Genomic DNA, 62,523 nt, shown 5'->3' with positions numbered 1-62,523 from the left:
CTGTGTGGAGTCTGTTTGTTCTCCTCACGATTGGTTGTCAAATTTGACCTGCCTCTTTCATCTTTTCATAGTATCCTTTGATTCAAAGACATTTAATAATATAAACCGCAGTAACCTCCTGATGGAGCCACGTGGGGTTTTCTCTACCTCAATCTCATAGACATGATATTTAACAAGTGAGTGAGATTGAGTCGCCTGAGATCTAGCAGAGCATTCAAGGTCAAATCATTTTGACATAAAGAATAATGCATCAAATGTTGGCTATTTAATAAAGTGACATCTTACCATAATATACTGCCACGACTTATAAATGCAACGTTGGCAATGCAAATGTCAAACGTTTTTGCAGAAGTAACCAGAATGTGCTTTACATTTGAGAAAGGTCAAACGTGTTAAGTCATTTTGTTTAACCTCAACACATATTTAAGTTTTGTATTAAGTTTCAATGTGTTTTAACCCTGTGTTTAAATATTATTCAACCAACAATCTACAATAAAGGATATTTCCTAAAAGTGCATAGTATCCATGATCACATAAAGATTACAAAAATCTAATACATCTGATTATTTAAAGTTATTATGTACTAGTAATTCTGATAAGAGGAAAATAGAGAAATGAATTAGGAATTAAGAGCACAGAATATGTGCTACAGATAATACATTTCAAGTTTTTTACAATAGTTTAAATGTGATCAAAGAATACAACCAGGGTTCGGTCTTAACATTTGAAATACTTTTTTCTTTCTTACCGCCTTGCAGAGTTTGCTGAGTCAACCAGAGAACCAGGGAAGTCTGGAGCAGAGCTCGAAACAGCATGATGGAGGAGATCGGGCACCAAAAGCTGATCAGAGCTGACAGAGAGCAGAGAGACCAAAGGATGGACAGATGAATGGATACTAAACGCACCAATACCCTGATGTCTTATATATGGTGTTCTCTCTGACACACTCCCACTGCCCAGTCCTGCCCTCTGCACACACACTTGTATGATTGGTCAAAGCCAAAGGCCCATTTCTGTTAATTTCCATTAGTTGAGAATGCACACACACAAAATGACTATGATAACAATTTTTCCTGCACCTGACAATTCACACCTCTGTGCTTGGTAGAGTCAGATTGCATTAGTAGTGGTTTATTGTAGCATCATTCTTCTGAAATTCTAAATATCACTGTTTTACCAGGTGAAGTTCAAATGCTTTATTCCACAGTAACAATAGAAAAGGAAAATCATTTAAATCATTAAGAAGACTATGAGCAAGGAGAGAAATTGAAGTGTTCCCCTGTAGGTCTTGTGAAAAGACTAGTGTGGAAAATAAGGGTTATAAAGTAATAATAAAACCATAAGGGATGTATGAATACACAAGTCGCAGCACAGAGCAAATAATTTGACCTGGACTGTGAGAATTAGAGAATGCAAATCACGTCAGATATCAGCATCCTGTGGGCTTGAGGAAAGAAGCTTTTTCTCAGCCGCTCTGTGAATTCGCTACTGAAATTCGTATTCTGTTGCTTCCTAATCTTACAAGCGCTGGTGCTGCACTTTTTGGTGTATAAGTCCTGCACAGCAGAGAGCAGTGTTGATCTGATGGTACGCTCTGCTGAGTGCACCACTCTCTTTAAGGCTCTATAATAATTGACTTCAGGAAGAAGCCTCACTCTACTTTTCCTGCAGTTATTTATGGTCAGGCTGTTGAAGTAGTTCAACAGTATGGCTGTGTATTGGGAAAAGATCTGGCATATCAATACATACTGGGAAAGGGGTTATGATTCACAATCAGACAGTGGGATATGCATATATACCGTATATTCCCTGTCACCTTACCTGTTGTCTAGCAGAGCAGTTCCCAGACCAGTTGGCAATGCCCCCTATTGGGATGCTTTCCAGAGCACCACGGTATAACTTTTCAAACACACAGAACCTTCTTGTCCTGGTGGAAAAGCATCAGGAACAACAGTTAACATTCAGACATAACTATCAGTGAACAACGTCAAATAATACAAATGAATTGCCCTTCCCCCAACAATTTGTGTGTGTTTAGTTCATGGAAGTTAATGAAAGAAGGGAAGAGCATTGTAACCTTACTCGGCTGTCATTGGGAAATATAATGTGTGACAGTGTTTTGAGACTGTGTACAAGGAGCATTAGCCCATGGTGGCATACACACCAAATTCCAGGATCATCCACATAGTCCTGTAGTGTGGTCCCTAGCCGTTTCTTAATCAACATTTTAGTTCATGTCTTAACCTCAGACAAGGCGAGATTTGATGCAAACATCTGACTGGAAAACCACATATGATGGTTATGCTTTGAAAGACACCAGTTGTTTTTTATGCCACCTGAGGAAAACTGAAGTCACACATGTGCAGACCACCACATCGTCTTCTTTGGTGGTATTGAGCATAAGACAATAACATAACCCACGTCTGACTCATTACTCCCTCACCCATGATTCCCTTCTAAACATTTATCTGTCTGCATGTTTGAGAGGTGCCCCAATCAGATCCATAAGGAGTGTCAATTTTTCGAGACGAGCTGATGTTGTCAGAGGATGTGCAGACTGTGTTGGCTCATTAACCCGGAGAACAGTATGGGAACAGGGAGTGCAGTGTCTCTGGAGACACATCTGGATGGCAGTTTCAGTGCGGTCGAATTAGAAACACAGTGCGCCCCAATATATACATACACGTTACATTGTGTGTGTTCGTGTCCTTATGTGTCCTTTAAGGTCGATAGAGGAGGGAAAAATGTCTTAAGTCTGGCTGGTTAAAGACCTGCAGGTAGACACAGGATTATGTTAAAGGGGACCTATCATGCAAAATGCACTTTTGTACATCTTTTATACATGAATATGTGTCCCCGGTGTTCCAGGGAACTCACCAAGTGTCAGAAAACACAACCCTCTCTATTTTCCTCCATACCCAAATCTCTAAAAAAGGGGCTGCAACGGATCTGATAAAAACTGATCCAGATTTGAACACTGTCCTGACGTCAGGACGGTGGCGCTACGGCTATTGGGCCAATTCCACCAATCAGGAGGAGACAGCCACGGCCATTGCCGTTCGAAAGCGCTGGAGACGCTGTAGTACATATGCCAGGCCTCTAGATGGTGCTGTTCTCACAGAATCAGCCTTTGCAAAAACAGAGCTAACATTTTTCAAATTGAGCGAAATGAGGCATGGCTAAAATGTGATCTGTTTGGTATTTTGAAAAAAAAAAAGTATAAATATGCCTTATATAGGTATGGTCCTACACTATATTATTCAAATATAGCATGATAGGTCCACTTTAAGGTAGGTTACATTTACAGCATATCAAAAACATAGAGCTACAATAAGTGTCACTGTTTTTTTTGGAATAGAATAAAACATAGCATTTCGTGACTCACAATGGATGATAATAAATATTGACTTACCCTCATATATAAGTGCATAAAGTAAAGTTCATAGGCAAGAAGAGTGTAACTAAATAAGTTTATGTTTTGCATAAAACATTTTTCAAAATCTATAATGCAAATATAATATTGTAAGCTGAAAGCATTATGCTAAGCTAAGCATCATGGTTTTAGATGGTGAACAATTTAAAAACATTTAGGGTTATTTCCTAATTAGCTTTGAACCTACTTCTGACAAATATTGGATGTCAGCACAGTCCCATTGTATATTTTAAAGTCAGTTTATACAAAATGTAAGAGTACTGGGGTCACATGGTTTATGTTCCCTTAGAAATCATCTTTAAACTTCAAGGCCGCTTTTTCATGAGATTCTGTACAACATACAACATATCCAGCGTGACCATAAACAATGGTCACCCGATGCTGTCGTAGAATAGTCCATTGTATGGCATTGTCCTAACATAACAGAGAACAAAACCACAAACAGGAGAGTAAACGCAGACAGCAGTGTCTGGCTTAAAAACGATGTTCATGTCTAAGGAGGAAACACCTGCAGCTGATTAACTTCGTCAATTAATTTCCTCTACCATCTCAAAATTCACAGAGCGCCACTTATTGGTCGGAGGTGAAAATACAGATAATCCCAACTGAGCATCCAATATGAACATTTTCCTTAAAGGTCACCTATTATGCAAAATCCACTTGTTCATGTCTTTTATACAAAAACATGTGTCCCCTCTGTGTAAAGAGATTCTGAAAGTTTCAGGAAAAAAGATTCGCTCACTTTTTCTCCTGATCCATTTATATAAAAACATGTCTGAAAATGAGCTGATCAGATTTTAGCCACTTTATGTCATACATTTGTTTTGGCTTGTGTAACCATTAGCCAATAACCAACCAAGGTAACTCCCCCCCCCCCACCTTATCACCTGAATCTCCTCCTCGAGCACCATTGTGTTCTTTTTAATCAGCACTTCTGAAACAGGGCTGAAACAGAGGGGATTATGGGATGCTACAATGATCTGTTTGGTATTTGGAGCCAAACACTTCAGAGACATGTTTTGCATATATCTGAGACATCTGAGACATGTTTTTCATGTAATATATTGATGAAAAACAGTATAATAGGGGACCTTTAACATCTTCACCTTCGCTGTTAAAAAAAAACAGTTTTAATAATTGTATTCTTAGATTTGAAGATTCGTTTTTCTTTTTTACCTGGGGACTGGAATAGTTGTGTTTATCAGTGGTTTTATGCTCTTCTTCTTTCAGCTGGTAAGCCATTGGGCCACCTCCAGGGGGGATAATATTAGTGTTCAGCTCCATGTAGCATATACACATTAGGGAAGGAACAAAAGGCCTACAGAGGGACGGCTCACTCTTTATTCAGGTGTTTCAGTTAAACCTGCATCTGGCTGAAAAGGAATTGTTCCCAGAGGAGAGGAAAATGACAATTGGGTTTACAAGACATAAAGCATCAGCAAATGTAATCAATCAATCAATCAATCGGGAAGGTCGTTCAGTATTCCATCACTGAATGAAAAACAGTTAAGTTGGCTGCGGAAAAACAAATGAATGAGACGAATGATGTTGAAGTTGTGAGGAATTGCAGAGATGTCATAAAACAAATTGATTGTAGCCTTTTAGCTGCCTTCTTACTGCCAGTCAGTGGTACTGTGCATTTCCACTGGCTTGTTGAATATCAAATTAAAAAACACCGACAGGTAATCAAGCAAAACTTGTCAGCAAGTGTTCGGCTTACTTGCTGTGTGAGACTGTAAGTAAACAGCTGCAGATAATAAGACATTGAACTCTCACTCTGTCTGCACGGCACCTACTGATGTGATGGACAGAGTATGGAAGTTTCCAAAGAGTCTGTCCAATGAGAGGCAGCCCTCTCATTTCTTAAAATCCACTGCTGTCTCAGTGTTGGTCAATATTAATGGTGGATTTTGACTACTCGTGGTTTGTTTAAGTGTCTGCAGCCAGAGCAAACCTACAGACAGCTCACAGTCTCACACACTCACAATTAGAGATGTCATGTATACAAGCACATTCTTTAGACATCATTTCCTTTTTTGCCCAGTCCTATACTGCCGAAACAAGTATCAGATAGCAGCAAGCCATAGTTTAAAGTCCCTAGTTGTGGAAGGAAAAAGTACAAGGCAAGGTTTAGCATAAAAAATATATATCAAATATCTTGAACTGCTCTGCATTGAGGGGAGAAAGCTAGTCCCTGTCCAAAAGCGGTATAACTTCAATAAAGAGCTGTGGGCTGCTCTGAAGTGAATGCCGGAATATGGTAACCAAGTGTGCAGAATAGAAAGAGCCACACAGATGTACAACTCAAAGCTGGGACAGAGTGTTACAGCGGCTGCTTTCACCTCAGTCCAACATCACACACACTTACTGCATTGCACACAATCCACAGTATTCTTTCTCCTGGCATAAAATAAACACAGACAGGGGTGATGTGCGTGGGATGTTGTGAAAGGTGACTGGTCTGAAAACGTTTGCATAAGCTGATTTGCCCACACTAAAGAATGATTTAAATTGCTTGAATTTTAGTTTGCTGCATGTTATCCTCTCTTTCTCTGTCCTATTCCAGCATTTAGGTTTGTATCTAATAAAACGCAAAAGGCCATGAAGAAATTGTTTTAAAGAAAGATTATAAGAGGATAAAGTTAGGCCATACTTTTGGAATTTATATTATTTTTTAAATGTATACATCATTACATTTGTGTCTGTCCACTTTGCTGTGTTGAGTCTGACAGCAGATCAGAGCGGCTGATTAGTAGTGGCACAAATCTTAGTAGGATTCATCCTCTGGCCACCATGAATGTAAAAATTACAGAATCTAAAACCTTTAGGGCTGGAACTTTTGATTACTTAAATGTATTGGCTTAGTTCGTTTCGTCTATAAAATGTCAGGAAAGTGAAAATGTCCATCCCAGTTTCTCAAAGTTCAAACCGATGTCTTTACATGTCTTGTTTTAGCAGTCCAAATCTCAAAGACATTTTGTTTAATGTCATATAAATCAAAGAAAAGCAGGAAATATCCATATTTGAAAGCCTGCACACAGCAGAGCAGCTAGCATAGCTAAACAATAGAAGTATTGCATTGACTATAGGTTTGGAAACATACACATTATTAACGCAATGAAGCTGATAATAAAAGATATACAATGTCTGCGGAGTGTCTGCCTGTGAGTAGCCTACATGTCTGTGCATGGACTCTTCATGATGGTGTTTAACCTCAGCCCACAATAACACAAGTGCGAGACTTTCAGACTGACTGACATCACAGCTGGCTCTGCTGCTGTTTGCTCTGCAGCCAGCCGCCGCCCAGACGGAGGCCACAGGCTCACTAATATTGTGTAAATCAAGAATTAACCCTTAACACACTGGAGAAAACAGTATAAAAATAATGAATTTAAAATGTCAGACAGTGGCTTTTTGTGGAGACGTTTCTAAGATAGTCAGGGTGTAAGAGAAATGACGATCCGTCCTTTGATCAAAGTAGGATGACCATTATCTAAAATAAAGTAATGAAAGGATATTAACACTATTATAACTTAGTAACATGTTGTTTTGATTGTCAACAAATACTCAAAAGAGCATTTCAATGTTGTAGTTCATCAATGTGAAGCCAATTTTAGATACTTTAAAACGTTTAAATAATACTGGGTAGATGAGTACAACACTTCATGATATCATATAAGTATATTGTGTGTTTTATATTTTTAAAAGTTACTTAAGCCGTCAGATAAATATAGTGGAGTAAAAAGTACAACATTTGCCTCAGATTAGAGGCATTAAATTGATGTGGGCAGAACTTGTAAAACTTAGTAAAACTTCACTAATGATGATGACAGTATTAAAAGGGAATACAGACTTTTTGCCAAACTTTAAAAGTTGCAATAAACTAAAATGTACTTGCATGTACATTTAAATCCAAATGTATGAAACACATTTTTTTCAAAGGTTATTCTGGGTCACTTTATCTGTCAGAACTAGAGAGATCTCACCAACAGGAGGCAACCTTACTGCAGAGGTGAGCCTGTGCAACACAAATAACTAAAGGGAGTGTTTAAGGGCAGTGCACTTACAGTCTACACTGTACAGTACACTACTCCATCTGGTGGACACTCTATTAAGGTAACACATATAGACCTTTCCTCTGCCAAACAAACTACCATGGCCAATATGAATAAATACTTGATTTATAAACATTTAATTTCATAAAGGTTTATTTGTGTTGTTGATTCACATGCAGGTCTACCAAAGAAGTGCAAATGATTCCCATAGCTAAGGTAGAGCAGTATCAAGGCACTGTCTACTATAAGAAAATAAATAGATGTTTTTAACCTGAAGATAACAAGCAAAAAAAATGTGTTCTACATTCCAAAAGAGGCGTGCACATTATTTACAATTATTAAAATAACTTTTTAAGCACCGGAGATGTAAATCCTACTGGACATTTCCAAGAGGTCTACTTAATGGGCCTTAAAGGCTTCAATAGTTTACTTTCACTTCATATCAGCTTTCATCTAACCTGGAGGCAAAATTAATCAAAACAAGAAATAAATACAACTAAAATCAAAAGCTTGCACACTGTTGAGGCCGGCCAGCCACGGCCGGCCACACACACACACACACACACACACACACACACACACACACACACACACACACACACACACACCCCCTCCCCCCTATTCTCTTCGTCACATATGAGCCTTTGCACTTGCCCAAATATAAAGTTTCTTGGCTCATGTACAGGTAGGGAGGAGTCAGACACACAGAGTTCAGTCGAGGACAGACTGAAGGACGAAGAAGCAGGAACGAGAAGCAAATACAAGGAGTTCGCCAAAAAAATAAGAAGATAATAAAGTAAATTGAATACTGCCTGCCTGAAGATCAGTAAGTTCTTGCTGGATTTTTAAATTATATTTATTTTAAAAGGTTTACCACCACTCATCGTAAACAGCAACACTAGAAGGCCCAAGCCCAGCTGCCTGCTGCTGTTGTTTATTCGAAGGGAGCCATGATACATTGCTTAATATTTCAGCAAATGACTGCTTAGAAGAGAAATATGTGGTGTTTAAATGGCTGTGTAGAGGCTCTTCATATTAAACTAAAAAGAAGATAACACTTGGATGATTTTTTCTGGTGATTAGAATTTTTTTTTTTTTTAAGTACCGTAATTTATGGCCAATGTGTCTCCACCTCTCCAGATGTCTGTGTCTCCAGCTGCCTTGGTGGCTCGACGGGCGCTTGCTGCTGCGTCAACCTCCAGCCATGCAGGAGGAGGTCAGTGTGTATTTTCTGTGCCCCTCAAACTAAAACACAAAAAAAATTAAATCCGTTGTGAAAAGTAACAAATGAAATATACCTAGTTGAAGTACATATGAGCAGTTTAGAGCTACATGCATATTTAGTAGATGCATAAAACAATGAAAAAAATAATCAATAATTAATCAAATTAACAAATAAAATATGAGTTTATCATTTTGATAAAATATACAACTTCTTTGATGCCATGCTACGAAGCACTAAAACAGTAATATTAAAGTGAACAATGCATGAATAACTAAAATAAAATTATATATTATAGGCTATATTATTCTGAAATGGGAAACTGCATAATGACTACTTTGGTTCTTAATGTATCTGGTGATAATTATGTTGTACTTTTAGTGAAGTTAAATTGCATGAATTTTACAGAGTTTTTCTGAACCGTCATATTGCTATTTGTCCTTTGGAAGAAATTCTAAGTTCTTCTGAGTACCTCATCACTGAGCAAAATGCATCAAAGCCTCTAGATTTAGAGATTCTGCATGTAACTGCACCTCTCGTACAGTTTCTTTTGTTGAACATTAACTGAAATGTCTGCAGAGCTGGCAGCCGTCCTGCACATTCATGCTACTTGGCCGAAAGACAGGAAGTACATTTCATTGTTGATAGACTCAGAAGAGAGACAGCTGCTGTGAGGTTGTTTCCTTGTTGTGCCTGCGCCTCATTCAGGGCTTCAGTAATGCACTTTCACTGGTTGTTGTTTCCACAGCGAGGACCTGGAAGATTCTGACCTTTGTTTTGGCCATCCCTGCTGTTGCTGTCTGCATGGCCAACGCCTACATGAAGATGCAGGAGCACTCCCATCATGAACGGCCAGAGTTTGTTCCATATCCTCACCTGCGTATCCGCACCAAGGTGAGTCTCAATCAGCATACCTGCACCTGGGTTTAAAAAACATAATCTCTCTGCCATTAGATCAATGTTATTGGTTTTGTTTACCTTGTTGTTGACTTGTTTTGATGTCTCCTTCTAGAAATTTCCCTGGGGCGATGGCAACCACTCCCTGTTCCATAACCCACAAACCAATGCTCTGCCTGATGGCTACGAGACTTCCCATCACTGAGCGCTTCAATCACATTTCTCAGATGTGCTGTGCTCCTTATTAAAACTTGAGTCTCCTGGTGTACTTGGCTTTATTTTACTGATCCAGGGCCCACACCACATACAATCACTTGCTGGAAGACAATGAGTCCCATTTATTTTTTGTTTAACTCAGAGTAGTGCTTAATTTAATCAACCCTTACTGCTTCAAAATGTGTTTGGTTTCACACACACACACACACACACACACACACACACACACACACACACACACACACACACACACACACACACACACACACACACACACACACACACACACACACACACACACACACACACACACACACACACACACACACACACACACACACACACAATTTTTCAAAAGCTGAATATAGTCTCCAATAATTGTGTTGCCTCCTTAACATTTACTACATAAAAACTACAATGCACAGCTATTTTAAATGATAGATTCATGACCTAAGTTTAAAGATTAACATCTTCAATATGAATCAATGAGCTTGAGTCTTAGAGCAACATTCGTGAAATTGGCTAGATAGATAGATAGAATGGGAGGGATGAAACCCTCTTTAATGGTCACACATGCAGAGCACACAGCACACACAGTGACATTTGTTCTCTGCTTTTTACCCATCCTAGTAGTAGGAGCAGTGGGCAGCTATTGTACAGCAATGGGAGTGAGGAGGGAAGGGGGTTGTCCGGTGCCTTGCTCAAGGGCACCACGGCAGAGCAGGAGGTGAACTGGGACCTCTCGCAGACCCAACGCAGCAACCAGGAAACGACACCAGTAATCCAGCTCACACTCTCCGCTCCTCGAGCCTCAAAGGGCGGAGCAGCGAGCCCTGCAACGTCCCGCCAACACGGCACCCAGACCCCACGCAGCATTCTCATCTGTTTGTCATTACTGGTGTTATTTTCTGGTTGCTAACGCCATTGTAACACATAATTACTGATGTACCGCTGTAACGGTGGTGGACTCATCAGAACAGAGTGGGCGAGCTGACCAATCAGAGCACAGTGGGCTCACAGGGAGGGGGGGGGGGCAGGAGCTCCAAGAAGGCGTTTAGGACAGAGAGTGAATACACATACTATACAGAGATGCTGTATGAGAAAACCAATGTGATTTTGGAACACTGAACAATGTAAATCTATTCTAGTAGACCTCAACAATGGAATTATGATCAGTAGAAATGGCCATGACATGGGCCCTTTAACATTGTTTGCAGCTAATATTGGTAGCAATAAATTAGTGCAACAGTAGGAGATCATCAAAGTCATTAATATTCAAACTAATTGAATAATAGTTAAACAAATAGCTGTTTTACTCTGTTGTGTGATTTAAACAATATTGAAATTGTCATAAGCCACGCAGTCGGATTCTGAATAGACAAACTGAAAAAACAAGAAACGGAAAGCAGAATGATGTTCCAACAATATATTTAGTGGCATAAATTTATATGGGACAGTTGGAATCTATAAACTGTATACTTGCCAATTCAAATTATCTCTATGTACAAAATAAACAACTGGTTTCTAGACCAACCCTGATAATTCCAGTACTTCCAGCTAAATGACATTTCTCAAATAAATTGCAGAATTTTTACAAAAAAAAAAAGAAAGAAAAATCACAATAGATATGTCAAAAGAAATTATAATACAATTTTGTCATGCTGGGACGGGCTGCAGATAAACAAATTACAGATCAAAACTCAAATGAAATGTATGCTTCGAGTTTATGAAAATAAATCAGTCAGTCAGTCAGTTAGTGCTCAAGGAATTCATACAGCAGGTTCTCATGTAATCATGCTGTTGCTGTAACCTGCACTTTAAAGTTAAAGACATTTGATGAAATTAGTACAATGGCAACTTTTCTAGAAGCTTATAACAAGCCCTAAAGTCGACTCAATTAATCTGTGCCCTCTGAATTCATGCCACCAAACACTCGCCGTATTATTTCCTCCTCGCTCAGCTCAGAGATACTGCAGCCAGACTTAGCAGACCCTGTTTCAGAGTCTCTATACAGTCAGCCTCTCTGGCAAGTCTGCGAAGGCAATCCCCAGCTAGAGAGGAGGACAAGAGGGGCCGAGGGGAGTCCTGACAGCCCAGCAGCAGAGACAGGCAGGCCCGACCCAGGGCAGGGTAGCTGTAGCGCTGAGAGAACCAGTACACCTGGGGGAGGAGGGCAGCCACGGACCCACCCTCAGCACTCGCTGTTGAGGAAGACATTGAGTCCTGAGCTGATGATTTTAGACGCTGTGCTGAACCTTTCAAGTTCTTTGGTCTTAGCCTCAACTTTTCTGGATCACGTGATTTGTCCACCCCTGACACACAGCTTGATTTTGAAACTCGAATGACGCCATTGATTGTCTTGTGGTCCGAAGCACGAGAGGTTATATTCTTGTCCGTCTTGAGCAAGGAACTGTTCTGTTTCTGCCCTGGTACATTTTCAGTTTGAACCTCAAAACCCGTCAACTCTAACTCAGATGTACGATTAGCCAGGTTCTCCTCTGCAGACTCGAGACAGTCTTCGTCCGATTTAGATGCAGCCTTTTCAACCTTGTCAACTGTTGGAGCTGATGCAGCTCGATAAGCAACCTTTGTGGAGCAGGACAGGAGAAGAGACACGCAGAGATCTTCCAACTCTCTCTGTAGCTCAGTCACTAAAAATCTGCACGCCCCAATCATCACCTCACCTAAAGCTGTTTTCTGGAAATCCAAGTCTTCTGTTGAGCGATCCTCCCGCTCTTTTTGGCAGAACCCTAGTCCTTCGAGAACTAACTTGTCCAATACCAGGCACTGCCCCCTCTTCTCTCCTTCATCGCTTTCGCTCGTTGTTTCCGTGTCCTTGGTAAGGCGACATCCGTGCAGATAATGCAGAACTGGTAGCAGCATACCTTGGCTGACATCTTTGATGCGGATGGCTTTTTCTACACTACCCTGAGCTTCTCCAAAACCGCCTCTCAACAGAGCCCAAAAGTATTCAGAGCCAACCCCCTCTGTCCCTTCCACCCCGGCCACGGCCTCCCTGTTGGCCTGGACCTGAGTCCCGTCATCCAGCAGCAAGAGGAGGTCAAAGTCTGAGACTCCGTACGGACAGGTGTCAGTCAGACGAGGCCTTTTCGAAGGAGGAGGTGACGCTTTGTCAATTTCACTGACTGACTGTGTTGTAATTAGACTAAGATGTTTCTTGCCAAGCTCCATTTTGATGCTACCTGTCAATGTAGACAGGCATCCAATCAGGAGGCAGGACAACAGCGAGTGGAGCTGAGGAGTCAGGCCTGAATGTGACGTGTTAAACCAATCAGAAAGCAACTTTCCACATTCAGCGGGGTGGTCTTCCTTCACATCAACCTCATCGCAACCAAGGGGCTGCAGAGCCAAGAGCAGCCCCCCGCAGTCCAGGAGGAGCTTCTTCAACAGGGACTTGTTGCTGTCGGAGTAAAAACATACACATGGTCACTTACAGAAATGATTCTGGATCCATTCTGCAATGGAGTAAGTAAATATAAAACCATTCAATAAATTGCATGGTAAAGTTTCTGACAAATGTTATAAGGAAATTATGAAAAGCGGAAAAGTGGAATTTTCTATTCATAATGAAGGCTTTTTTATATTGATATTAATAACAACATCATTTGGTACAGGTCTGAGCTTAATAAAGCAGGTGTCAGGTGTACATGAGTATAAGTAAATACATTTAAAAATGAACAAAGAGGTCATAAAACAGATTTCATTTTTGACTGAGGTTATTCAGATCTACCACTCACCTGCAGATTAATGGCAGCGACAGCGCACAGTTCATCTTGTCAGACTCGCAGCCTGACAGCATCACGTGGGCAACAACCCCAGACCCAAATCCAGATTCACACTGGACGTGCAGATTATTAAGCAGAGTAAGACCTGCAGAGAAAATAAGTGCACATTTAAAAACTACTCTTGTGTGTAACAAAAAATAACCAATATTGAGTTAAATGACAGAATAGCTGGTTCTTGTGTATTATTCGTGTGAGAAGTAGGCTCACATTGATCTGTATCGGCCCTCATACTGACTCATTCAGAGCATCAGCTAGATGGGAATGATCCACATTAAATATTTAAGATTTATTTTGTTCATGTCATCATCATCATCATCATGTCAGGCAGATGAGTCATACAGCTAGCCTTGGCCTAATGTTGCCGAAGATATCATTGTAATGCTCCTAACAGTTTGGCATACACACTTTTTAATTGGGTAAAGAGAAAACCTTGGATAAATGTGTATGGCTTCATCTAAAGATAAGGAACTGGGAAGATGGATGGGTGCATCCCTAGTCAGAGAAAACTTGAATGATGTTTAAGTTGAATGATCTAACGAATAACATACATAATGCTACAAGTAATACAATATAATACATGTGAATTATGTATAACTTCACAAGGCAATAAGCATACACATAGGTGATGCTTTCAATTATATTTTAGAGGGAGATAAGGTTCATATGTCAAATATTGCCTCTTAACTGTTCTAAAGTTACAGTGCTGCAGGTTGCAGATAACTCATCTGAGTAACATCTTTATCTTACCGAGTTGTTTGACTTTAGCTTTCACTCGTTCCGTCTGCCTCTTCCCTCCCTCGAATCCTCCCCCCCTCTGGCAGAGATGGTGATGAATGAGAGCTACAGATCCAGTTCGGACCAGCGCCTGCAGACAGTTTGGGTTGCAGCTCAGCCGGCACAGCATCCGGAAGCACCTGCTGCTGGGGTCCTGGTGCTGGGTGAGGTAGTAGAGCAGGCCGGACATGACGCCCGGGCTGATCAGAGCAGCACTCGGGTCAGTGGAGTGGGAAAAGCGTGACAGCAGCAGCAGGATGGGCGACTCAGGGGTCCAGGGCTCCGGGTGGTAGGGGTGGTAAGCCATGGTGCGGGGCACAGAGGGAGGGGTATCAAGAGTTACTTTAGTTAAACAAGCGGCTGAATTAACGCGCTGCCTCCTTCTGTGAGGGGAGAATAACTTTGACGGAGAGACGGGTGTTTGGGGCGTTTTAGTGGGGGAGGAGAGAGTGGAACTGGGCTGGGTTTGGGCTGTGAGCGCACTGGAGGATTGAGGACTAGAAGGCGGCGGATCAGTGATTTTAGAGGAGGAAGACAGCTGGGGATGGGCTGAAGAGGACACGGGTGAAGGCTGTGCAGCTTTTTTAGAAGTGGAAGAGGCAGTAGGGTTGGATGGAGAAGAGTTTTTAAGAGAGGAAAGGGAGTCAGGGTTTGGGGAGGAGGTTTGAGGCGATGAAGAGGGTGGGATCTGAAGACTCCCCCATTCCCCTTCAACTCCAGACGAATCGAGCAGGTCGCCCTCCGAGGAGATCAAACCCTCAGACACCAACCAGGACCTGAAGACAGAAAACAAGCATTAGGGCTGTTCAAATTGACCTTTGAATATTTCTCCTAATAAAAGAAAGTCAATACATACAGGTAATTGCACTGTTGAGGAACCTGTGATCTAAGTTTTTCACACATTACATATTTACACCGTAGTTGTGTATATGTTAAATCTATTGAATCTTGATAAACAATAGCAAATAGTAGAATGAAAATCAGGGAAAATAGAAAAAAAAACGTTTAATAGACCATACCTGAGACTTAAAAAGCTTGATGAGCATAGCTCCTTTCCAGCTTCCTCCTTCTTGCAGCCCTCAGGAGAAGGAAAGTCAAAGGATTCAAAACAAGACGAGGGCAGGAGCTCAGTGGGAGACATGCTGGCGGAGAGGCTCACATCCATCTTCTCATCAGATTGTTCCTCGCCTCTGGTGATCTCCACCAGTCGTGCAACAAGCAGAGGGACCAGTCCCAACTCCTGCAGCTGCTCCATAGCAGACTCATCAAAAACAAAATCTACACAGGCAAGGATGGTGAATCTGGAGAGGGGGTGACCCTGATGCGCAGCCAGAAAGCCAATCAGCACCTCCAGTCCACCGCTCTCCTTCACCTTGGCCCGGTTTACCGCCTCCTTGCAGCACAAGCACAGCGCCTTAAGGAAGACTCCAGACTTCAGAGGGTCCCTCTTCACCTCCTCAGTGAACTTCTGAATGACCCCCAGTGACCCCACCAGAGGGCGCAGACAGCCTTGGGCGCACAGGTTGGCGAGGGATTTCAGTGCCAGCTCCTCAAAAGGTTTACCCGACTCCCCCGACGCCATGACACCGAGCTGAGTGAGGACTCCAGAGCGGGACGCCTCCCTGGCACATTCAACCCCACAGCCCCGGGTCAGCTCGTGGAGCGTCCTGAGCACCGCCCGCCTCAGCGCCAGGGGATATTCTGGAGCGATGAGGGGGGCGAGAGAGGATAAGGTCCCCTGGGTGAGCAGCGACAGGCGGTTAGAGGGCGTGTCTGAGAGGTAGAGGAGAGCCCGAGCAGCAGACTGAGCGCACTCCAGTTTAGGACAGGGCTCTTTGGGCGGAGCATCAGTGGGGGAGGACGGGCCAGAAGAGAGAGACACACAGAGGAGGAGAAGAGGAACCCCACCTGTGGAATAAAAATAAAAAAATAAAATGGATGTTAATCTGACAGAAAATCATTTACCTTTCCCATTTTTGCCAATTTACTAATAAATAAATAAATAGCACTGTTCTTTTATTGGCCTCATAATAAAAATGTATTTTCCAGTATAAATATCTAACTACCAATAATAGACTCAATTAATTGAGTGGTATCCCACTAGCCAAGAGGGCAACATCTACAATGTGTAAGTGAAATATGTAACATCTTACAATTACATGAGTTATTAACCAATTCAATGAGAATAGTAACACAGTTAGTGAGTACGCGAGTTCAATCTGGTAATATGATGAGAACCAAACCAATTACACTATTAAATGGAAATTAGCTATTAGCTCAAATCTGGCTTTAATTAATCTCTTCTCTTTTATGAGATTAATGTAATGTATGCATGGTCCTTGTTGAAATAAATATATAATAAAAAATTAAAATGTAAGATGCACGTCCTTTTGGACACATGCTCTCTGGGTGTAAAGCTGTAACTACAGCAACACAAATACTGATATAATTGCCCAACACCTGTTCCGTATAAAATGGCTTTGTTTGTTAAATTTGACATTTAGACTAACCTGCAGAGTGGATGAGTGCAGAGCTCTGAGCATCCATGGCCAAGTTTCCCAAAGCCCGGGCTGCCCTGTTCTGGACGGTCTCCAGGGCCATATTTTCCTTCAGGATCTCCACTAAGACAGTCAAAAAAAGTTGCCATTTTATTATGTGCAAATTATTGCAAGCCTTAAAGAGTCCTAATTCTGAGATCAAATGTCCGTACAAGAATGTAAATGACCACTTACCTACAATATTTATTCCATCAAGCTTACGAACCTGAGAAAAACATTCAAAAGTTAAGAATTTCACTGGGTGGTTTTATAAATATAATGTTTAATATAAGTGGTGCATCTTGAATATTTCTATTGGAACTTCATAATCCAACTAGAAAATAAAAATAATCACAACTTTAAACATCTACAGAAGTGATATTCTAAGTGCACATTGCAGCAGCAGTAAGAATCCAAAACATTATATACTGTATAATAGTAAAAAACTGACAGGAAATATTTTACCGCACAATGAGCAGATATACCATTGCTTCAAGTACATTTTGGTGGTAATTTTTGAATAAATGTTATCTGGAAAGGATGGATCTGAATAATTATTTGAACACTGTTCAATACAAGGACTCTCTTGGAAAATATATTTGTAATCTCAGTGAGACCTATCCTGGTAAAATAAAAAATAGCCTCTCTGTTATTCCTTTTATCTTACCTCTATGCGTGTTAGCAGCTCAGTGCAGCAGTTTGCCAGGATGCTCAGAGCCAGGTCAAGGGTTTTCCTGGAGCACTCTGGGTGTTTGAGCAGCTCCAGCAGGGGTCTGAGACCACCTTGAGTTCTGAATCTGGCAATGCCAGCCTTGTCCCCCTTAATGTGCTGAGTCCGGATTGCAACCAGGGCTCTCCACTGAGAGGCTCTGATCCTTTTGTCCCCCTCTCTGCCACCGCCTGAGTCACCGTTGCCATGCTTGTGATGTTCAGCTCCTGATCCGGGTTTGCAGCAGAGGTGAGCCAAGCACCAGGTCAAAGAAGACTCTGGTGATCTCTGGTCTCTGGAAGGAGCTCTTGACTGATTGCAGTCCATTTGAACAGGTGATGCAGCCATAGTCCCCGGTTCAGTTATCTTAATGTTTCTCGTCTCAGTTTAGACAGATTTTAAACACATTGTGGAGCATCATTGAACGCTTCCAGTGAAATAGAGAAATAAAATAACATGTCCGTTTACTTAAAAATGTTTAAGTTTTTCACTCAACTAATGAATGTGTGCTCTTAATGACTTCATTCACGTTTTCAAAAGTTTCCACAAAAAACAACATTCTGGTGTCAATAAACTACAGATACCATGAAAAAGTAAATGTGTACCACCTGACGCCGCAATCGCTGATGGGAGATGGAGTTCCACCAGCTTCGGTCCCCTCCCTAAAAACTGGCCTACATCGTGGGAAGGCCGAACAAGCGTTATTCTACGTGATATACGTGTATCATCTCAATGTAACATATTTTTACATATGAAATGACGGAATAAAGCTCTAATTGATCAATGTTCTGTTACCACTGGCCGAATAGTTTTTGTGAAACAAAATGCAATCGCCTGTGTTAGCCGCTAACGCCATCTTTAGCCAAACAACAAAACAGGGGCGGTCGCGGAAGAGAGCAGGGAGTGAAGAGGTGGGCCGGTTAGATATACGCTGGGATTTGTAGTTTAAATCAAGCTGCATTTAAACTCACCCAATGCATTTCCTCCCTTTGAAAACTACACTACCCATAGCGGTGATAAAGCGTTGACGGTGTTGAACAATTCGCAGCGTTTAGGGATTGTAGTTTAGTTGATACACTAGAAACATTAGAAGCCCGTTTATGGCCACTAGAACGAACTACACGTCCCAAGCGGCTAAGTGACGTTGTTATTGTCATCGTTTTACGCGATGCATCGGTGCTTCTGAAATGTTGTTAAATGCCACGGTAATTACAGATTAATACATTGAGTTCTGTAGTATTAACTCCATGGAGGTACTCGAGACAATTGTGATACAAAGTACTGAAGTTGAAGGAAAGGAAACTGTCGTGTCTAGCGTGGACGTCGATAAAGCCAAAGCTGGTTAGTAACGTTACATGGTGAAGTTTAAAATGTTTCATCCAGTCATCGCATGCAGCGAGGAGGGCCTGATGAATGCGCACTAATCTATGATTATTATTATTGTCATAAACCATGATCTATATACTGTCAGTGACACTAAAGAAACTCAAAGTTATCCATTAACTTGTGTCCTCAAATAGTTGTTTCCATCAGACAGGTTGTGTAAAATAAAATGATTTATTTTTAACACAGGGGAAAAAACTGTTAATGTTAAGGGGCTCTATATTCATACAGTCTATGGTAAGGAGGTTAAATGCAAAGTTATATATTTTGTCAACAAATTAAATGCATAAAAGAAATTCAGATCAGAATACTTGGGTGAAAGTACTAATACCGCACTGTTCACATCCTTCAATACAAGTAAAACCCATGTTAAAACCTTACAGAAGTAAGTAATAAGTATTTTTAAAGCAAGTTTTATCTGTTAACTACATTTAAAGTATGAAACGTTTGGGAGGTAATTATTCAGTTATATGGATACTTATATGCTGATAGTAGTTGGGTAGAAAAATATATCATACTATATACAATTATCATATGTTTGTATGGTTTCTGGCCTGTGCAAACCACTGAAAGGAAAGGGGATGAAAAACCTAAAATCTAAAAGTTACTTAAGCTGCCAGACACATTTTATACCTAAGTTAAACCTAAAAGGTTTACCTATGAAATGTAGTGGAATTAAAGTATGAAGTTGCATACAATGAAAATACTCCAGTGCAAAGTACAGTACTGGTGTAGATGTAACTTAAAAACATGTTATATGTTTGTTTTCCTCTCTAGAATTTATATGGACCCTGCAGGCTACATGGCACCTTGTCAACACCAGACTTGAAATGGACCAGGCTTTTGATCAGCCAGTGTGCAAGAAAAAGAAACTTTGGGAGATGGTGGCAGAGAAAGTGAACGCCAAACTGCGGGAGTCAGAAGTAACGAATGTCACAGTGAAGGCCTATGAGTGTGACCTCAAGTGGAGAAACTTGCTGGCAACTTACAGGAAGAATGCTGAGAGGGCAAAAAGGCTGGGGGTGAACAGCGTCCACTGGGAGTTTTTCAAGGCCATGCACGAGGTCCTGGGTAAGAGCAGGGAGGACGTCGAAGCCCAGCGAAGGGCAAAGCTCAGTGGGACCAGAGTGGGCAATGCCATGGCCAGCAAGAGGTTTACCCCAATCCTCCCTACACCTCCTGCTACATCAGCTGCTCCCTGCTCGGCCCGGCCGCCACAAGACGTCCTGCAGCTTTATATGGAGCTGCAAGAGAGGAAGATGAACATGTGGGCTCAGCAGAAAGCCCTGGAGGAGAGGAAGATAGACGCTATTAACAACCTGGCCCAGGCTATCTCCAGCCTGGCTGAGAAGAACAGCATTCAGATGTCAAAGGATGGACATTAAACCCCAAAAGTTGTTGCTCTTATCAAAAAAGACGTTTGACAATGCACCAAGAAAACAGCAAAGGCAAATTAGGACAATTTTTACGATTCACAATGGATAATAATTACAGAGCTGGGGGAGAATAGCCACATTTATTTGTGAAAGTTTGTGCTTTTCTCCTCGTAAATGTAACACTTTTATCTCATAGAATAATCGTTTTGACTAAATGTTACAGTTTGAAGAATGTGTATATTTTTTCAAATATTATTTGGGCTGTTTTCGCCTTTAATCGATAGCCGACGCCAAGGACGGAGAGGAAAGTTGGAGAAGGATTTTATTTTTATTTTACCTTACCTTTATTTAACCAGGATAGGTTGAGATGACATGCAGTAGTCTGCCTGGAACCCAACCCTTTGCACTAAGCCTCTGTACATGGGGCGCCAGCTTTAAAAGGTAAGCTCCCCGGCAAGTCCCACAATTTTAGGAATAGGTTTGGCCACTCTGACTTCTGCACATTTCAACCTGACACCAGAAGATGGGACATGAGACACAGACCCACAAAATATACCCTGGACAGCTCTTGATTCTACTGCAAGCAGATCACAAGCCGCCTCAAATTTGTCCTTTTTTTATGTCCTATTAGATGTTATTTCTACTTATTTTTTTCCTAAAAGATAAGAGCGAGTTATTGTACCATCATCACTGTTCCAGTTATTGATATTTAATGTCAACAACCTATGCAAGAGTAGAACATTTTTAGTCTGCTTTAATACAGGCCCTACATGGTGCTAATGAACAAACTGAAGTGGAAATAATCACAGCAGGATTATGATTATTGTTCAAGGGAAGTCAAAATAAGACCTCTTCATACTCACATTTTACTCTGGAACAATAGTTAGTTAAACGGATAATCTTTCCTAAAAGAGGCATCGATAACAACTATAGTATTTATAGACATGCTTGTACTGTCATTGTATTTATAGGATACACTTTAACAGCCAGTGTGAACACATTAAGAATGTAGAGTATTCTAATAAAGAGTCCTGCAATAAATACTGCCTTTGCAAATGTTTTGTCTGTCTTGGCTATGAGCCTGATCAAGTAGAAAGTTGATTGTTGAACTTTTTTGCCAACTAGTGGTCAAAGTGAGAAACACACTGTGGCATTTCTGATCAACTTTCTTAAAGCAGGAGGGTCTGATATGAAGAAGAGCTGTGTCAAGATCTGCTCTAAGGCAAAGCAAACATGTTTTACATTGTAAAACAAAAATATATTCCAATAGGTTTCTGATGTGTTTTGTTCATCATTGTTTAAGGATTTATCCCTTGGTTCCTTAGACTTGGAAGAACATTTTTTGAAACCCAGAGTTTTTTTTGTCTGGCATAAGTCCTTTTTTGTGAGATTACATTTTCATTCAGTTTTTATGTCTTTATGGTCATTTTACTATTAATACATTTATGTGACATCCCTGCAGCATAAACATTCTGAAAGTCTTCCCCTAGATATCATCACATGTGTTTACAGTACCAACGTTTTTAAACAACAAATCTGAGATGGTGTCACGTCTTTGTGCACCTTCTTCATCTACCTCCCCATCTTCCTCTGGGGTTGTGTCTTCCTCTTTCTCAACATCTCCTTGAATCACTTGTCCCATGTCCAAAAATACATTGTGCAAGACACAAGCTGTTAGCACGACAGCTCTCGCTCGATCATAGTTTCCTATATCCAGATACTTGAGCCTTTGAAATCTGGCTTTCAGGTTGGCAACAGCTTGGTCCAGGATGTGAAAATGCTCTTCCAGATTCGTGTTAAAGAGCTCCTCTCTGGGTCCCTGATACCCTAAATATGGAGTTAAAATCTGAGCTGTGAGCGGGTAGCCAGCTCTGGCCAAGAGGCAGGAGCCAGGGGGCATCAGATCAGGATGCTGTTTGAGTTTGTCTTTCAGAGCGTTGCCCCTGTCCATGTTCGATCCTTTACTGATTGTGCAGTGTAGGAACCGGCCCTTACGGTCACATACGAATTGAAGGTTGAGCCAGGAGTCGGGATGAGCCTCCTCCTTCATCCTCTTCACCTCAGGCATTGTGCTCTCCACATCGTGTTTCCCTATAGGCAGGCGGATGGGGATGCGGGTGTGTCCCAACACTCCCAGGACCTGAGGGAGACTTTGCTGCTGCTCCTGCTCGATCTCTTGTATGCAAAGTGGGAAAAGGGCTTCTACAGCTTCTATGCCTTGAGAAAAACGGAGAAATACCATCAATATTATTATTTTCAAACTACTCTTAAATCATTGACACTTTACTGATCATGTCCCACAGACAACATTGAAGTCAACCCACCGACTGGCCACCTGATTTGCCTCTCTTCCAATGTGTTGATGCGCTCACAGAAAGAAAAGAAGGTCCTGTGGATGTTTCCTTTCTCCAGGTGGAAGCGGCGGGACACGGAGCGGTAGCTGACGCGCTCAGAGAGCAGAGTGAGGGAAAGCTGGACAGTGTTGGACAGGGACAAGCGAGCCCGTCCTGCCATTCGAGCCCTGGATTTGGAGCTCTGAAGCAGGTCTGTGATGTACTGATAGAAGGGGGGAAAAAAGAAGATTATGTTCCAGCATCAGTCAGACACTGATTCAAGGTATTTCAGGTGAAATTGTTTCGTATCATAATGCATTCACTAACTAATTTATTGTTGCAAGAATCTCCATGGTCTAACAGCAAGAAAAATAAACAAATATATTGGTCTCTTTTTATGGTTTGAAAGAAGGGGCAGCTAGAAAGAAACATTAGGCTAAAGGCAGGCAATGTAAACATTTGGTGTGAAATGTCACAAGTTTTTGTATGACACATTTCAAATGACAAACATATAAGATAAGGATATATATGAATGATCAAACTTTTGTATTATTGTTGTCGTAATTGGAATAATAATATTGAAACTAAAATAAAAGTTGTACCTGTTAACCACAACAAAAATATTTACTTTAAACTGCCTTTTTAGGTAAAGTTGGTAACATTGAATTGTGCTAGTTTGATGTGCATTTAATGTGTATCTTTGTATATTTGAATACACTGTAGCCTTGAGTGTTGTGGCAACCCTGGGGTCTTACAATGTCTGTGTACACTAGTTCGAAGAAAAACAGAGAATATCATATTAGTGCACAGCAGATAAGTTAAATCATGTTACCCCTTTTGACAGAAACTTATTTTAACAGTAAGTGTGTTCGTATCACCTAACACAGACTGATACCTGGACTGCAGCACAGTCTGAAGCCTCCAAAGCTTCCTCCGGGGACTCCTCCGGGGGACTGCTGCACGATGTTGTCGTCTGTAAATCTTCGGGCTGCACATTAGTTTGACTCTGCAATGAATGTACGTATAAAGCAGTAGGAGGCTGAGTTTTAAGTGTCGCCATCATCTCAGCCTCCAGGACCCCCTCCACCGCCTGGTCCAGCCGCTGCTCCAGCTCGCCCGGGGACAGGGGCTGCCACTCCCGCTCCACCATGTCCAGCACGGCCCGGCCCGCAGATAAAACATACTCCTCCATCTGTTGTTGTATTATGTTGGCCTATCCTTTGTTAAGTCATGGGTACTCTTTTTTGCCCATGTATAGGACACGTTAGTTAAACCAACTAAGTTGTTTGTAGTTGCATAGCTAGGAGTCGCTGATCACCGCGGCTAGCAGAATGCTAAACTAGCCTGCTAGCTAACGGACGTTGCCTTCATGTGTTCAATAAAGTTCAGTATGCTGCCTTCAAGTGCTTTCGGAAAGTTCGGAAACTTGTTTTCAATCATTAACAACAATAGGCCTACACATAAAGTAAAAATAAACATATACACAGGTTAATGTATCTGAAGGCAAATGTCAAGGGATAAACATGTTTTAAAAAATAAATAAAAACAAAACATACAGTAAGTATGTCTATCTAAATAATACAATTTTCTCTTTGAAACATGATAGTGAGGTTTAACTCAAGCACATTTCATTTATGAAAAAGTACAGTACCTATGGGAATGAGCTTAACTAACAACATTGTTTGCAAAGTGGTATATGTTAAAAGTGTATTATTGTTTTATTAACCAATTTATGAAGTGACTGAGAAAAAAAGGCATAGTAAATGCCATCCCATCCCACATTATAGTTATGTGTTCAACTCATTACCTTGCCATTATCTTCTGTGATAGCTTGTTATTGCATATGAAGCTGACTCTTAGCACTGCAAGTAAACACTGTATGATAACATGTAAAGCAAAATCAATAATTATATTTAGTTTGCACAAAATAATGCAATATCTATAACTATCTTATGTTTACCTTGGACTGTATACAAAACACCACAGTGCACAGGGGTGAAAAACAGATGTTTTAATGTTGAAATCATTTACAAGTGCAACTTTGATCATGTCCTACTGTTTAACAGCCTCCACTTGCAAATGTTAATGTCAACCATGTTATTCAACAACCCACGGTCAGAATGTAATTTCCTGTTGTAACTAATAGAGGGTTTTAGTTGTTTCTTTAAGTGTAGTTTTCTAGATCACAAGACCCAGTGTTATATTTAAATTTGATTATACAGCTTTTGATGTGATTTTTTGATTTCATTCAATGTGCAGATAATAATTCCCCTTTTAACTTCAGGAAAACTATAAGAAATAAGGTAATCGGGTATAATACAACACAAGTTGCAGCATGAACTGAACCTTAATAGGAAGGGATTCTGGTACAATGCAGAGTCAGATGTGCAGCCAGTTATTCACAGGCACGGTTCATAACTTTGCACATGACAAACTTCCTGTTAAATTAAAACGGTTTAGGTTTACTGGAAACAATTAGCCCCACTGATTAAAGTCAAGATGTCATCGGCTGCAATAAAAACATTGGAGAGGAAATTGGTAAGGTAAAAAAAAAAATCACTCTTAATTTATTTTTGATTGCTGCCTGTCGAACTTCACATTCAACACCAGGTCCATGCCAGCGTAACATGTGTTGTAAATACCAATGAGTGCATTCAGTCTCAGTAACTTCTGTGAGCAGCTACAGTAGGAAAACTACAACTACTGATTGGTAAATAACCTGGAAAATGCTCATCTTAATGTCAGATCTCCTGCCAACAAGTTCATCCATTTTATTTCAGATTACTATGGTTGTTTTTGAAATACAGATAGTAACTTAGAAATTCACAAAATCCAAGCTATTGTTGCAACACATATCCAGGCCAAAGACCAAAAACATGTTAAATCCTAGTAATAGTTTAATAAAGAAACACACAAACATAAAGCCTAAAAATGTAACACCTCATCAACTCCAACGTTTAAGCCAGCAAAATAAAAAACACAAGTAAGGCAGCAATAACCTTACCCCAAATAAAGACTAGAATGAATTAAATACGAGGTACAATTTCTTATGTTCAGTCGTTACCAATCCCATGGATGACTGACAGTGTTGTGACAAGCCCTCCAGGAATCTGAAGGGTCTTGTGTGAAATTATCAATTTATCTAGCATGCGTTCACTGATTTCAGGACAAATAAACCACTTTGAAGCACCCACCCTCACATTTACAACAAGGGGTATCCGTGTTTGTAACTGTTTATGCCCAGCTGAAGATCTGTTGTCGGCATGGTAAAACTCACCCGTGGAAGCATCACTTCCCAAAATTCTACCCTCCCTCCAATCCGTGCATTCTCCCTCCGACCCCCGTGTGTCCCTTTCGTCTCCCTGCCCCCTCCCTCACTGTACAGCCTGCTCGTTGGCTGTGCTGCCCGAGTCCTGGGGCTTCATGACGTCAGGGAGCTCTGGGGGAGTGGAGAAAGACTCGAGCCTCAGCTGCTCAAATGAATCATCTGGGAGAATGACAGAAAGTGACAACAGTGAAAAGAGAGAAAGAGATTATACAAAACGGAGTAAACCAGGGCACACAAAAAAACAAATGAATTGATGGTATTTAAATAACAAAACTACCTGAAAAAGTTTTAACATGGGGTCGATTAAAGGCTACACTACTTACCACTCAGACGGAAGGCTAATCCCACCGTTGCTGGGGCCTGAGGTCGGGCTGTTTGATTTGTAAAGCCACAGTTCCCAAGAGTTTGACTGTCATTGAGCATCACGTCATCCTGGTAAAGAAAATGTAGAAAATGGTAGTGTAGAGCTTGATTCACTTTATATTTAACACAGTGAGTCACACAGTATAAAGTAACAGCCTTTACAAAGATAGAGTTCAAGGCATCTGAAGAGATCTAGGACTGAGGACTGACAGTGCATTTTTACACAATGCTCCCTGGATAAAACAATGTGCATTACTCTGAACCAGCAAATGTGTATCAAAGTCAATACTAAGTTTTAAACTGAAAGAATTCTGTAACTATTGTGTAAAATATAATTAAAAGTTGTCCTAGCACTTGGCTTTCAGATTCAGTCAGATTGTCCATGCATAAAATAGTTAGAAAGGTATCTCTGTTTTTATTCATATAGTGAACCCAACAAATTGATGAAATTCATCACATTGATGAAAAAATCCAATATGATCATATACAGTAACAGTTCGTTAATTGAATTGTAACATTGCACATATATTAAATACAGACATACACGTTTTAAAAAGATCCCATTAAAAGTATCTCATAGCCAAAAGTGATGTTTTAATATGGTTGTTTTGTCTGTCCAAAAGTAAGAAGGCTGAATATGTTCAATTCACTGACAAATATGACAATTTAACTTGAAAGTGGTCCACTAACTAACATTTCCCTATTAAGGACAGGTCATTTACCTTGTAAAGTTTCTGATCTTCAGGTGGCCTCTTTAAAACGCCTTCCACAATGCGCTTGAGTTCATAGACTGTGGTTGACTCTTTGGCATCTGTGAAGATGGTTGTCTTGTTACGTCGGATCATAAGAAACACATCCTGAAAGAAAAGTCACTGGACATGAGGCACTGATGACTTCCAGGAATATTCTTTACTTTAAAAAAAAAGATTCCAGCACGAACATCAATAAAACCAAAGCAGATTAGGAACGTTACATCCTGAAGTTAAGCTGGTTTATCCGAGTCATTTCATGAAGCAACATCTTTATGAATGTTCTCTAGTCTCTGTATATTGCAGATTATTACAGTCATAAAGTGATATGAACTGAAAAATGTAGGTCATTTATGACATCATACTGGTGTTTCAGACAAGCTGTGAAAAAAAGGCATTACACTTTAACATAACAAGTTGGAAATGTGATGCAAAATCATATAATGTACCAACCAATGACATGCAGTAATGGTAAAAGTACCCAAACCCTTAAGTTATGTAAAAGTACTAATACCAAACAGTTTGAGTAGCAGATGAATGTAACTGCCTGCACTTGACAGCTTATCACATTTCTGCTTCAACTTCCTATGTTTATATAAATATGTGTTTATTAATTTTCTAATTAACCTTCTCCCTGGCATTAATAACATATAGATAGTAGTAGAGGTGAAGATTTTGGAGTTTAGCCTGAGTTATTGGCATTTTATTATCTACTTTATTTGCTTATGGTTTTCAGTAGGATGATAGACTGTTTCATTGTCTTTAACACATGCATGAGATTGTGCCAAACTGAAGATATTGCTATGTGGTTATTTGTTAAACTCGGGGAAATAAAATGCACAACTTATTTTACCATTATCAGTGTTCAGAAAAATCAGTAAACATATGTAAATGTGTGGAAGTTGTAGTGAAGCTGGCAGGGACAGCAGTTTGGTTATTTAGTTAATTATTCTTGGCAACTTACACTTTTTAAGGGTTTAAACTGGTTTCTTAAAATAAATGTTGACTACAACAATCAAAGTTGTAGATCTATGTCTTGAAATACCATTTATACTGATAAGAATGTTGTTGTGGATGTATTTTATTTTCATTCTGATGAGATAAAAGTACAATTTTAAAAAGTAGTCAAGTTATTGTGCATATCAATGCAAAGAGTGTAGTTCGATAAAATGATCAAAAAGACTTGCCATAGCAGCTGCTAGCTAGCGTCAAAACGAGCTAGGTTAGCTTAGCTCTGGCTACTAAGGTGGTCGGTAAACCAACTGTTAGCTGCAGTACTTTAGCTTCCTCGATAGAAAAGTTACCACTGAACACACTTGTATGCATACATGTAAATGTTGACATCAAGTTTATTTTAATATATGTCGTTTTGTAGATAACAACGTTAGCTGAGCTACAGCAGCTATCGTCCCTGTCAACTTCAGCTAGTTAGCTTCTTCATGGTAAGCTAGCCATTTCATCAAAAGCAAAGTTTGTTGTTTGAGCTGTCACTTATTAAAAACAATGCTAATATATATGCCATTTGTTTTGGACCCTGCTCCGCGTTCCTTGATATTAATTCTAGCACTGCAAAGCCCAGTCGAAGCTATCTGAGCTACAATGTTGACGTTAACCAACGTAAGGAAGCTAACTCATGCCAGCAAGCGTTAGCTAAACAAAGGCATCAGCTTTAGGAGGACCGTTTTATATGACAGGCTTAGTTTACCAACTGTCAGCATGTATTTTTAAGCTCAGACAATGTCTAAATGAGAAATTAAAGTAAGGTTTGGTTAGTCAACAGGCAATTACACTGTGAGCTGTATCTGTTTTCCTCACTCACCATTTCTTGCGGTTGGTTGCACACAGAAAAGAAAACTGCCTCCACCGCACAGCGACAACTGAGATCACAGCAGAGACAGAACAACTCCAACACCAACCAGCAGGTGGCGGCACTTTAACCCTCTTATTCTAATGTTATTTTGGATTTTATTTAATATATAATAAATAATAAAACGATTCTTTATAAATAATGCTGGAATAAATTTTAAAAAAGGCACTGAGTTTATAAATAAATGCATAGAAACATATACATGAGATAACGTGGTTGAATAAGAAATCGATTTTCAAACAAAAAGGTTTTCAAAGGACTTTTATTTATTTCAGGGGACTTTTATTTATTTCAGGGGACTTTTGTGTATAATTCCACATTAATTTAATTTAGGGGACTTATATATCCTATTTCCCAGTTTATTATTTTATATTCAAAGAAATGGTGTGTTGTTATTTCACATTCAAACAAATCAAAGGCATATTTATTTATTTTCTACTAAATTCAATAAAGATATTTATTATGTATTATTTATCTGTGATACTAGAAATGTGATTTGGGGTTTTTAAAGTTCGACACAATTGTACTTTCAAATTCATATTATATATTTTTGTTCAGTTTTACATGAAAGTAAATTTGCTAAAGTAAAACCCCACTTTCATGTCTCAAGAAATAAAAGGAGCTATATATGGAGACAACAGAGCTTCATCATCAAACCAATGATAAGCCTTCAGCATGTGTCCCTCCCTAGTGAAACAAACAGGTGTTTATTTTAACTGGTTGCTTTTCTTCATGTGGAAGAACTAAACTTCCTCCTCTCAGCCCGAGGCAGCTGTCACTGCAGTGAGTGTGACAGCTGAACTGACAGCAGCTGAGAATAACAAATTAAGCAAGGTGTGACAAAATGTGAAAGAGGTCTGTTTTTCTGTAATGACATCTGGTTGGCAGATAAGAGGCTGCATCAAAGTGTGATACAGAAAGAATTACAATAATTTAAAAACCTACACAAACGGGTAAATACACGTAATACTACTTCGAAAGGTGGTTTTAAAAATAAACAATTAGAATTTATAAACTAGATAAAATAGAATGGGCATACTAGAAAATGTGTCACTTGAAACATGCTCCTGAAACCTAGACGGTGTTTTCGTTTTTTTTGTCCGAAAGATTTCCTATTTGTGTAAAAGCTTTTTCATGTTAACACGTAAAGCTGACTGCTGAAAAGTTGATTTATTTCAAAAACACATTGACTACGCAGGAGTATTTTTTTTGTAGTCTCATTTTGCAAAATACCACATAGTCAACACAATTCTCATTTAAAGTTATTATACATGGCAAAGAGGCCTATAATGTTCCAACTCAAAATAACTGGACTCCAGCTGTCTCACAGTTGCTCAGGAAGTAAAATTTAGGAGCTTATGTAACAGAAGGGCCAACTCACAGAATCTTGACGTGAATCATTGTTTTATCTACAAGACTCAAACAGATCACCAACAGAAATCTAGCACATTTCCATGACAGTTCTTGATCGGTCATAAAATAACCTTCTTCCCCGCTTTGTTAATGACACAACAGATTTCCTTCCACATCAATTGACCTGTAAAACAATAATAGAAACAATTGGTAACATCAAAGTAAACTGTTAAAAAAAAAAAACTAATATCCTCAAACTTGTCTTAGAATATTTTCAAAGTCATTGACTTTCTCTTTCTGGATAACACCTTAAAAAATGCCAAAATGATTCACCAGTACACCAGAATCTTCTTAATATTATATAGAAATGTGATATGTATTTGGACACATAAACGTTTGAAAATGTATTCAACTCACCAAATAAACTTTAAATATTTATCTCACAACAAAAGCACTCTCCCGGATCTTGGAGTAAACATACTGTGGAACAAACAGGCAAGAAAACAAGAGTCATTCTACAGTGTGTGTGTATTTATCATAGACAAGTCAAATGCTTAGAACCTGCACTTACATCCAGTCCTCTGGGGGAATGAACAGGCTCTGGTCCCTTACAGCAGAGCACTGAAAAGGGTCTCTCCTTTGTTTTTGAATGGTCTTTGAAACACAGACTGAAAACCTTGGCAGGCAGATAGACATCCCAGTCGGGCGCATGTTCCTCTATTAGATCACTTACCATCCTGTTAGGGAGCAGCAAAAAGAAAACATGTTGGAATAATACAAACATTTCATTTTGTGTCCTTAAAGCATTTATCATCTTAAAATGAAAAGTACACTTACAATTTTGTTACTTGACCTGTATGCACATTTCTTTTTTTATTGTTTGATATTTCTCTGCACTGATTAAATGGCTACGACACATCAATTTGGACCTCTGAAATGCACCAAAGAAATACAGATATAGTAATAAGAGAGCAAATAATCTCTGTATGTAAAGTACAGACCTGTCAATCATCTGCTGTGTGACCAAATCCAAAGTGCCCGTCTGCTGATGATAGACAACAAGAGCCATGGAGACCTTCAGCTGATCTTTCAGTTCTCTGTTGATCTAACACACAGTGTACATGTGAGAAACTGGTCGATAAGGAAACAATACTGCACCAATACAATTATAAACAATATGTGTAAGGAGCTACAAATTCTGCCCATACTCCTTGCTAGGGTCCCACTAGCATGTGTCTATCTGTTACTAAATGTAATTTATCAAAGAAGGTTTTTTTCTTGGGGTTTTGTGTTGTAGTCAAAGCTTCATGGCTGGATTGATAGCAAAGAAAACAACAAAAGATATTGTGCAGCAGCTGCATTAAGTGTGATGGATGGTGGTAGAGATTACAAAGATTATCATGTTTACTATTGTGAGCGTTCATGTCATTGCTGAACAACAACAGAATTAGACTATTAAGGGTTATAAATCCTATGCTAAGACAATATGCCACTATATCCCTTAAATGTGGTTTTAAAGAAACCTTCAATGACAGACTTTGGCTGATTTAAGGCCCCTATGTTTGGTTAGTTTTCAGGAACTTCTATGAAAAAAGTATGGTTATGTAAGATGAATTGAATATTGATATGGAAGCTATTTACAAGTCTGGCAATTACAATTACTAAAAAGGGGCAGTTATCAAAAGTATCAATTCAATCAACAATGTACTCACTTTGTGGACTATGTCATGAGGCAGTCTGGAGAGGATTCTGAACGGGTATCCAAAGTGGGCGATGATGTCCACGATTTGCTTTGCCACATCTGGAGGGAGGCAAGACTGCATCGGCACAGCTTCCACCCACTTGGAGTAGTAGTCCGTCACAGTCAAGATGTATTTGTGCCCGTTCAGTGTTTGATGCAGCGGACCCCTGACATCCAGGCCAAGCCACTGCCACGGCTCTTTCACCTGCCATCACATCGTGCACACATGCCATTGCAATAAGAATCCCAATCCATTTAGTTTGTATTTATTTTTTTCCATACAATCAGATTATCTCAGAGTAACATACCTCTATCAACTTTTCGGGATCTTCACACGCTGTCTGTGAACACTACAGAAGAGCACTTGTTTAAAATACATCATAATATAGAAGTCCAAGTTTAAAAGGCAAATATTGCATTTTCAAATCATGAAGACTACATACACTTAAATTGTCATCTGGAGCCCACTGAATATCCTGAGGGTATGTGTGAAAAATAGAAAATAATCATATTAGAAAAATGTAAGAACAGTAATAATGGATAATAAACTTAATAATTATGGTAAATATCCAACAACATAAGGCTTTTAATCTGCCTAATGTCATACCATACATGCCCTGATTTATGCTATGAAAAAATATATAAATTTGTTCGTAAAATTATCAAAACACTGATTTGTAATTATATTTTATATATAATAACATCACTTACACGTGGTTCGCAATAATCTCCATGGAAGAAATGTGGAAATGACTCTATCTTCAACAGCCCTTCATCGACAATAATCCTCCATTTGTCATTAGACTTTTTTGGGTCTTTGTCTCTGATATCAAACAATTACAAATTAAATAAAGACGCATTAAAAAGGCAAGAATAGAAATGGGTACAAACTTGATAAAATACACTTTCTATAGTAACATACCCAGCAGGCTCTTCTGTCTGTCTGGCTTCTTTGCTCTGGACTCTTCTCTTTGCCTTGACAGGAGTCCTTGTTGGAGACTGAGATGGACTCGTGTGAGAGGCTTTAATACCAGGGGGCTGCGTTCACAATGCAGAAAACCACACACTGTTTCAGAGATTTTAGAAGATTGAGGTCTCTGATTTATATTTTTAACTTCAGTCAAAGAAAGCTCAAATGTTTTATTACAGTTACATGTCAATACAATATGCTCTCACCTTGTTCCTCTTACTTCTTGGAGTGCTGGAAGCCTGCATCAGGTGGACAGTAATTACATATGAGATATATATTTTAGAGAATTATCAAGAAAGGACAAAGACGTTTTTTGATGAAGCAGCTAGCCAATTAAAGAATTTAAATATCTTGTTCTGAAAAAAATGTTGGCAACATACAAACCTTCCTTTTCTGTGCATCGCCAGGGGATGGAAATATGGTTGGAACTGCATCTTCTCGCAGTTTCACACATTTTCCTGATCTGTCGATGCATTGTTCCTCAAAGTGGTCGATGCACAGCACTGAGAAGCGAGATGGCGTCCAGTCCTTCCACTTCATGTTGAGAAGCCATTTCTTCAGTTTTCTGGGATTGTACAGGGGAAACCTACAGTAGCACAGACATTATTAACTTATTATCATTTTAAAGACAGTAACATTTGCCTTGTATTTTTCTATTTGCAATTCATCACATTAACAGTGTCTGTCTAAAACCCACTTTCAAATTGGTGAAACCATTAGACTACATATAACTCCTCGTTAAAAAAAACACATAGCCTACCTTTTGCGTTATTTTCATTTTAAAACAGCAAGAAATAAAGATTTCAATAACTTTTTCTATACCCCATTAGGCTCATCATGTTTACTTTTATACTTAAAAAGCATTGCTAGATAAAACATCAAAACGAGCTGGAAACACTACGCCGGGAAACCAAAAAGTGGCTACCTAATGTGATTCATGCTGATGTTTACGTTAGCTAAATTAGCTTCACTTTCCACAAATCTGCAAGGTTTTCCCTGTTTACGAGTGAATAATGTTACAACTCACTTAAAATACTTCACATCTGTCTCGCTGGAGCTTTCGCAATTGTAGGCACATTTATATCTTCCCATTTAGGACACAATGTTGTTTAATTTGAGACTAACACACTGATATTGTGGCCAAGATATTTGTTTGATAGAGTAGTCAAGTAAAAAGAAAATACCACTGCAATATCCGGTCAGAGTTTTCAAAATAATATCATGAAGGGTTTGAAACCTTTTAAGTCTAAAATAAACCCTACAGAAATTAAATACTATTTAGCGGTTATTTAGATGTGAATGTGTGCTTTTCTTGTATTCAACCCGGTTGTTGAATAATTGACGTCATATGTTCATTAAATACACAAACCGGAAGTGCTTATTTTCCACCTACAAAATGTGAGAAATGGAATGCTGCTAACTTGACACAAAGGTTTCTCTAACGGATGTTGTTTCTTGCACAGGAACCAAAAGGAATCTCCTGCAACGCCACCTCATGGATAACATATTGAATGGCAGTCATATTTTGTTTATTTGACACATTTAAACACATTTACATGCAATGTATTGTACAGTTTAAGACAAGAATGAAAAAAAACTTGAGCAATTCCCTTCAATTAACATTCACTCACTGACCCTCCAGCTTTGAATTTTAATATACCCGTAAAAATCAAAGTCCTCACATACAAAAATATGTTTTTCATTTTACATTTATCATACAAATTGATTACAAAAAATATCAAACAAGGGATACTTAAAAATGTCACCGTTTAATTATCATTAAGAAATGTTCAATAAACAATGCACTGCAGAAGTCTCATAGCTCAATTGCTTTTTGTTTTCCACTCCACTCTCCACTCGTCCCAGTCAAGCAAAGTTCGTTTTATGTCCCATCCTGCAGCTTCCACACCTGGAATTTATAAGTAAACATTTTTTTTCACATTTTAAAACTACGCAGGGTAACGTTGGTGATCTGTACGTTAAAACTGTTTAGTGCTCACCTGTGAGAAATGGATTGAAAATGGTGTCCATCAACTTGTGACTCTCATGCACCATTTCCCAGTTACCTTTTGAAACATAATAAAGCATGTGAATCAGAAAAATCATTTTTATTTATGTTAGGTAAAGAAATGAATGGAGGTAAAGGCTCACTCTTCTGTTTCGGATGATCTCTGGAAGTCAGAGGGCTCAGGACGCTGCTGAGCCACACAGCTTGGCACATCGCTCTGATTTCATCATGTACTGATGCTTCTGGTCTCAAACAAACATGTACACATCCTGAGAAGAACACAGCAGGGTTAAGGAATGTTTTATAGCTTTTTATCAAGTTGTTCAGTAGTGGGGATTGAAAGATTACATACCATTTCTTACTCCCAACAGGTAAGGCAGGTTGTTTTCCTTCAAAGCCAAATTCAGTTCAGCCGGACTTCAAAATAATAAGCAAATACATTTTACTACATTTTGTTGAACATTTATTGTTGTTTCATTATTGTGTTGTTTTTAGTAATTTAAGTGAAACCTGATATTACCTTTGTACAACCTCCTGTAGCCTCACACCAAGTTTTATTGGCATAGTTTTCCTAAACTCTGGAGAGAAAAAAAAAGGAACATTTCTTAATTTTGAATGCTCAGAGTTATCATATTGACATTTATTGCGTATCATCCCTGAAACAACTTTTTTACTTTAAGACAAAACAGCTTACATTTAGGCATAACTAAATAATGCATGACTTCAATAGAATGCTGAATGTTTTCACATAGTAACTTGACGTCCAAGGGGAACAATTGAAACAACAGTTGAAACAAGAACAACAGTTGAAACAACAGTTGAAACAAGAACAACAGTTGAAACAACAGTTGAAACAAGAACAGTTGAAACGAAAGAAGGAACAATTGGATTTACAAACTGAACTGGCAGCAGCAAATGGAAGGATAAATGTGCTCAGCATGGGATCAAGACACACCTCTAGAGCATCAGATGGGATGAGCTCTTACTTTAGAAACCCTACAGCAAGATTTAATCTACATGCAACTGAATTCTCACCTCATCAAGCCCAAACCTCTATTCCCAGACAAAATATACAGACACAACAGGGACATGTTAACATCACACCACCTGTAATCAACAATGGTAATCAAGGTGGCAGAAATTACATCACTGCTATGCTGTCTCAACATCTCACTTCTACTTTACCACCAAGAGACATTCCTGTTTATGATGGTGACCCATTGCAGTTTGAAGCCTTCATCCGTGCATTTGAAAGAGGAGTAGAACGGAAAACTGATGATGAAAGTGACTGCCTGCATTACCTAGAGCAATACACTAGAGCAGTGGTTCCCAAACGGTGTGCCGCGGCACACTGGTGTGCCGTGAGGCAAGTCCGGGTGTGCCGTGGGATTTTGTGACAACCATACGTTATTATTGCAATATACAACTACACAAAAATAATTATTTTTTAATTTACTATATCAGTACTTTGTATGCACTCATTTCATAATACAGAGGCAAACTCTATACCTAAAAACAATTCTTTAAAAAAAAAATCCTCACGGAACCCCATATTTACTTGGTTAACGCAGTTGCAGGTGGGAATTATACGACCGTGACACATCGAAGGCTGAAGGACAACATTAAAACAAAGAAACACGCAAGAGGGAAAATGGAGCGCTTTCTTGTGCGGAGCAAACCACCAACCACCAGTGCAGAGACTGCCGACAACCCACCACCGAAAGAAAAGAGGAAAAAAACTGTCAGCAGACAGTATCATGAAAGTTACCTGTCTTATGGCTTCAGTTGGACCGGGGATGGCAACAATCCTCAACCCGAGTGCGTCGTCTGTCGGGAGAAGTTAGCTAATGCGAACATGGTTCCAAGCAAGCTGAAGAGGCACTTGGAAACCAAACATCCCTTCCATGTTCAGAGAAACTTGGCCTACTTCAAAAGAGCGCGGGATCTGAACCAGAGGCAGCAAGACCGTTTGTTGGATTGTGTGAAAGTGTCTGAAAAGGCAATGGAGGCTAGTTACATGCTAGCGGAGCTCATTGCAAAGCAGAAGAAACCTCACACAATAGCGGAGACACTCATCCTCCCCGCTTGCAAACAAATTGTAGGTATCATGCTGGGTCCAGATGCCGCAAATGAGCTATCCAAAGTGCCGTCGTCTGATAATACAATCAAAAGAAGAATCGACGACATGTCAGAAGACATTGAGCAACATTTGACAGAGAAACTGCAGGCGAGCGGCAGATTTTCCCTACAAATAGACGAATCTACTGACATAAGTGGGGCTGCCCAACTTCTGACAAACGTCAGATATGTTGATGCTGACTCTATCAAAGAGACGTTTTTCTTCTGCAAAGAAATGGAAAGCCATACTACGGGAGAAGAAATATTCAGGGTAACTAATAACTATTTAAAAGAGAACAGTCTGACCTGGAATATGTGCGTCAGTCTTTGCACAGATGGTGCGGCAAGCATGACGGGGAGAGTGAAAGGATTTATTGCTAAGGTGAGAGCACAAAACCCACATATCGTCACAAACCACTGCATTTTGCATAGAGAGGCATTAGTTGCCAAAACCATGCCCCCGGAGTTGACTGAGGTGCTGAATCAGGCTGTGCAGATGGTGAATTACATCAAATCAAGGCCCCTGAAATCTCGCCTCTTCTCCCAGCTGTGCACCGAGATGGGAGCCGACCACCAAAGCCTGATCCTCCACACAGAGGTACGTTGGCTGTCACGGGGGAAAGTCCTATCCTGTCTTTATGAGCTTCGGGAAGAGCTTTTGGAGTTTTCACGTGAACACGCTGTCCCACATAAAGACAAGCTCGCGGATGAGAGGTGGTGCGCCAGGCTGGCTTACCTCGCTGACATATTTGGGCATCTCAACGAGTTAAACGCCAAGCTTCAGGGCAGGAATGAAAACATTTTATCATCCAGACAAGATTCGGGGGTTTATGGGCAAACTTATCCTGTGGCGCGAGGCTTTGGAACAGGCTCCATGGACATGTTCCCGCTGGCATCAGCTGCGCCGCAGGCAGCTAGGGAGCGCGCTGTATATGCCGAACACCTTCAGACCTTAAAAGAGAGGTTTGACCGCTATTTTCCACGTGTGGCTGACATCGAGGACTATGACTGGATCCGAGACCCATTCCACCAGGAATTCTCATCAGAAAAGCTCACTATGAAAGAGAGAGAGGAGTGCGCAGAGCTCCGTGTGGACCGCACACTGAAACTCAAATTTAGTGAGCTCCCACTGGATCAGTTTTGGTTGGCTTCTGCATCGGAGTACCCAAGCATCTCCCACCACGCGATTGAGCAACTTCTTCTTTTTCCCCACTACCTACCTGTGTGAGTTGGCGTTCTCTACTCTGGTTTACATGAAGAACAACAGGAGGCCACGGCTCTCTGTTGAACAGGACTTTCGAGTGGCCCTCTCCTCAGTGCCACCAAGGATTAAAAAAATCTGCGCGCCCCGACAGGCACATGTATCTCACTAATTTGTAAGTCGGCAAAATATTTACAATAGCACATGTTTCAATGCTGATTGCTGAAATGTTACATTTATAATTTGTAGTTCAGGACCATGGAGTGTGCAGCTTCCTTGCATTGACAGTTCTCTGTGCTGAATTTCTGCTGAGTTTCCTTTGCCTCATTTTTTATTTTGTGACCTGTCTGGTTTAAATGAGTGTGTTGCTGCTTTGATGAAGCCTAATTTGATAAAGTTTCAAATTAATTGAAATATTTCGTTAATAAATATTTCATGTAATATAGTTGTCTTTGTCACATTTTATTTGGCATTAGTAAATAATTATGCACGTTTACAGATATTTTACATGATATGAGTGATAACACGTGTTATAAGGGCTATTTTGCACAATAGGTGTGCCTTGAGATTTTTACTTGTCCTTTGGTGTGCCTTGGGCACAAAAAGTTTGGGAACCACTGCACTAGAGGACAACCAAAGGACCTAGTGCGCAGCTGCCAACATCTGCCTCCAGCTCAAGTTTATCAAAGGGCAAAACATCTGCTTAAAGAACACTTTGGTAATGAACACAAGATTGCCACTGCATACATGAACAAAGCATTTACCTGGACAATGATCAGAACCGAAGATGTGAAAGCACTGCAAACCTTCTCTTTGTTCCTAAGAGGTTGTTGCAATGCAATGGAACATCTCACCTATATGGATGAAATGAATGTTGTTTCAAACATGAAAAACACACTTCAGAAACTACCCTACAAACTCAGAGACAAGTGGAGGAATAGAGCATGTCAGCTACAGGAAGAGCGTGGGCATCGAGCTACATTTCCTGACCTTGTCGACTTCATAGAGAGACAAGTGAAGATACTGTCAGATCCTCTGTTTGGAAACATCCAAGATGATAAACCATCTACAACTTTCAAAACCTCTACCTTTTCAAAAGAAAGGTCAAGAGCAGAGTTGGGTGTAAGAATAGACAGGAATGTGACGGTGAGGTGCAAACTGTGTCCAGGCCAGAAGCTATTATACACTGCTGCAAACACCACGTCGAACCTCAACAAACACCTGCAAAGAACACATGCTAAGGTGAAGCTAATAGCTAAGGACCCCCGAACCCAGAGTGAGGATGTTGTGAGTGGCCGCCGCCGACTCCGAAGAAGCACAAATTAGAATTTGGAGGACCGGTAACCAAAGCAGAGATGGACAGGCTTGTAGCATCCTTCATAGTAGAGGTAATGTTGCCCATTTGCACAGTGGAATCACCATCGCATCGTTCAGAGATATACTGCGCAAAATACAGATAGCAGGAGACAGAGGACAGCCATAGTCAGAGCTATCTGGATCAGTCTTATGCGACAATGGAAACTGAACTAAAGAGAACATTTGAAACTTTAGCAGTCTGCGTGATCTGCCTGTAGGGAGGGGCGGGCCAGCCCTGCGAGTAAAGTAACGAGTAAAGTAACGAGTAAAGTAACGAGTAAAGTAACGAGTAAAGTAACGAGTTACTTTATGTAGAGAGTAACAAAGTAGTGTAATATATAACTTTTTTTTAAAGTAATATGTAATATGTAATATATTACTTTTTTTTAGTAACAACCCCATCTCTGGTCAAGAACGTTTAATGAGGAGGCTAAACCTTACAGGACAAAGGACTAACATTCTCTTAAAGACAATGAATCAAGAAAAGATTGTGTCTAGTCATCATATCTCAGGTTTGGAAATATCGAGTCTGGACAAAGACAATTTCCTTAAACTATCTGATGTTTTCACACATAAGACCATGCCTGTTAACACAATATTCCTGTACAAGAAGATCTTGAAAAATGGCCTTACTTAAAGGATATCAAAATTCACTGGTATTGACCTACTCATCGGGACAAATTCTCCTAAGGTATTGGAACCTTGGGAGCTGGTCAATAGCCAAGGAGAAGGACCGTATTCTATGAAGACCCTACTGGGGTGGGTCTTCTATGGTCCCCTAAGAGGAAGCAACGACAGCAGAGATTCTAACAGCAGCACCCAGACGTGTTTTCAAACAGACAAAATGCTGAAGGCTCCGGAGAAGGTTTGTCACCCGTACAGCCGGAAAGCCACTTACGTGGCACGAGAAGAGATCAGACTGAAAAAGGAAGAGAGACAGAATAAAGACAAAGCAACACGTAGGAGCTGTATCGGTGAGAAGCTGTTGTGGTTTCAGGAACATTTGGATCAAGAAAAGACGGCGTTCACCAAAAAGGATGCCTGTGACATCGTTGATAGGTTTGAACCTGAACTTGAGCAGATTGAGCTGATTAACGGCATCAAAGGTCGACAGGGTCGTCTCCATGGTGTCAGGGAAGCTGTCGTCAAACAGACCATGGAGCGAGAGCACCAGCAGTATGAGGTCGGGTTTGAGATCCCAGAAATCATAAATGCAATAAATCTGGAAACGTTCACGGAGTGGACTGGTGACCTGAAGAAACCTCCGAATAACGAAGATATGTCTGCTCCAGGAAGCTGAGACATAAGTACCACAAAGACTGGTTACCCTTAAAATAAGGGAGAAGAAAACTGAATAATCATTAGGAATTAAATACCAACACATAGAACACACCATTTTTATTTTTCATAGCTCCTTTATTATTTATTGGTAATTGTTTTTTTTGTTTCATACTAAAGCCAATTAGGGGCCGGTGTGTAGGAGCCATTTTATGGGTGTTGTTGGTGTCTCAGTTTACATTATTTTGAACACTTGGTGGTGGGGTTTAGCTGCACCGGGTGTATAAAAGGGGTGACGGGAAAGGACGAGGACAGTCAGCTGTCGGGGGTGGTGAAGCTTTTCATTCAGGATGGACGGGGGGAGGGGGGGGATCCCTGCTCTTCGTGTGTCTCTCCTTTGGTTAAATTGGAGAGTTTGCTGAGGAGAAGGATCATTTCTCCATTCTTATCTCTAAGTCGCTGGTTTTCTTTTTTTAAGTCAACCAGAACTGTATCCGGAGTTGGCATTCCCGTAACGGTATGATCCGAAGCCACCATTGGTGGTTCTTTTTTATTTTTGGCAGCCTCGGCCATAGTGCCCTCTGGGAAGAGCTGCTTCAGAGCAGCCAGAGCAGCGTAGGCCTTCACCACCTTCTTAATGAACCCGATGCCCTGGAACGAAGCGTGCATCGTAGCTTCCTCCCATCTCAAAGATTAGATTATACTTCAGGCTACCGCGCTTCGGTTTTACTCCCACAGAAAGGGTTGGACAACACGGGGCGTGACCACTCAGCTTTAGTTTAGGATTTATGTTTATTTCATGTGCTCTCCTCCATTCAAAGTTAGCACATGGTATCGTAAGTTAGCTTTTCTTCTCACAAATCCATTCTAAGTTAGATTCAAAGTTAACTTCCTCCATACAAAGTTAGATTATCAACCTAAGAGAAAACGCATAATACACAAATTACATAAAGCATACACCACAAAAGTCTGTCACCATAAACACATATGTAATCCAAACACTCACCGGCTGCCCGTGTGCCCTGTGGCTGATCAAAACATGAGTGACAAACATTTCACTGGCCCTTTTTAAGATGGCTGACGGTCCCTCATCAAATGAGTCCCAAGGGAAACAAAATATTGGAACCAAGGTTCCCTCCCAACTGAGACCTATTTTGCATGCACAACTAAACAAGTATATTAGTAGTAGTATTCATCCTGCTTCCATCACATTAGTATGCATAAAAAGTGACAGGTGCTGTGACAGGTCACACCTACTACTACTACTTATGATAATGCCCCCTTTGTTCGAGGTGTTATGACATGTAGGTGTGATATCACATATAGGTGTGATATCCTTTGATGTGAGGGTTGAGGTGTTATAGCGTGCAGGTGTGATATGCCCCCCTGTAGTAGACCCTTTGTTGTCAATCTAATTAGCCTTGATCTATAATCGAATTAGCCTCTGAAGTTGTCCTTTGATCAGTGTTTAATATAATTAGTGTTAATTAAGGCAGTCTCGTATTGTCCTGTCTAAATTAGATTAGTTTTAATCTGATTAGTGTTAATTAAGGCAGTCTCTGTGAAGTTGTGTGAGACTCTCTCCCCCCTACCCCTTCCTCCCCCCCCTTCCTGCCATCCCCATGATTTTGCTGTGATGTCAGAAGATAGAGGGGGTGGAGTTAGTTTAAAAAAGTCACCTAAAACTTTTATTGTCCTCTCTAAATTAGATTTAGGGTTTTTTAAATGATTTGTGTTAACTAAGGATGTTTCTTTTTAAGCTGTGTGAGACTGTTAACTAATGTTTAATTACTTTACTAACTATAAGGAAGTCTCTTTTATGAAGAGGGTAATAATAATTTAAAAGATCTTAATGACCCCCTGATCTTGTATTTTTAATGTTTAATTACTTCACACAACTTTAAAGAAGCCCCCTATGAAGTTGTTAACTAAGGATGTTCTTTTGAAATTGTATGGCTTGTGAACTGGATGTTCTCTTAAGTTGTATGGCTTGTGAACTAATGTTTAATTACTTTATTAACTACAAGGAAGTCTCCTTTGAAGAGGGTAATAATAATGTAAAGATCTTAATGACCCCTTGATCTTGTCTTTTTGTTATTGTTTAATTACTTTATTAACTATAAGGATGATTTACTGGTGTTGATCCCTGGATGATGTAAATAGTCCAAGTGCCATGTTAGGGGGACATCACGGAGCTCAGAAGTCCGCCCTTTGAGGCTTGAAGAGCGGACAAAGAGAGGTGTATTTACTGGTGTGTTTCCCTGGATGATGTAAATAGTCCAAGTGCCATGTTAGGGGTACATTACGGAGCTCAGGAGTCAGCCCTTTGAGGCTTTGTTAACATTAATGCTTTTTGCTTTTTGTTTTTGTTACTAAGATACTTTTTAGATACACTTTGAAGTGAGCAACACTTTACAACTGGTAGAATATGAAGTACTTTGTAAGGAATTGGGTTTCTTTAGGGCTGTTTCAGTGACACAATGCAGTTTTGATAATTTCAAGTTTCAAGGCTTTATGTCATATGCCCATTAGCTACAGTGTAGATATGTCAATGAAAAACACGGGTCACAGGCTCCTCCAACAGTGCAACATATATATATATATATATATATATATATATATATATATATATATATATATATATAGCACATAAAACAGATAAAATACTGCAATAGAATGTTTTTGATATGACTGATTTGTGCGTAATTCTCTCACAAAGGAACTGTAAGATACACGTTTATGTATACAAAAAGTTAAAACTAGAAAAATCAAATACTTTGTCTAAATAGATGTTATTTAAGAATGTGACTCTTAATGGCAGCTTTTGATTTAAGTAAGACAATCCAGTTAAACAATGTTGTTTTTGATGACTTTACTGATTTTTGCTACCAAGATACTTTTAGATACAGTTTATTGTCTGAAAACTTTACAACTGGTAGAATGTCAATCACTTTGTAACACATTTATTTTCTTAAAGACTGTGACTCTAAAAGACAAGTTTGTGATTTTAACATTTATTTACTGACACTAGGCAGATTTTGGCTTTTTTCTCTTGCCAAGATACTTTTAGACACACTTTGAGGTATGCAAAACCTTAAAACTAGAACATGAAGTACATTTGTGTGTAATTCTCTCACAAAGGAACTGTAAGATACACTTTTATGTATGCAAAACCTTAAAAATTTGAAAATAAAATACTTTGTCTGAATACATTTTCTTTAAAGGCACTTTTGATTTTAACGCTATTTCAGTGGAACAATCCAGTTTTGTTAACATCAATGCTTTTTTCTCTTTTCTTGTGTTACTAAGATACTTTTAGATACACTTTGATGTATGCAACACTTAACAAAGGGTATAATATGAAGTACTTTGTAAGGAATGGGGTTTCTTTAATACCAGTTTTTTTTTAACACTCGCTAGAATTTGAAAATACACAACCGGAGAAAATCTGCCACTTCCTTATAGAGCCCCTCCTCCAACACACACGAACGCGCACATGACCAATGAGGGCACGAGATAAGTTTGTGCACAGATGGAAGGCTGACAGGCAGGTAGGCCATCCAGTTATTTTAGCCGGGCCGGCTAAAATGATTGGTCGTGCTTTTTACAGTACTACGGCTTCCACAGATGACATTTTTTTATGGATTTTTTGTCAAAGCACTTAAGATATTCATTGCTATCGGGATGTTAAGAGCATTCCATGGAATATAACAAAAAGTGTATCTCGAGCCGGTTTCTCAAACTTACCTACCCCACCTTTAACTGAACAAGTGTTAAAAAAAAAAACAGGGTATTAAAGAAACCCCATTCCTTACAAAGTACTTCATATTATACCCTTTGTTAAGTGTTGCATACATCAAAGTGTATCTAAAAGTATCTTAGTAACACAAGAAAAGAGAAAAAAGCATTGATGTTGACAAAACTGGATTGTTCCACTGTAGTGTTAAAATCAAAAGTGCCTTTAAAGAAAATGTATTCAGACAAAGTATTTTATTTTCAAATTTTTAAGGTTTTGCATACATAAAAGTGTATCTTACAGTTCCTTTGTGAGAGAATTACACACAAATCTGCCGAGTGTCAGTAAAAAGTGTTAAAATCACAAACTTGCCTTTTAGAGAAACAGTCTTTAAGAACAATCTAATCAGACAATGTACTTCATGTTCTAGTTTTAAGGTTTTGCATACCTCAAAGTGTGTCTAAAAGTATCTTGGCAAGAGAAAAAAGCCTAAATCTGCCTAGTGTCAGTAAATAAGTGTTAAAATCACAAACTTGTCTTTTAGAGTCACAATCTTTAAGAAAATAAATGTGTTACAAAGTGATTGACATTCTACCAGTTGTAAAGTTTTCAGACAATAAACTGTATCTAAAAGTATCTTGGTAGCAGAAAAAAGCAAAAATCAGTAAAGTCATCAAAAACAACATTGTTTAACTGGATTGTCTTACTTAAATCAAAAGCTGCCATTAAGAGTCACATTCTTAAATAACATCTATTTAGACAAAGTATTTGATTTTTCTAGTTTTAACTTTTTGCATACATAAACGTGTATCTTACAGTTCCTTTGTGAGAGAATTACGCACAAATCAGTCATATCAAAAACATTCTATTGCAGTATTTTATCTGTTTTATGTGCTAGATATATATATATATTGCACTGTTGGAGGAGCCTGTGAACCGTGTTTTTCATTGACATATCTACACTGTAGCTAATGGGCATGACATAAAGCCTTGAAACTTGAAATTATCAAAACTGCATTGTGTCACTGAAACAGCCCTAAAGAAACCCAATTCCTTACAAAGTACTTCATATTCTACCAGTTGTAAAGTGTTGCTCACTTCAAAGTGTATCTAAAAAGTATCTTAGTGACAAAAACAAAAAGCAAAAAGCATTAATGTTAACAAAGCCTCAAAGGGCTGACTCCTGAGCTCCGTAATGTACCCCTAACATGGCACTTGGACTATTTACATCATCCAGGGAAACACACCAGTAAATACACCTCTCTTTGTCCGCTCTTCAAGCCTCAAAGGGCGGACTCCTGAGCTCCGTGATGTCCCCCTAACATGGCACTTAGATTATTTTTCATCATCCAGGGATCAACACCAGTAAATCTTCCTTATAGTTGCTATAACGCTGGCTGACTTCACTGGCCACTCAGCCTCCTGCCTTCTCAGAAACTCTGGGCCTCTTTGCCACTCTGACTCCTCGTCGAGCTCCTCTGGAGCAGCTCCCCTTGTGACCATCTCGTTGACTTGCTCTGCATAAGCCGTCTTCCACTCTGGGTCTTTCTCAAGGCGCTTTTCGGTTCTTCGGAAGGTTGGCTCCACTCCTCGCTTGTTGTTTGGAAGCAACACAGGATCCACCCTCCACGGGTATGCTGCATCCCAGTGAGGGGATGTGCTGTGCTCATCTTCTGTCGCATAAGTGAGGCCCTCCTTGATCTTCTTGCGCTCTTTTTCTTCTGCTAGGGTCATTTCTTTCCCTCCTGGTTGGCATCCACCGCACCGACATCCACAACATTTGGGTTTGCAGGCCGCACCGATGCTGTCCCACTTCCACCAGTCGAGTATCTCCTTACTGGCTACGGCTGTACTCCGGAGCACTTCCCCTTCTTTGTCATGCCGCTCCTGCTGGAGTTCTCCGGGTCCACGGGGGGTCTCGCTGTATGACACTACGGCCGTTCTCAACGATCTTACGAAGTGGGTTCTGGACTTGTGCATCGCCATGTCCACGCTCTCGAATAGATCGGGATGTGCTCTGCAAACAGTTTTTCCCAGCGGACTGTCCCACAGAACGAGGTCTCCTATCACCCTGGTCTTCTGTGGGGCGAGACGTCCTTCTCTGTGGCTTATCAGAAGCTCAACCTGTTTTGAGCCAGCTCCTCAGTCGCGACTTCTGGGAAAAACCTCTTGAGCTGCTGCGGGGTGACTGCATGGCATACTCTGGCTATCCTCTTCAAGCCATAGCAGAGAAGCTCATGAGCCCTTTCTTTACCCTCTGGGGTTTTCACCCTTACTCTCAGGGTGTACTTCTTGGTAGCGACCTTCATCGTCATCTCTACAACTCCCTGGATGACCAACGTGACATCCTCACCCCTTAGCTGGAGACGTCTGGCGGCTTTGTGGGTGATATAGTTTGTGTCCGAAGCAAGGTCTATCAAGGTACCGATCTTCTGTCCCGCGTTTGCGGTCACCATCATCAGCATCATGATGACTGGGTGCTCCTTTGGTCCACTCTCCATCAGCCTGTTCTAATTTTTGCTGGTGTGCATCACCACTGTGGCCTTGTTGGTGAAGGCCGCCTTGTACTTTTCCAGCAAATCCCGAGGCAGATTGGCCAAGAACGTTTCTTGCTCCTCAGTCAGCTTGGCTTTTCAGGGATGCAAACTCATCAGGTATGAAAAAGGTGACAAGGATCCGAGGCCCGAGCCCCCCGACCCCACGGAATATCGGCTTTAAAATTAGGAATAACAGAGGATTTTAGCAGTCAGAACAACTAAGGCAGCAGTGTTAATAATAACAGAAACACCAAAGAGTCACATCTAATAGAAATATATAAAAGCATTTATTTGAATTGTGTAGCAGTCAGTTTATAATTTTGGCAGCACTGTTGAGCATTTTGAAAATGTATTTTCATGCCTCTGTGCAAGGCTTAGTCTTTCTGTCTTTATAGCCAGTGGTGTAAAGTAACTAAGTTCATAAACTCAAGTACTATACTTGGGTACAATTTTGAGATACTTGTACTTTAAGTATTTCAATGTTTTGCTACTTTGTTCTTCTTCTCCTCTACAGTTCAGAGGTAAATGGTGTACTTTTACTCCACTACATGTATTTAGTACCTTTAGTTACTTTACAGATTTGGATGAATGATGTGAAATATAATCAAGTGTTAAATCAGACTTTAGTTCCACCTGGAGTAAATTCACAAGCTACCCTGCAGTATACAAAGTCATTCAAACTAGCTGCACCTTTACCAGCTTTGAGAACACTTTAATGATCAATCATTATAAAACATATCATATATATATTATTCTGAAATGGACCAATCTGCACAATGACTACTTTTACTGTCGCTACTTTAACTATATTTTGATGATAATACTTTTATACTTTTACTTGAGGAACATTTTGAATGCAGGACTTTTACTGTAACAGAGTATTCCTACACTCTGGTACTTTTACTCAAGTACAAGACCTGAGTACCTCTACTCTTACTCTAGTACAAGATCTGAGTACTTCTACTTTTACTCAAGTACAAGATCTGAGTACCTCTACTCTTACTCTAGTACAAGATCTGAGTACTTCTACTTTTACTCAAGTACAAGATCTGAGTAATTCTACTTTTACTCAAGTACAAGACCTGAGTACTTCTACTTTTACTCAAGTACAATATCCGAGTACTTCTACTTTTACTCAAGTACAATATCTGAGTACTTCTACTTTTACTCAAGTACAATATCTGAGTACTTCTACTTTTACTCAAGTACAAGATCCGAGTACTTCGACTTTTACTAAAGTACAATATCTGAGTACTTCTACTTTGACTAAACTACAAGATCTGAGTACTTCTACTTTTAATCTAGTACAAGACCTATACTTATACCACCTCTGTATAGCCTATGAAAAAAACTAATAGAAAACGAAGGCTAAAGCTAACGTTAGCAGATAGTGACAATGTATGCTAGTTAGCTAGCTCAACGATTCCTTAAAGGAGACATGTCATGGCCATTTCCACTGATCATAATTCCATTGTTGAGGTATACTAGAATAGATTTATATTGTGCAATTTTCCAAACTCACATTGGTTTCTCATACAGCATCTCTGTAAACTACGTGTATTCACTGAATTTCACTCTCTGCCTTTAACGGCTCGTTGTAGCTCCAATAGCTCCAGCCCCCACCCTCACTGTAAGCACGTGTGCTCTGATTGGTCGGGACGTTGTGAATCGCGCTGAGCTCCGTGGAGGTGTTGTTTCCTTGTTTAGCGATACACAGCGAAACACAGCCAAACTCATCCTGAGCACACACAAACTCACAGCCGAAGTAAAAACAATAAGTGTGGCTTGATATTGAGTAAGAAAAAGGTTGATAAACGCTGTGAGAATGGGTCTGCAGAGAGAATTTCCCAACTGTCTGTTATCAGCCTGCAGCCAGGGAGGAGAAATCAGCAGAGCTGCCTGCACTGTGTGTGAGGAAGTCCGTGGATTGGTCAATTTGGACCAATCAGCGGGGGCTTAACGTAACTGCTCCGTGGACGTAACGTAACGTAACGGCTCCACGGATTGGTCCATTTGATTCTTCCGGGTACGGGATGATGTAATCCCGTACCCGGAAGAATCAAATGGACAATGACGTATCTCCAAGGAGGCGTTTTGGGGAGGTATTTTCTGTGTTAGAGTTTTACTCGCTACAGGGTGTACTTTGAGGGTTTTGACTCTGCAGACCGTTTACATGCAGAAAAACCTTCATAACACACAAGGGGACGGGTAATAACCGGAAAAGCATGACATGTCTCCTTTAAATAATATTGCGACAGAAAAAATATTCAGTTCACATCATGCTCTGCCGCTCCGACAGGGAGCTCTGCTCTGAACACCCGAACGGCCCGTTCTAACAGCTGGTGACCCAGAAGGCTCTCCCTGCCTCTGGAGGCTTTCCCAGTCACATCGCCAGCCAGAGTTCCCGTTAGAATATTTTTTTGCCGGTCAACATGTCCGTTAAAGTTTAAATCTTCCGGACAAAATTTGAAAAGTGCCGGTCAAAGGTCTTCTTGGTTATTTATTGGGCTTTAAAACAAATTGATATGATTCGATATTAAACAAACTAATTATAGTAGATTAACTATTCAAAAGTGTACAGTAATTTATAATAACACAGGAATAATAAACGGAGCGCTCTCTCCCTCTCCTGACAGCCCGCCAGTATCATGCAGCTCGCGGATCCAGTAATGAGTGACCCGACAGTAAAACTAAACATAGGCCTATCTATAACTAGTTTAGGTAGCCTAGTTTGAGAGGTAATTAAAATAGCTACGTGTGATATTCTAACCTGAAGTGTGTGTTTTGTTCCGCTCACCGCTGCATGTGATTGTGCAGAGCTGCGTGTCGACTCGTTAGCAGCAGCTGATCTCGTCTCTCCCGTCAGATTAGACTTTAATCGCGTTTATGTCCATATCGATCAGATCTAGCTAGTTCTAGCTAATGATATGACTACCTGCTTATTAAAAGACACCTAAACAATAAGCGTCGCTATGCAACCGGGTGAGGCCACAAAGTATAGCGCAGCATTATGCATTTGTTTACATGCCCACCGGAACCCCGAGGCATTACCAACAGATCAACGCACAATCAATCAACCCATACCGGACATCTCTTTCTCCACGTGTTAGACATTAGAATTGACTATTCTTGTCTGTCACATACTCTTTTGTCTGTCACACACTATTCTTGTCTGTCACATAAGTGGCGCAACTGATGCGGTATTGCGCTAAGGGGAAATTATTTTGACTGGACATTTTGACCGGAGAGATTTAGATTTGCCGGTCTTCAGCATATTTTACCGGTCACAGTCCGGTAATTACCGGCTAACGGGAACTCTGTCGCCAGCGGTAGAAGCTCCTCATGCACCCAGTGAATGTGGGCAGGCGCATACGAGCAAGGTGGACTTTAGGCATGGCTCCTTGCAGGACGCCAACTGCTCCAACGGATCTGCCTGCTGTTCCCGGCGGCACGCTAGCCGAGCCGGGTTGTGCGCTGCCTGCGCTGCGTTCTGTGCTGGCTGGTGGTTCACCACTGGGGTTGGGTGGCGCGTTGACTGAGTCTTCGTTCCTAGTAGCAGTCTCCCATTCAGCCACATTAACAGTATGTCGGTCCTCCACTCTACTCTTTGAGTCACTGAACTCTTGCTCCCACTGGAGCCATAGCGACTCTCTCCGGTCTGTCAGGCTCACCACACGCTCTCCTAGCTCACTTGCATGGGCTGCAGGGATCCAGTTCTTCCATGAGGCCAGTTTCTCGTTGGTCTTGTCGATAGACTCCCCCAGGTAGTTGTTTTGCCTTTCACAGAGCCCGAAGGTTTCACGCTTCACCTCGATCCTCTCTGCTTGGTCCATGGCTCTCTCAGCTCGCCTAGCGAGAAGAGCTAGTTCAAGCAAAGCGAATCTGGACCAGAGAGATGACTTGACTTCCTGTTCGACCTCGGCAAACCTTTGGTCGCAGTCCTCGGCCATCTTCCCGACGTTGTTCAGTTGCTGCCTGCTGGCTTCCGTGTCTGCCTCAGACAGTGCTTCGATGTAGTCGGTGTTGGCTGAAATGAGGTTGCAGTATTCGCTGCCAAACTTGTCCCATTCAGCCTTCAGCTTTTCTTCTGTGGAAGAGTTGGCGGTTCGGGTGAGGATATTCGCCTTTCTGATGGATGCTGATTGAGCTCCAGATCGCTCTCTTTTGAGCTCTCCAAGCATCTCCTCCTCTTCTTCCAATTTGGCACTGGACTCTGGCTTCTCTTTATCGCCAGCCATTCTGTTGTCCAACGTCCACTGCTACTAGCTTCTTCTTTGAGCTTCCTGAAGCTGTGATGGTTCTTCTTCCTTCAAGCTTTAGCTTAAGCCAGGGCTAGCCAACCACTTCCTCAGTGTGTAAGCTTTTTCAGGTTAGGCTTCAGTCAGATAGCCTAGCTAGCCTAGCTTCCTAGCTTCAGGGGGATAGATTGGTAGCTTCTGGTAGCCTAGCTTAGCCTTGCTTCAAGAGGATAGCTTGGTAGCTTCTGGTAGCCTAGCTTAGCCTAGCTTGCGTGTGGCACAGTGGATAGAGCCTTGGTATGGGGATCAGATGGTCACAGGTTCAAACCCCACTGTAGTCAGCATGTCGTTATGTCCCTGGGCAAGACACTTCACCCCAAATTGCTCCTGTGTGGATTGAGTATGTAAGTCGCTTTGGATAAAAGCGTCTAACAAGTAACATGTAATGCTAACTTCAAGCTTGGTAGCTTATGGTAGCTTAGCTTAGACTGCCCAGCTAGCCTAGCTTCAGGTAGCCTAGCTAGCACTTGTTAGCACTCTTCTGCTAGCTAGCATGCATCAGGCACATGGAGCTTCCACAATCTTTTCCCCAGCTGACCGTCGTCTTGGGATTCCTCCTCAGGTCCTTGCTGGTTGTTTTGTTATTTGTCTTGTTATCCCACGCCACCTGGCTTCTTTTCTTCCAGGTGCAACGTCGGTTGATAACTGTTCGGTTTTACTCCCACCGAAAGGGTTGGACAACACGGGGCGTGACCACTCAGCTTTAGTTTAGGATTTATGTTTATTTCATGTGCTCTTCTCCATTCAAAGTTAGCACATGGTATCGTAAGTTAGCTTTTCTTCTCACAAATCCATTCTAAATTAGATTCAAAGTTAACTTCCTCCATAATAAATTAGATTATCAACCTAAGAGAAAACACATAATCCACAAATTACATAAAGCATACACCACAAAAGTCTGTCACCATAAACACATATGTAATCCAAACACTCACCGGCTGCCCGTGTGCCCTGTGGCTGATCAAAACATGAGTGACAAACATTTCACTGGCCCTTTTTAAGATGGCTGACGGTCCCTCATCAAATGAGTCCCAAGGGAAACAAAATATTGGAACCAAGGTTCCCTCCCAACTGAGACCTATTTTGCATGACAATCTGCACAACTAAACAAGTATATTAATGCTTCATGATTGAAATAAATAAATAGAAAATAAATGAATAAACAACCAAAATGAACTCCACAGTGCGTTTAGATGGCCCAGAAGCCTCGAAGTTCTTTCCGTCCACTTCTACAGCCATCGTGAAGACGGGAACATGGACCGGGCACCGGGTTCAAGGGGAACAATTGAAACAACAAGAACAGTTGAAACGAAAGAAGGAACAATTGGATTTACAAACTGAACTGGCAGCAGCAAATGCCAGGATAAATGTGCTCAGCATGGGATCAAGACACACCTCTAGAGCATCAGATGGGATGAGCTCTTACTTTAGAAACCCTACAGCAAGATTTAATCTACATGCAACTGAATTCTCACCTCATCAAGCCCAAACCTCTATTCCCGGACAAAATATACAGACACAACAGGGACATGTTAACATCACACCACCTGTAATCAACAATGGTAATCAAGGTGACATCTATAACGTAATCCAGAGGCAAAATGACATCACTGCTATGCTGGCTCAACAACATCTCACTTCTACTTTACCACCAAGAGACATTCCTGTTTATGATGGTGACCCATTGCAGTTTGAAGCCTTCATCCGTGCATTTGAAAGAGGAGTAGAACAGAAAACTGATGATGAAAGTGACTGCCTGCATTACTTAGAGCAATACACTAGAGGACAACCAAAGGACCTAGTGCGCAGCTGCCAACATCTGCCTCCAGCTCAAGGTTATCAAAGGGCAAAACATCTGTTTAAAGAACACTTTGGTAATGAACACAAGATTGCCACTGCATACATGAACAAAGCATTTACCTGGACAATAATCAAAACCGAAGATGTGAAAGCACTGCAAACCTTCTCTCTGTTCCTAAGAGGTTGTTGCAATGCAATGGAACATCTCACCTATATGGATGAAATTAATGTTGTTTCAAACATGAAAAACATACTTCAGAAACTACCCTACAAATTCAGAGACAAATGGAGGAATAGAGCATGTCAGCTACAGGAAGAGCGTGGGCATCGAGCTACATTTCCTGACCTTGTCGACTTCATAGAGAGACAAGTGAAGATACTGTCAGATCCTCTGTTTGGAAACATCCAAGATGATAAACCAACTGCAGCTATCAAAACTGTTATCTCTACCTTTTTAACGGGAAATTCAAGCCTAAGAGGAAGTAGTTTTGCAACAATGCAACAATAAATGGAATGAAAATACCTCCATCAACCACCAAATCCCTAAATTCATGTTTGTTCTGCAGAAGAAGTGGTCACTCATTGGAGCAGTGTCCACACATCCTGAAGAAAACACACAGAGAAAAAATGGACTTCTTGAAAGAAAAAGGGGTCTTTTTGGATGCTTAAAAATAGGACACATGAGCAAACACTGCCACAGTCGTTTGACATGTTATGTGTGCAACCAAAATCATCCGGAAATACTCCACATTGAACAAAAAGGCAAAAGAAAGGAAGCAGAACACACAGTACAGAATGGGAAACCAATTGAAAATAGTAGTGTCATCTCACCTCATACATGTGGGCACATTGGGGCCGGTGATGAAAACTCCATCTTCTCCATCATACCAGTACAAGTAAAGAGCCACAAAGGTGACAAAGTATTGCAAACGTATGCCTTTTTGGACCCTGGAAGTTCATCTACCTTTTGCACAGAAAGTTTAATAAGGAGGCTAAACCTTACAGGACAAAGGACTAACATTCTCTTAAGGACAATGAATCAAGAAAAAATTGTGTCTAGTCATCATATCTCTGGTTTGGAAATATCGAGTCTGGACAAAGACAATTTCCTTAAACTATCTGATGTTTTCACACACAAGACCATGCCTGTTAACAAACACAATATTCCTGTACAAGAAGATCTTGAAAAATGGCCTTACTTAAAGGGGACCTATCATGCAAAATGCACTTTTGTACGTCTTTTATACATGAATATGTGTCCCCGGTGTGTCAGGGAACTCACCAAGTGTCAGAAAACACAACCCTCTCTCTTTTCCTCTATACCCAAATCTCTAAAAACGGGGCTGCAACGGAGCTGATACAGACTGATACAGATTTGAAATTGTTCTGATGTCAGAAACAGGGAGCTCCGCCTATATGGGCAACTCTCCACCTATCAGTGGAATGAGAGGTTGCCGTGGCATGGTAACAGCATGGTAACAGCATGGTAACATGACGCTCGTGCCTCGCCCCCCTCCTTTGCAGGGGGGCGTGGTCAGCTGCAGCTCATTTGCCACAGAATCAGCCCTTGCAAAAATAGGGCTGGAATACAGCAAATAGAGCGAAATGAGGCATGGCTAAAATGCATGATCTGTTTGGTATTTTGAAAAAAAAAACTTCACAGACATGTTTTATATAGGTATGGCCCTACAATATATTATTCAAATATAGCATGATAGGTCCACTTTAAAGGACATCAAAATTCATGAAATTGACTCTGGCATTGACCTACTCATCGGGACAAATTCTCCTAAGGTATTGGAACCTTGGGAGCTGGTCAATAGCCAAGGAGAAGGACTGTATGCTATGAAGACGCAACGGAAGCAACGACAGCAGAGATTCTAACAGCAGCACCCACACGTGTTTTCAAACAGACAAAATGCTGAAGGCTCCGGAGAAGGTTTGTCACCCGTACAGCCGGAAAGCCACTTACGTGGCACGAGAAGAGATCAGACTGAAAAAGGAAGAGAGACAGAATAAAGACAAAGCAACACGTCGGAGCTGCATCGGTGAGAAGCTGTTGTGGTTTCAGGAACATTTGGATCCAGAAAAGACGGCATTCACCAGAAAGGATGCCTGTGACATCGTTGATAGGTTTGAACCTGAACTTGAGCAGATTGAGCTGATGAACGGCATCAAATGTCGACTCTAAACCAGGGGTCTCCAACACGTAGATCGCGAGCTACCGGTAGCTCGCGAGCAGCTTTTCAGTAGCTCGCCGCTCGATTATCGATTATAGCGTAGTAAGGTTGCTTCTTGATTTTGGACAATTTTATTTTTGAATTTTTTCTGTCACACGAATATCAAATTGGTCGGTGACGCAGAGATCAAGGAACAGACGTGACAGCGGCACAGGGACACCACATACGGAGCAGTCTGCTTTCTAAACCAACACCAGTCCAGAACCAACAGCAGAATGACCCGCTCTGAATCAGGCCCTGTCACTGCTTTATTTGGTTCTGTTCTACATACCTTTGTGAAGCAGCTTTTTCTGACATGAATGTCATGAAATCTAAATACAGAACAGGACTGAGTGATGAACATTGAAATGACTCTATTAGAGTGAACCTAAGTGGGTACACTCCAGCATACACCTGTATGGTGGACTCCATGCAGTGCCAGTCATCTCACTGTGAAAAAGAGTGAATGCACTTATTTTTACACATGTACAGTAAGATGCTTGTAAGGTGGTGATTAAGGTGATGTACTTACTATGTGGGCCATAATAATATGTGAGAAATTGTCGTTTTCTTGGACCTTGATGTGAAGTTAAGATCTTTGATAAGCTTTAGGTATTGCAATTTCACACGTGTACAAAAGTAGCTTAATTCAAATCATGAGGGCTATGTGAATAAATGTAAGCGATGTGATGCAAGTAGCTCTTGGCGACTTTCATTTTTTCAAAGTAGCTCTCAGATGAAGAAAGGTTGGAGACCCCTGCTCTAAACCCTCCTGTGAATTAATGGCAAAGGATATAGAACATTGGAACAGTTAAAATTGCCATTACAACATATATAGGTTTATAAGTTATTTCAAAAGGAAAAAAGACAATAAAATGATTAGTATTAATAATATCTAAATTGTATGTTACATACATAATACATAAAATAGTCAATAAAATGTCAGCAAACTCATTATTACCCAGAAGAACTGGTTCTCTCTGATTGGCCTCCAGTGGACACAGGATCTGTTTGTTTCGAAGGTACTGCTGCAGCACGATTGAAAGCCTCGCCTCGTTAAAGGTATCCATGACAACCGCGCGCACAGCCTTGTAGTTGGCGAAGAGATGGAGAATGGTGAAGAAGAAGAAGAGGCTGAGAGTCAGTCTGAGGGGGAGAAAGAGGTAAAATATGATTCACTGTATAATAATCGTATGGTAATGAATTAAGGTTTTCTAGAACAACACTTACATTGGATTATCAGTGACAAGGGGAATGAGGATTAAACTGATCAGTAGTCCAGCCAGATTCACTAAAGTCTCCTGTGAGGAATTAAAGACACGATGACAAGAATTAAATTCCTTCTTTGCAACCACATCAGAAATGTGAGAAAGTAGTTGTTATGAAATTAAACTGTTTAGATATGTTACAGGAGTAGAACATGCAAATCTGTAAATAACAAAATCAATTCTGGCATAAATCTATTGAGGTTCATAATCAAGGGCCTGGTATTGTACATGATGGATCATTGTCACTAAACCACAATGTTATTCTTCACAAGTAATCAAGCTGTTCCCCCTTATCTACAATAAACAGTCTGACAAAATAAGTTGTATAAATTGAATACCTGACTGCCATCTTTGGCGGAGATGTCAGCCATGTTGTCTCTGCGAGCCTGGTGAACCGTCAGAGCAGCTCTGGTCGCACCGCCTGCCACTCCAACAAGAGACTGGAGAAGATAAAAAAGTCAGCTTGAAACAAATAACAATCTACTCTAAGGAAGTTTTATCTTGCGCAGGAGTCTTGTATCAGTTTGGGAACCACTAGTTAAAGCTTATTTGCCAGGACTCTGTTTCTTTATGACTGGTATTTGTGAATTTAGAAGTGTATTAATAGTCGGTATTTGGATGATCGTTCTTGATATTGTGAAATCAAACATTCATCTTCGAAACAAAGCTCAAGGTTCACTTATTTAGAAAAGTATTTATCTTAGAGAAAGAAACGGTGACTCCAAGTTTTAAACTGTAATCACATCTGGCTAAAGTTATTTAAAAGGTGTCCTTTTACCTTGAATACCCCTGCAGTACACACAATCAGGGTAAAGCAAGCAGGAAAGTATGGAGCCGATATTTCCATGAACATGGCAATGTCATTGAGAACATCAGCAAAAAGTCTGGTAAGAATTTAAAAGAAAAAGTTCATGTTAATGAGCAGACCGTAGACTGTTAATTGTCTTAATTTAGTGCCTCTTCACCATGCATACCTCCATTTTTTGGCCTCGGAGTCTAATTTACTCCTGGAATAAAGACAAAAAAACTGATCATAAAGCGAAATTGACATCAGTGAAAAAGGAGCACAAATATAATATAAAATATGAGCCTACCCTTTCTGCCAAGCGAAGAGGATTCTTCCCAACATGCCAGTTCCATCTGCAGGAGAAACATTCGTTCAAAAGTTGCACTCTCAATGCAAGAGAAATGTACAATAATAGTATATTTCAAGGTGTCACCTCTTAGTAGCCAGGTCACTGTGGCTGCTGCCACTGTTGCCTCTTGGTTTCCAACACCCACACCTTTGAGAGAAGCTTGAGTGGCCAGAGTCCCTGACAGAGAGCTGCAGAAAGCCTGTGAGAGTGAGAGTGAGAGTGAGAGAGAGAGAGGGAGAGGGAGGGAGAGTGAAGGGACGGGAGTTTTAATCTGATGAAGAAGGTGATGATCTTAATAGTTTTGGTGAACCATTTACTGTACCTGCACAGTATCCCAGAACTGGTAGTGCACGTAATCCTCACTGACGCTTTCTGGATAGCCTTGAGGCAGAAAGACACTCTGAAATAAGAAGTTCAAATGTGTGTCTCAGGGGGGGAGGGTTGGATCTTGGATTTTGAATATATTTTCCAGTCCAGATTTTACATCTCATATTTTATTTAAATAAGTATACATCCTTACTTTGAAACTTCGAACAATGACGTTTCCTCTTGATTCCCCTTCCCTCTCGTCTCTTCTCCTCTCTAACACTGCATCGCCTGCACAATACTTCCAGGACTCGGAGCTGCCATATCTCTCTGTGGCCAGAACCACACATCTGTCTGTCTCCATTTAGCCTGTGAGGACCAAGAGACACGCGGGCTGACTAAACTAAAAAGCAGAATTATACTACAGTATGAAATCTGCTGGAATGTATTTACTTTTAGCCCATTTATATTAGTACAGCTGAGCATGAAACTCGACACAATATACGTGTCGTGTTTATCTATGAAGCGCTTCCGTGTTTATTTCCGCGTTCACAGGTTGGAGATTGCTGATTGGTCAATTGGGAGTCTAAGGCGGAGTTTATGGAAACGGTCCAATAATTAATAAGGGTTGAAAACTCCTGATTTGAAAATGCTAAATGGAAGTCATTGTGGCATTTAAAAATAAAAATAAATACAATTTAAAAAAGAACACTTGATTTATTCAATACTTTATTTAGCAATAAAAAACTAGTCCATCTTGAATTATTTGTATGAATGCCGATAAAGTAAATTATTTTTGATCAGATACAGGTTGACTATTTTTACAATAAAATAATATTGAAAGTGTGGGGGAAACTTCTGAAGCAATTGGAGTCAGGACTCAGAGAGACAGAAGGAGAGCTGGAGCTTAGATGGCAAACACTGACGGTTTATTTGGAGCTTCGGCCGGAGAATTCACAAGACATGTCACGGGCCACGGTTTGACCACATGGTTGAGATGCCACAATCAATTCTGAAGAACTCTACCCCAGACCCATGTATTTAGCTAGATCTGAGAGCATAACCAACATTGTGCACAACAAGAAAGAACCATAACACCTCTATCAGCTGACGCCAACAAGCAGGAACAGGGAGACAAAACACTGAGAGCACAGCCTCCAAGGCTACAGGTGCGTGTGCTCAGTCAGGACAGTTTAAACTGATAAACTGGATCAAAGTTATGGGCCTAGGAAAATATTTCCCCAACAGAAAGTAAAACACAGTTAATTTTAAACCTCATAATTGGAAATCTTGTTTGCATCTATTTTGGTCATTTTTAATCTCTGTGATCTTTTGAATCTGTTTTAAATCATTTTGCTTGTCTTTGTGGTCATTTTACATCCCCTTGTTTCTAGTTGTTTTGTGAATGTTTGTGATCATTTAGTATTTATCTTTTCAGCCTGGTTTTGTAAGTAAGGACCCCTGACCTATTGGGCCCCTGGGCCGGTGCCCAGTAGGCCCGTTGCCCAGTAGGCCCGTTAAGTTATCCTTTGATTTATGTTTCTTTTTTCATACCACTAATTCTGATGTGAGAAAAAGCTTGGTTTGTTGTTGCTATATTTAGAGACATCCAAACATTGATTATAACTAGTTTCAACTTCACTGGCGTTTCTTATGTATCCAGAGTTTGAAAAGCATTTATAACTATCATTTTAACATGTGGCTCCATTGGCGTCACTTCCCATTGTTGTGCTGTCTGGTAACAGGGAGGAATTCATCGGACATGATGATTAATACTTATATGATGCAATCAACACGTCTGAGCTGCAACAATTGGATGAGGTGACACATCATATTCCTCCCATACTATTTTATTTTCTCGATGAGGAAAGATTCGGCGGTCTGATAGGGTGTACAGAGGGTAGTATCAGCTGTGGAAAAATGCAGTCAGGAATTCGTCTATCGCTGAGCAAAGTGGAAGTAAATATTTCTTATCTCTTAGTCATAAAGCAGATGGAGGCATGCAAAAAAATATATTATGGGCAAGAAGAAACCTGTTCGACCCTCGGGACCAAAGCAAAGAGTATATGTTTCAAGTTGAGATAAGGTGTTGTTCAAAGTCACAATGTCCAATACTCTTCCAAGATAATCTTAGAAAAACAATGAGGCAGGTTGGAATCTGTGGCTGTTCCACCCTCAGGCAAGGCAAGTGCTGACACACCTTTCCCAAGACCTCTGGTATGCTGCATGGGAAAGAAGTGGGGGGAATGTGCAGTGTAGTAAAACTGCGACTAACGAAAGAGAGAGGAAGCCTAAACTTCGATGACAGATAACAGGATATGAGCACTAATGTAACTGGATGATCTAAGGGTTGACAAGTAGCCTATGTGTGGCAAGAAAGAGAAGAAGGGAAGCGCCTCCACAGTAAATGGGCGTGGAAGTTTCACACAAGAGTTTCGCTCCCAGCTCTCTCTCAACAACTTATATGGCACAGGGCTTTCACAGGGACGGGCCTTGAAGCTGTTTGTTTTTTGAATTCCCACTACATTGACAGTTATTGTGTTTGGATGACCACACGTGGAAATCTTAACCCAACCGTTCATATATAAAGGAAGAAAGACACTTCATTTGGCAGCTGTCACCTTAAACTGGAATACTGTTAAAGGCAAAAGAAGACAAAACACCTGCCTGCCACTTCATTAAGATTTTCAAATCAATCTGGATACACACAGGACAGACTGAGGAGCATTGCATTTGAGATTTAATCAGGTATGTACTCTAACGTAACAATTTATTCATTGGGTTATTGAAATTTTGATCTGTTTTACAAGAAAGACCCGAGTGAATTAGGTTTGATTGTGTTCAACAATGTATTCCTGTGTGTCGTTTTAATTTTCTTTTCACTATACTCAAGAAACACCTGCAAGATTTGGTTTTACATAATAGAAATCTTTATCTTTCTCACTAACGTTTCGTAATCAGCACTGACAGGAAATATTACGTTTCTCATTACAAATGATTCACAGGCGTGTGCATCATTACATGAGAACTATTATTAACCCAGTCTAACGCTCTACTACTGCATTCTTCGTACATGACAAACACGCAGAGTGTGCTGGTACTCTGTGCACCACGCTTTGATAAAATGTTAGATTAGATAACCTACATTTTATGCTCCCATGAAAACTTGCCAAGCAGGAGGTTTATTTATTTTCCTAAAGTGTGATCATACAAGTTTTTCAAGTTTTTTTGTTGTTAAAAGGGAACACTGTGCCCCATGTTGAACCATTTAAAGGATACTTTTGGTTTCATGTTGGAAATAACCTGCTCAGGGAAATACCCATGCTCAACAAAAAACAAACATTGTGAATATGTTTTAAGGACATGTTTAGACTTGTAGGGACCAGTTATTTGAAATTCTTTAAACTTCTGGTATTGTGATTCAGAGTAGTGTAGCCCAAACTGCTCACGCATCAAACGAGGTGAACACAGGACACAAGGGCAACTTAGGAAAACATTCTTTTAGCAATAATCAACCCAGCAGCATGCACCAGCTTGGCCATCAGTTAAGGAAAGTAGCAATATTTCTCTCAAGGAGATCATGTTCAAACCCTTTGAAACAACTGATGTTCCCTTGGGCCAGGTTGAATAATACCTGAACTGATTGTGGCTTTGTTATCATTTTTTGTCCAAAAAACATACCAGGTTTAAGAGGAGGTTGATCTAAAAAGTAAACTTCAAACTGCATACAAAAACACATAAGAAAACATTAAAGCTATACCATCAGGTAATAACAAACCCAACAAATTAGTATAAAGACGAAGGAAAAAATCAATAGGAAAAGCATTTACTTCCTGTTGTTTCTCTGTGTCTTTAAATCAAGTGCAACATAAGACAAAAGGAAAACATATTTCGATATGTATACACTACCAAATGAGTTCAATTCAACAAAAATAAAGTATATGTTTGTGAAGTTGATCCTGTTCAAAATTGAACAATAACTTACCTAGAATCCCTTTGTTATTTTTATCTCCAGAGTCAGTGAGTCTAATTATTAAGGGACATTTAAAATATACGTACATTTGATCAAATCTATCATTCTCTTTGAGGGTTTTTTACTTATGTGCAGGACTTAAAAAATAGGGCTGAATGCAGGCCGTGTTCTGCACTG

The 62,523-nt window shown here is 40.3% G+C and overlaps 8 protein-coding genes and 1 long non-coding RNA gene across 10 annotated transcripts; 3 read left to right on the top strand and 6 right to left on the bottom strand.

Moving 5' to 3' along the window:
- Positions 1-8,181: 8,181 nt before the first annotated feature.
- LOC117492876 (cytochrome c oxidase subunit 6A, mitochondrial) lies at positions 8,182-9,875 on the top strand. Its single transcript, XM_034143296.1, has 4 exons — positions 8,182-8,314; positions 8,629-8,704; positions 9,459-9,604; positions 9,723-9,875. The coding sequence occupies exons 2-4, from the start codon at positions 8,629-8,631 to the stop codon at positions 9,810-9,812; spliced, it is 312 nt and encodes a 103-aa protein (XP_033999187.1). The 5' UTR covers positions 8,182-8,314; the 3' UTR covers positions 9,813-9,875.
- Positions 9,876-11,234: 1,359 nt separating this feature from the next.
- On the bottom strand, positions 11,235-18,533 carry armc5 (armadillo repeat containing 5). Its single transcript, XM_034143889.1, has 7 exons — positions 17,608-18,533; positions 17,136-17,166; positions 16,914-17,024; positions 15,423-16,311; positions 14,377-15,179; positions 13,582-13,714; positions 11,235-13,244 (listed from the first exon to the last, which is right to left on the bottom strand). The coding sequence occupies exons 1-7, from the start codon at positions 17,995-17,997 to the stop codon at positions 11,780-11,782; spliced, it is 3,822 nt and encodes a 1,273-aa protein (XP_033999780.1). The 5' UTR covers positions 17,998-18,533; the 3' UTR covers positions 11,235-11,779.
- A 257-nt stretch (positions 18,534-18,790) lies between these two features.
- Positions 18,791-20,430, top strand: si:dkey-66i24.7. The gene is made up of 2 exons (XM_034144205.1): positions 18,791-18,990; positions 19,810-20,430. The coding sequence occupies exons 1-2, from the start codon at positions 18,897-18,899 to the stop codon at positions 20,415-20,417; spliced, it is 702 nt and encodes a 233-aa protein (XP_034000096.1). The 5' UTR covers positions 18,791-18,896; the 3' UTR covers positions 20,418-20,430.
- A 1,438-nt stretch (positions 20,431-21,868) lies between these two features.
- LOC117493576 lies at positions 21,869-24,193 on the bottom strand. Its single transcript, XM_034144204.1, has 3 exons — positions 23,637-24,193; positions 22,733-22,964; positions 21,869-22,625 (listed from the first exon to the last, which is right to left on the bottom strand). The coding sequence occupies exons 1-3, from the start codon at positions 23,931-23,933 to the stop codon at positions 21,895-21,897; spliced, it is 1,260 nt and encodes a 419-aa protein (XP_034000095.1). The 5' UTR covers positions 23,934-24,193; the 3' UTR covers positions 21,869-21,894.
- Positions 24,194-24,737: 544 nt separating this feature from the next.
- Positions 24,738-29,087, bottom strand: elob (elongin B). Its single transcript, XM_034143517.1, has 4 exons — positions 29,001-29,087; positions 27,155-27,289; positions 26,393-26,501; positions 24,738-26,228 (listed from the first exon to the last, which is right to left on the bottom strand). Exons 1-4 carry the CDS (start codon positions 29,001-29,003, stop codon positions 26,116-26,118), a joined length of 360 nt encoding a protein of 119 aa, XP_033999408.1. The 5' UTR covers positions 29,004-29,087; the 3' UTR covers positions 24,738-26,115.
- Positions 29,088-30,433: 1,346 nt separating this feature from the next.
- On the bottom strand, positions 30,434-34,298 carry zgc:153292 (uncharacterized protein LOC100003014 homolog). The gene is made up of 12 exons (XM_034142242.1): positions 34,140-34,298; positions 33,497-33,698; positions 33,319-33,351; positions 33,065-33,180; positions 32,854-32,965; positions 32,586-32,618; positions 32,451-32,492; positions 32,114-32,347; positions 31,403-31,506; positions 30,973-31,138; positions 30,819-30,881; positions 30,434-30,585 (listed from the first exon to the last, which is right to left on the bottom strand). Exons 1-11 carry the CDS (start codon positions 34,202-34,204, stop codon positions 30,837-30,839), a joined length of 1,152 nt encoding a protein of 383 aa, XP_033998133.1. The 5' UTR covers positions 34,205-34,298; the 3' UTR covers positions 30,434-30,585; positions 30,819-30,836.
- Positions 34,299-34,624: 326 nt separating this feature from the next.
- On the bottom strand, positions 34,625-58,896 carry rusf1 (RUS family member 1). Of its 2 annotated transcripts, none has more exons than XM_034143314.1 (14): positions 58,588-58,896; positions 58,390-58,467; positions 58,152-58,266; positions 58,026-58,071; positions 57,906-57,938; positions 57,710-57,815; positions 57,270-57,371; positions 56,894-56,964; positions 56,625-56,809; positions 35,641-35,698; positions 35,473-35,537; positions 35,264-35,389; positions 35,113-35,178; positions 34,625-35,021 (listed from the first exon to the last, which is right to left on the bottom strand). In XM_034143314.1, exons 1-14 carry the CDS (start codon positions 58,735-58,737, stop codon positions 34,936-34,938), a joined length of 1,287 nt encoding a protein of 428 aa, XP_033999205.1. In that variant the 5' UTR covers positions 58,738-58,896; the 3' UTR covers positions 34,625-34,935. The 2 variants fall into 2 exon arrangements, with proteins under 2 accessions (XP_033999205.1, XP_033999206.1); XM_034143315.1 differs by having other exon boundaries at positions 58,390-58,448.
- LOC117492894 lies at positions 37,043-52,759 on the bottom strand. Its single transcript, XR_004556901.1, has 4 exons — positions 52,723-52,759; positions 42,080-42,222; positions 39,204-39,293; positions 37,043-37,111 (listed from the first exon to the last, which is right to left on the bottom strand). It is a non-coding gene; the product is annotated as an uncharacterized LOC117492894 (long non-coding RNA).
- LOC117492893 (translation machinery-associated protein 16-like) lies at positions 40,125-42,072 on the top strand. Its single transcript, XM_034143316.1, has one exon. It carries the CDS (start codon positions 40,538-40,540, stop codon positions 41,093-41,095), a length of 558 nt encoding a protein of 185 aa, XP_033999207.1. The 5' UTR covers positions 40,125-40,537; the 3' UTR covers positions 41,096-42,072.
- Positions 58,897-62,523: the final 3,627 nt, after the last annotated feature.

The sequence above is a fragment of the Trematomus bernacchii genome, unplaced genomic scaffold, assembly GCF_902827165.1.
Source record: "Trematomus bernacchii unplaced genomic scaffold, fTreBer1.1, whole genome shotgun sequence".
In the NCBI taxonomy this organism is placed as follows: domain Eukaryota; kingdom Metazoa; phylum Chordata; class Actinopteri; order Perciformes; family Nototheniidae; genus Trematomus; species Trematomus bernacchii.
This window is presented reverse-complemented; position numbering and strand designations above follow the sequence as displayed.

Bases quoted from the DNA above. Each gene is read 5' to 3' on its own strand.
- zgc:153292 (XM_034142242.1), bottom strand. From the start codon at position 34,204: ATGGGAAGATATAAATGTGCCTACAATTGCGAAAGCTCCAGCGAGACA. The intron at 33,181-33,318 runs GTGAGAGCATAT...TTGTGAACGCAG, and splicing joins CAAGAAGTAAGAGGAACAAG to CCCCCTGGTATTAAAGCCTC. The intron at 32,348-32,450 runs GTATGTTACTCT...ATGTGATGGCAG, and splicing joins ATCCCGAAAAGTTGATAGAG to GTGAAAGAGCCGTGGCAGTG.
- LOC117492876 (XM_034143296.1), top strand. From the start codon at position 8,629: ATGTCTGTGTCTCCAGCTGCCTTGGTGGCTCGACGGGCGCTTGCTGCT. The intron at 8,705-9,458 runs GTCAGTGTGTAT...TTGTTTCCACAG, and splicing joins CTCCAGCCATGCAGGAGGAG to CGAGGACCTGGAAGATTCTG. The intron at 9,605-9,722 runs GTGAGTCTCAAT...GTCTCCTTCTAG, and splicing joins ACCTGCGTATCCGCACCAAG to AAATTTCCCTGGGGCGATGG.
- si:dkey-66i24.7 (XM_034144205.1), top strand. From the start codon at position 18,897: ATGGAGGTACTCGAGACAATTGTGATACAAAGTACTGAAGTTGAAGGA. The intron at 18,991-19,809 runs GTTAGTAACGTT...TTTCCTCTCTAG, and splicing joins CGTCGATAAAGCCAAAGCTG to AATTTATATGGACCCTGCAG.
- armc5 (XM_034143889.1), bottom strand. From the start codon at position 17,997: ATGGCTGCATCACCTGTTCAAATGGACTGCAATCAGTCAAGAGCTCCT. The intron at 17,167-17,607 runs GTAAGATAAAAG...TGTTTTTCTCAG, and splicing joins AGCTGCTAACACGCATAGAG to GTTCGTAAGCTTGATGGAAT. The intron at 16,312-16,913 runs GTTAGTCTAAAT...TTTATTCCACAG, and splicing joins TGCACTCATCCACTCTGCAG to GTGGGGTTCCTCTTCTCCTC.
- LOC117492893 (XM_034143316.1), top strand. From the start codon at position 40,538: ATGAAGACCCTACTGGGGTGGGTCTTCTATGGTCCCCTAAGAGGAAGC.
- rusf1 (XM_034143314.1), bottom strand. From the start codon at position 58,737: ATGGAGACAGACAGATGTGTGGTTCTGGCCACAGAGAGATATGGCAGC. The intron at 58,072-58,151 runs GTGACACCTTGA...TTTCTCCTGCAG, and splicing joins AGTGACCTGGCTACTAAGAG to ATGGAACTGGCATGTTGGGA. The intron at 56,810-56,893 runs GTAAGTGTTGTT...TCTCCCCCTCAG, and splicing joins CTTGTCACTGATAATCCAAT to ACTGACTCTCAGCCTCTTCT.
- LOC117493576 (XM_034144204.1), bottom strand. From the start codon at position 23,933: ATGGAGGAGTATGTTTTATCTGCGGGCCGGGCCGTGCTGGACATGGTG. The intron at 22,965-23,636 runs GTATCAGTCTGT...CCCTTCTATCAG, and splicing joins CAGACTGTGCTGCAGTCCAG to TACATCACAGACCTGCTTCA. The intron at 22,626-22,732 runs GTGGGTTGACTT...GTTTTTCTCAAG, and splicing joins GCAAATCAGGTGGCCAGTCG to GCATAGAAGCTGTAGAAGCC.
- elob (XM_034143517.1), bottom strand. The intron at 26,502-27,154 runs GTAAATGACCTG...TTTCTTTACCAG, and splicing joins AAGATCAGAAACTTTACAAG to GATGACGTGATGCTCAATGA. The intron at 26,229-26,392 runs GTAAGTAGTGTA...TCATTCTCCCAG, and splicing joins ATTAGCCTTCCGTCTGAGTG to ATGATTCATTTGAGCAGCTG.